The following is a 64,047-nucleotide window of genomic DNA, read 5'->3' as shown; positions in this document are numbered from 1 at the left end:
CAAGTAGATCACGTGAAGCGGAGAAAATAATTGAATCTGCAACCTAAAAAGTGAGCTCATTTTGAAGCTTATGAAATCAGAGACAGATCATCAACAAATAGATCATCAAATGAGAAAAAGAAACATCTTCTATATCTAAGGTAAACTTCGTTTCGCGAAGATCATAGCAGACAACCCTTCATTCAACGATAAAATTTATTACGTAACTAAAATCAACGGTGAAAAATGTTATGTTAGAAGGTAAAGAAACTCTTTAAAGAAATATCAATGAAACAGCAATACGCATAAACAACCTGGTTTCAACAACAAAAACATTATTATCATTTCAAAAAACCGAATTAGCGTTTCATAGCAATGTTTTACTACATAAGAATACAATCCAGTACAAGTAAAACTGATTATACGGTGTGAACTTGTACACCAAGAAGGAGATACATGCGTACAAACGAACGAATTTATCAGCATTTGAACGCGCACGTCTGTAAAATTCTTTTACACGCGCGGTAAATTAAATTCATCAGAATGTGAACGCGCGCGTCTTTTAAATGTTGTCCTTGACAGTGAAAGCAATATCAACAATCCACCATCGCTAAATAATGGAGGCATATTTTACGGGCGCATAGAAATTAAAAACGATTTTTTGAACGCGAGAATGACAGTAGCAACCCTATACCTTTGTTCCATTCATTCTTTCCCAACATGCCAGAAAATGATGTTGTATGCTTATTCTTAAGTCTCTGTGTAGTATCAAAATAATTGTCTCAGCCAATATGGAATGAGGAATGTTGCAGCGCCCATGTGGCGGCTCTATATTGCTCTGTGCATAACAACTTCGTATCTGTTTGCAGATGGTTTTTTTCATCAAATAAGTTTTACTGGATGCTGGAATAGCAAATTGAGCACCATATATTCACAAATTTCTTATGTGGAAATAATCGTATCTTGGAGTAAATCGCAGTTGTTTTTCTTGTTGTTTCCTGAAGTTCAGCTAGGCCCTGCTTGTGCCTTTATTGTTTTAATTCAAACTCATCACTGCCCAAGAACAATGGTCTACTAGCATCAGTGGGAAGCTAGCCCTGTACTTTCAATCTGACTGTGCATATTGTTATGTAAATGACCTTGTACACCTCATGCTTGAAGATCTGCTGTTGTCATGCTAATTAGCTATAGCTCTGAGTTTCTTCATGGTTTACAGGGCTGTGTAACCAACAACAATAACAGTTGTGAACTTCTTGAAGAATCTTGCTTAATTATACAATCTTTTAAGTTGAACTCCAGTAGCTGTAGTATCCACCTATTACCAAGGAGGCCAAAAAGAAAAACCAGGCGTGGTACAAGAGCTGGGCGTGACAAACACACTAAAAACAATCTATCATTTCTGGACTTATCATCAAACTCTCTCTTATCTAAAAACAATATTAAATTTTGCAGTATTAATACAAGATCCGTTCGGAACAAAACAACAGAATTTGTGGATTTCGTTATCGAACATAATCTGGATGTTGTTGCCCTTTCGGAAACGTGGCTTAAACCAGAAGACACATCAGTTATAGGAAAGGATTACGGTCGAAGCGGCCGCCAACCAAAGCGGCCGCTAGTTCAATAACGGTAATTTGTATGGAACGCCGTGTGCGCTTTGATTGTCGTTGTTGTGTCATTTTTGATTGTCATTGTTTCGATCGTCAGGTTTTCTTTTCCTCGGACGTAAATAACAACTTACATTATTAATATTATGTAATATATTCTCTTTTTTGACAGATTGAATGTGATACCTTCTTTTAAACGAAATGGCGAATCGATGATTACTTACTTTAACTGTTCTAAATGATATATATGTTTAATAAAGTCAATAAAAAACATTGTGGTGTTTTTATTGTATAATATATAATATGCCAATTATTAAGAATAATATATATATTTTTTTCAATAAAATATATCAAATCAAAATATATATATTTGTTATTGTATATTAATATATTAGTAAAGTAACTACTGTTAGTAGTACGTGTTCGCAAACATAATTTAATTACAATAACATGATGACATCAATTTATTTATTTAATATCCTAAATTGTTTTATACCTTCAGATATATAAATATTGATCAATTTAAAATTAGTTTTAAATACCTGTACTAAAATAAGACGCAAGTGCCTGTACGGTACGGTAATTAATTACGTGAATTTCTGCCAATAACTCGACTGGCGGCCGGCCAGGAATAGTGCTGTAGAAGGTCGCGTTTTCGTCTTCACGTTGCTTCATTGAAAACACAAACAATGTATTACAATGGAATAACACTTAAATGTATAACACACCCTATTACTAATAATAAAAACCAAAATTCGATAGTACAGTGTAAACGAGATATAAATATTCGACAATACCGTACGTAACTTATTATTGCAATACTGTATAAAGATTCGATGTAAATGAGATATAAAGATTCGGCAATACCGTACGTAAATTATTAATGCAATACTGTAAAGATTCGATGTAAATGAGATATAAATATTCGGCAATACCGTACGTAAATTATTAATGCAATACTGTAAAGATTCGATGTAAATGAGATATAAATATTCGGCAATACCGTACGTAAATTATTAATGCAATACTGTATAAAGATTCGATGTAAATGAGATATAAAGATTCGGCAATACCGTACATGAATTATTAATGCAATACTGTATAAAGATTTGATGTAAATTAGATATAAATATTCGGCAATACCGTACGTAAATTATTATTGCAATACTGTATAAAGATTCGATGTAAATGAGATATAAAGATTCGGCAATACCGTACATGAATTATTAATGCAATACTGTATAAAGATTTGATGTAAATGAGATATAAAGATTCGGCAATACCGTACGTAAATTATTATTGCAATACTGTATAAAGATTTGATGTAAATGAGATATAAAGATTCGGCAATACCGTACATGAATTATTAATGCAGTACTGTATAAAGATTCGATAGTATGTAAATGAGATATAATTCGGCAATACCGTACGTAAATTATTATTGCAATACTGTAAAAAGATTCTATGAGATACAAGGATTCAGCAATACCGTACGTAAATTATTAATGCAATACTGTATAAAGATTCGATAGTATGTAAATGAGATATAAATATTCGCCAATACCGTACGTAAATTATTAATGCAATACTGTATAAAGATTCGATAGGAGAGTGCTCAAGAAACGTCGGGTCAAGAGGATAAAATAAACAAATAAATAAATAGTACGTAATAAATGAGACATAGAGGTCCAATAGTATGTAGATTATGATGCAAACGTAAATTATTAATGATTCGATAATATATAATGTAAATATATTTAGTTAGTTATTAATATTAAAATACAAATAAAATATACATTGATTTATCCGCAGGCAAACTTAATTATTATAGAAATATAAAGATTCGATAGTACATGATTTGGCTTATATTTATTGGTTTGACCATACACACAGCTGTAACTCAACTCGCCATAGGCCATGGCGTTGACAACGACCATCAAAGATTAAAGCGCACATGGCGTTCCATACAAATGACGATATTAAACTGGCGGCCGCTTTGGTTGGCGGCCGCTTCGACCATACTCCATAGGAAATATTAAACCCAACGGATACTCTCTCAAACATGCTCCCCGTGCTGGTACTAAAAGAGGTGGTGGAGTTGCACTTCTTTACAAGGAAAGCATAGCGGTTAAATGTTATGACACGGGATTATTACCAAAATCATTTGAACTGCTAAATGTGGAAATAGTCAGCAATGCATCCTCAGTTTTCCTCGTAGCAGTATATCGTCCTCAAAGCAAATCAACGGGTTGCAGTCTAAATGTTTTCACTGAAGAATTCTCAACTTTGGTTGATCACTATGTATTGAAGCCGGCTCCCATACTATTCGTTGGAGACTTTAACATCCATGTGGATATGCCAAATGATGCAGATGCAATTCATTTTCGGAATCTACTTGTAGCAAGCAGTCTTCAACAGCATGTGTCTACACCTACACACCGACATGGTCATACATTAGACTTGCTGATCACTCGTTCATCTGATCCTCCTGTTTTCTCAAACCTTAATGTCATTGATGGTATATCAGATCACTATGCAATCACATGTAATCTCCTTTATTAAGAAGCCACCCGTAATCACTAAATCCATCGAAACTCGTCATTGGAATGCTATAAATTTTGAGACATTATGTAAAGATATCACACAGTCTGATCTCGGAACTTCGCTCTCAAATCTTGATTTATCAAGTAAAGTACGACTATATGTCACCACTTTGAGTGAACTTCTTGACAAACACGCACCACCGAAAAAGAGAACAGTAAAGGTCCGACCAAACACTAGTTGGTATAACAGTGACATCTATGCTGAGAAAAGAACAAAGCGTAAGCTTGAAAAGAAATGGAGAATCTCTCATCTGGAAATAGATCGTCAAGCTTACATTGCACAGAAGAGGAATGTAAATTCCATGGTAAAAAAGGCAAAGGCCAACTACTACATTGGCTTGTGTGAAGAACATGCAGCAGATCAGAAAGGACTTTTTAAAATTGTTAACCAACTCCTTCATCATCGCCAGGTATCACCTCTCCCAGATAGTCTTTCTGACTTAGATCTTGCGAACAGTTTCTGTCAGTTTTTCACAGACAAGATCAAGATCATCAGAGACGACTTCAAGATTGATGACATGTCATTTAATGAGCCTGTGACAGCTGTTCATCAGCATCTCACAACATTTACACCAGCATCTCAAGATGAGATCCGCAACATTCTGATGAAATCACCAACAAAATCATGCAGGTTAGATCAAGTTCCTACTTCTATACTGAAGAAGTGTATAGACGCAGTCGTTCCAATAATAACGGAAATCATTAACCATTCTCTTAATACCGGCATAGTGCCAGATGAACTGAAAATTGCTCACGTTCGTCCTTTAATAAAAAAGCAAAACTTGGATCATAACACGCTCAAAAATTACCGCCCGGTGTCGAATCTTTCTTTTCTTGGAAAGACTCTGGAGCGTGTAGTGACATCACGCATTACTCCATATCTTCAAAAGCATAATTTAAATGAGAATTACCAGTCGGCATATCGTGCATGTCATAGCACGGAGAGTTCCCTTTTAAAGGTACAGAATGATTTGTTACAAGGAATGAATGATGGGAAAATAACGCTATTGGTGTTGTTGGATTTGTCAGCAGCGTTTGATACAGTTGATCACCAAAGACTGATAACCCGTCTGAGAAATCGCATTGGCATAAATGGTGTTGCTCTTAACTGGTTCCAGTCATATCTTACAGGAAGACGTCAGCTAGTCTGTATCAATGATGCATTCTCAGATGAAGCTTGCCTGGAATATGGTGTACCACAGGGGTCAGTAATTGGGCCTGGCCATTTTTCCATTTATACGCTTCCCCTTGGTGACATTATTCGCAAACACAGTCTATATTTCCATTTCTATGCAGATGATACACAGATTTATGTGTCAGTAAATCCAGTGCAAAGGGATGTTGCTGCAGCAATCAGTAAGATGGAAGCCTGTATAGAAGATGTTCGCAATTGGATGACAACAAATTACCTAAAGTTGAATGATGGAAAGACAGAGTTTATTATCGTCGGGTCTAAATGTAACATCTCCAAAATCAACATCACACATATCAGAATCGGAAACTCTAACATCGCTCCCTCATCGGTGGTCCGGAATCTGGGAATCATGCTGGATAGTAATCTCACTATGGAAGCACAAATAACAACTGTATCCAAAGCAGCATGCATATCGATTAGGAACCTTGGTCGTATTCGCGGTAATCTTAACAAGAAAACAGCTGAATTGATTGTACACTCATTTGTCACTTCTAAAATTGACATTGGTAATGCCTTGTTGTTTGGCATACCAAAATCTCAAATACAACGTTTGCAGCGCTTGCAAAATATGGCAGCTAGAATTGTAACTTATACAAAATCAAACGCTCACATAACTCCTGTCCTGATGGATTTGCATTGGTTGCCTGTTCAACAACGTATTAAGTACAAACTTGCGTTGTTTGTATTCAAGATCCTAAATGACAGTGCTCCTGCTTATTTATCTGACCTTGTGGATCGTTACGAATCATCCCGCAGAGGCCTACGATCATTGTCACAAAACCTTCTTCAAGAGCGTAGAGCGAAAAATCAGTGGGGTCAGAGATCTTTTTACGTTGCGGCCGCAAGTGTATGGAACAGCTTACCAGCAACAGTTAAATGCTCAACTAGTCTAAACAGTTTCAAGACCAACCTAAAGACGTCGCTATTCGCTGATGTTCTCGCACGTTGTTAATGCACAAAGCGCCATGAGCGCCACATGGGTGGAGGATACCGGCGCTATATAAGTTTTCATTTATCATTATCAATATGCCGTGTTTGTGGTTTATGATAAAACAGTATCGGAAAAAAATTAACCGAAGTTGTTATAATACCGATGACGCAATTTGCGTGATTTAAATAAAATATGAGCGATGTTTTTGAGCATCGATTTATTAAAGGGTAGCTTCGAGTTTAGTTTCTATACTATTTACCTGTATTACGAAATATAAATATTTTCAACAAAAAAAAACAACTGAGCTTGAAATTAATGTTGCAAAGTGGTTATATTTTTATAATAACAATAGCAATTTTAAACACGAGGATTTAAGATGAACATTTATTCTGGACCAAAAACAATTATATTCTCAGTCTCAGCATCACATCCACGTCGGTGTAATAAACAAACTTGTATAGTATAGATACATTAGAACATAACACAGTAGGACCATGGAGAAATAACTTATTTCTCCATGGTAGGACTGAAGCTCTGTCCACACTCTCAAACTTGATGTGACAACATGTGACCATATATGGACATGATGATGTCATATCAATACCATACTTGGGCATATATCTGCCATATATATCACTTTTTTTGTCAAACGAGTTTGATAGTGTAGACATAGGTTTAATCGACTTTGTTTGTATGGTGTAATACGCCATGGTTTATTCATTAATTTGTTCTTTTCTCTACGTGTTGCTTTAAGGCTAAAATGGACTCGCCGACTTTTCAATCTCGCAGACGTTGTAAATAAAAACATCTATATATTATTTAAGCCTTTCCTTGCTCGATGCTTAAATTCAAAGTAAAAATAAAGACATTATCCGCGACTAAAACCATCTTTAATTCTTTGTTTACGCAAAACGGACAAAATCACTTCATCCAGCTCGGCATTCATTAAACCAGGTTTACAATTTGGCGATTGTTATTATGTTTCTCTTGGTAGTTGGTCTTTGAATGAGAATACAAGTTACTTTTCTCCACTTGTTTACCTCAAAGGGCTAATCTAATCACGATCTGCTAGAATTTATGTAGTCGCAAATTTATTTTTCGGCACGTAGCTCTGACATAAAATTAAACATTGATTTTATGTAGAAGTTCATTTAATCAGAGTTCATTACAATTGAAATTTATTCCCTTATATGACGGATAATTGGCTAGAGGATTAATTTGTGTAACATATACAGGCATATTGCTGGCTTATGCTTTAAAATCATTATTCATTTTATTTTTTTCCATTCATTTAATTTATTTCAAATAGGCCTATCGTCATCGCAGCCAAAGCTAAATTACAAGGATATTTACATATTCTAAATATTATTATTGATATTATTTATTTAGAAGCGAGATAAGGTATATGGGACTGCAATTTTTCTATATCTTTCAACGTGAAACCATACTACAGTAGAAGGCCCACCATTTCAACACCCCTAATAACACACTTTCTCGTGCAATAAATAAATGGCAATATGTTTTAACATTATAGCCAAATCTAATTTAAAGGACACTCCTATTAAGGGGACAATTTCTCATGAAAGAAATGAAAGGTAATATGTTTTAACATTTTAGCCAAATCCTATTTAAAGGACACTCCTATTAAGGGGACACTGTGGCCTGAAGGTGTTACTATATGTAGATTGGTAAACCATATACAACCAATGTAATCATGCCGGAATTCAATATTATTTGGAACAAACAGATATTACAGTACCGTAATACTATAAAATAAGTGTACAAAGTACAAACAAACAAAAAACAATTACCTTTGTTAAAATATAAAATATTAATGCGACAAACACATTTATCATTCGCGAAAATAATCATATTTTATAATATAAAATACCTACGAAAAACATACATTTAACATTCGCGAAAATAATGCCTTTTCGATATAAAATGCCCAGACATATATTGTAATATTTCATAATAAAGACACATGGAAAACATACATTTAACAACCTGTTTATATTCAAAATCATAAAATTACAACATTTTCTTCCGGTAGATTTTTAATATCTCATTCCAAGCAAAATTCGATTACCATGCGAACATAAAATATGCACAGATAACGATATTGGTAAAAACCATTAACTCACTCTTATTTATTTAGATTTTTAATTATGCACAATTATAATTAGCATAATCAGCAAAATTATAATTAGCAAAATTATAATTAGCATAATCAGCAAAATTATAACTAGCAAATAATATTTTTAATCGACAAAAAAAATACCTTAAGCATCAAATTGTCTTAATTTTCTACTTAATTTCAAAGCAAAAACAAAAATTAAGGCAAAAATAAATACAGTATAATTATTAGCTGTTTATACTTTAGATTTATATTATGCAAAACTATAATTGTATTATTAGCATAATCATCAAAATTTGAATAAGCAAAGAAAAACACGATTTTACACCGAAAAGAAACACAATACAAAATCAGAAAGCACCGAATTGTCATGTCTTTGTTTTTTTTCATCTAGATTTCTGTTACAAATATTTGATTTATGTACAATTAACCCGATATTATATTTCAAATTCATGCCTGTACCTGAGCTTTAAAAGAATTTAGAATTTAAAGAAACCAGTCATTAAATTTAGACAATTCATAATTAAAAGTATTAAATAAAATGTCAACATTAGAAGATAAATAAAATAGTAGTATCGTCGGCGAAGTGTATCACTTAAACTTCTCACTGACATTAGTCAGGTCATTAACGTAAAAATAAAATTGGGGGGAGGAGACACCCACAAGTGATATCCTCGGTCGATGATTTAAATGATTGGATAGAGACAAATTGTTTCTGCCATCCAACTAACTCAAGAAGCAAATGCTTAAAGGAGTGCCTTTAATAACATAATTTTTGCATTTTCTTATTTAAAATAGAATGGTTAAATTAATTACATCAAACAAATTTCTCTATCAAATAATTATTTGATATATACACCAATATAGATGAGCTTTCACGCTAATATTGCTCTATGTTCAATAGAAGTATTATTATTAAGAAGACAGCATGAGCAGTTGAGTGACCTTTGCAAATCATATTGATGATATTAATTCAGAATATTTAACTTAGCTGTCAAATAATCATAAAGTTGGGAATGCATAATTTAGTAGAGGAAGGAAATTTGTCTATAATTTTTAAAGGATTTGGTATATCTTTTGCCATTTTTAAATAAGCAAACACCATTCATTCAAATTTTCCAGAAGGGACTACGTAATAGGTAAAGAGTTTCTGGGAACAACTTCACCAAGAGTGGGTCGACATATTATTTGAATCTTCAATCGGGCCGGCATTAATGAGAGCAAGAAATAATACCGGCCCAAGTACTACATTTAGTAAAAGAACTGGATGCCGGCAAAAATGGTTTTCATAATACTGATAAAGCTGCAGATGTAATGATAGGAATAGAGACCTCACCCGAGCTCAATTAGAGTAATATTTTTAGTAATATAATAATCAACACAATCGAACGGCATCATAAAATTAATAGCACTTAGATAATAACATAATTATTTTTATCCAGATCCTAAATAACAATAGAGATCATTATACTTCATTGTATACAGTAATTGTACATTTAAATTAAAGAAAAGACAAACATTCAGACAGAACTTGAAAGAACTCTACTAAAACCAGTAAGTAATAATAATGATAATATTTGAAATTAAATTTTTTTTTATTTTATATAATATAAATTTTTAAAATACCTCGTAACATTCGTAATGATCTTCTTATTGTATGATACTTTGAACCCTAAGTTTACCTAAATGTAAATTGGATTAAATGCTATTTAACACTTTAATTACTTGAATACTGCCATATAGCCAATAACTGCTCGAGGTAGAAAACCATCGTGAGGTAATTTCCCGATTGATCGTAATCAAAACGGTACTGGGTTTGGTCTACTAGCGTTCCTGCTCCCAACTCATCATCCATTCATAGAAGCCTTGATGAAGTAAGCCTACCTGGTGGTGGCCATAGAACGGTCCCGAGATAACGACTATACTTTGGCTTTAGTCGATAGAAGATTGAATAAATTGTTAGAGATAGAGTATACGATGTTATGATTATGTGTAGATATGTGATTTGTTCTTTTTATTCAAATGATGTTATGTATTTAATAAATGTGTTATATCAATTAATTAAATTATCGTAGATTGCATATTATGCGATAAATATTATTTAATAAATTTTTGATATATTATTATTATTATTATATTAATAAAAAGATATTTGTTAGTATAAATTTAAAAATATAGATATAAGGAAGAAAAGCAGATTATGGAGCGGCTGTACCAGAATACACAACACTAAGTATTGTAAAGTTAATATATTAACAATTTAGCCGATCTTGTCAAAGGTCAAGCGCCTTCAGCCTGCCAATGGAACTGCAGGTTAGTATATTCAATCTATATTTACATTTAAAAACACATTAAGTATACAAAGAATTAACCTTTTTTAAGGCCTTATACACACTTAGTACTTTGCAGTGAAAATAATCTATGGACACATATAGGGTTTCATTTGCATTTATCACATTTAAAGGATAATAAAAATAATGTTAGAATTATGACTGATTAAACACAGCTAAATGATAAGGAAATTGACTGCTGGGAAAGAACTTCAGACATGTACTGTACCTAAGCAGCGGTGGCGTCAGGGTCTAAAGTCAGGGCTAAAGTCACAAGACACAGCAGCGTTCTAGCATAATTTGAGGATGTCTTTCCATCAAATTTAGCTTAAAGAAATAAGACAAACATTAAAAGAAAAGCTTCTAAACATCTGAAAAGTAGAACAAAACAATTCTAATAATGGTATTGACGTGAACCTCATGAAAAAATAATTCTAAGCCTTTGTGAAATAGCCCCATAATTTCACTAGTTATGTCATAATTAGACCACAACATTTAAAAGTTTAAACAACAAATAATAATCATTCGATACTTTTTGATTATCAATTGATGTCGCGTCTCAAATATAATGTAAAGCCCAAAGGTGATCACCTTGAATGCAAAGTACTCTGTAAACTGTCTATGAAGTACATTTTTTGTATGGCCCTCCCACTTCGCAATTCCTTCTTACAGGCCTGAAACGAATCTAACTATATTTAAATGTGCAAATGCACTCGCAGTACAACAACTTATCCTATCAATAGATCATGTTAACATTATTAAACTGCATTTACTGCAGTTACTACATTTACTGATTTTAGTTTATTTTAATGTAGTAGGCATTTATGAGGCAGTCAGTGCTGCAACAGTATATGTATGATTAATATCCAAACAAGCATTCTAAATAATTGCACAAACAGGTTCGTAGAGTGAACAAAATATAATTACTACCAGTAACTACAGAATTGAAGCATGGCATCACAAAATCGGCGTAGTGTAAACAAATTTTAAGATGTTTATATATTTATAAACTATGTTTAATAAGCTTTAAAATGAGGCGTTGTTTATTAAAATTGGTTTATTAAATCACTTCATGTATATTTATTCATAAAAAGAAATCAATAATACTATTGCAATAATTGATAAAAATAATATATAAATTTGTATAAATAGTTAAAAAAAAACTAACACATTAATGAAAACATACGAGTCACTATTTATAGCTTAGGAAATCTTCATTTTGAGAAAATCAACAATAAAGTAGCGACTACGATTAGCTCGGCCTGGCCTAGCCCACCAATCAACGCGGCAAAACTTTTTGTCAAAACTCACTATTAACGGCTAACTAGTCGAAAATATATCACTGTGTGGTACATTATATTATATTTTTTGTTATTTAAAAAAAACATATGGATAAAAATAACGATTAAATTCCTTACTAAATGTTGCAACGTTCAACGCATTCATTACCTGTTCTAATTCAATAGGATTTATAGTCAGTGGTCCCTAAACAAGGAGCCAATGATATTCAAAATCCGGCTCTATGGCTTTGTATATTCATGCCAAATCCCAGCTCAATACTACAACGAATAAGGGAGGAGTAGTACTTTATAAATCGCACTTTTTACTCAATAGTGTCCAGATGGAGGAGGAGAAAATGAGCAAGTCCTAGACTCGGGTACCCAGAGTGAAAATCATAGTGTGTGTATATACTCTAGTACAGTATCATATAACTTTGGCTTTCTTCATTATTAAAATGCATTGCTTTTAAAGTATAATAACTCTGACAAAACAAAAATAAAATAAAGAATATATGATATATAAGAATAGTTAATAACAAAAGATTAAAAACAAAATTAATACTATTTATAAATTTGTGTTTATTTTCCCTTTTATATCAAATATCTTTTATTTTATTTGTAATAGAAAGAAAAACAAATATTTAAAAATGAATTTTAATTTAAAGATGTATGAAGTAAACTAAAGATGATTTAAAATTTTGTTTGTTTAGGTGATTCTTTGACATCACGCCACAATGGTCAACAATTTTCAACGTATGATAGAGACAATGATAAGAGAAGCGGTAGCGGGATCGGTTCTAACTGTGCTGAGTATAACAAAGGTGCTTGGTGGTACAATAGTTGTCATCATTCAAACCTGAATGGGCTTTACCTTACACCAGGTACAGAGGGTTTGACAGGCACCAGCTGGTGGAATTTCCATAGTAGGTACCACAGTCTCAAGAAGACAGTGATGATGGTTAAAAGAGCGTCATAAAAGAATGTTCATGATTCAAACCTGAATGGGCTTTGTCTTACACCAGGTACAGCTGATTACAATGGCATCAACTGGGATCGCTATTTTGATCTTTTAAGACAACAGTGATGATGGTGGTTAAAAGAGCCCCATAAGAGAATGTTCATGATTCATACCTGAATGGGCTTTATCTTACACCAGGTACAGCTGATTACAATGGCATCAACTGGGATCGCTATTTTGATCTTTTAAGACAACAGTGATGATGGTTAAAAGAGCCCCATAAGAGAATGTTCATGATTCATACCTGAATGGGCTTGTCTGACAGCAGGTACAGCTCATTACAATGGCATCAACTGAGATCACTATTTTGATCTTTTAAGACAACAGTGATGATGGTTATAAGACCACCATAACAAATCAGAATCTGTAATTATTTAATAATTTAGATTCTTCTTTGTTTCTTTTAAATTATCATTTTGCTTTATCATTGAATAATTGTTTTATTATAATAATTCAAATGTTATAACATATTAATCAAATATATTGCCATATCAACTGTGATTTGTTTAAAATTTATTAAACGGAATTTTTCATTTTGTATTTTAAATTATATAATAGTAACAATTAATGTTTTATTATTAATCATTTTTAAATATTATACCAAATAATCATAATAAGTCATTCTGTAAAAACGATATTAATTGTATTATTTAAAACTATGCTAATACAATAGTAACATTATTATTATTGTTTTTAATTAATAAAATCAAATTGATATCTAATCATAAATCAGTATTTCCTATATTTTAATTAATAATAATTGGTAATTTTTAATCTAATTTTAGGAGTATTTTCAATGGATATTTGCTGAAGTTTTTAAATTGAATCTTATTTTGAAATGATTAAAAATTAAATAAAAACTTACAATGAATGTATATTATATATCTTATTATATTGGTTATGATCAAGGAAATTAGTAACATAAAGAAACACAAGATGAATGCTAATGTATTTTCCAAGGTAAAGTGAAAGTATTAAACATTAAAGAGCAAATAAACTACTACAAAATTCAACTTTGAATTTATTAACGTCAAAAAATCACTTTCAGCAAAAAACAAAACTTTGATCAATTCTTTTTGTATGAATTTAACTTATGAATCTGCTTGTACTTTGTTTTGTTACTGTACACATATGGGGTATCAAAATGACCATAATGGTACAGGAAAGGTTCTAGACTATATTTGAACATCATCCGCCATCTTGAATACAAGTTATGGGTCAAAATTCCCAACCTTTTTTCCACTTTTTGTGTTTTTCTGTTCGTTATACAAATTTCTGTTTCTGCACGTAACCATACATATGGGTATCAAAATGACTGCAATTGTACTGTGAAGGTTTTAAACTACATTTAACAAATTCCCAAAGTCAGAAGGGGGAGGGGGGAGTTGCGGTAAAAGGAATGGTGGGGATTTTTGCTTGGGCTAAGGGTAGTAGGCTATCAATTTGAATTGAATTTTAAGTATCTCTGGGAAAGGGGTTGGGAGTTTGGTGTGGGAGTTTGGGGTGGGTCGTAGGCCTATCAACATGGCTGAAACTCTACTGGAAATGTTTTAAACTATATTTTAAAACTGCCACTGAGGGGTTATGGGTTGGGAGTGATATACTGTATGGCTCAATATAATTGATACTAGAAACGTCTCAAACCTAGTGGGGCGGAGATACTGGCGTTTTGGGGCTAATGAAAGACAACATGATTGGGATTGAACTGTTCTAGGAGTTAGGGTTTGTTGATTGTGGCTGGGATAGGGAGAGGAGAAAGAAGCCTTGGGCAGAGGTATTTCAGCTGTATCATATGTAGCTGTATTGATATTTTAATCATTAGCCAATACGACACCTATTCATTTACACAGTTTGCAAAGTATCTAAACCATAGGCCTATCATAGTTGTGCATCATCCTCTTGGCCTCTCATTAGTCATAGTCATATATACTTTATTGTCCATTTAAAAAACAGAAATGTGATTTGAAAACTGGCAAAATACAAAAATATAAAATACAATTTACAAGAACACACACAAAAAGTTAAGAGGCTAAACATTGTTAAAATTAGATAAAAATTATCGGTTACATTTTACCTTTGTACTCTGGAGTTATATAAGTGTATAGCATTAGGTACAAACGAGCACCTAAACCGTTTTGTTTTGGTATTAAGTGCACGTAGTCTTATGCCAGAATTCATGAGAGCAAATTGTTTGTGAAGAGGATGTGTTTCATCATCAATGATACTTTTTACTTTTTTTAACACATTTTCTTTATACAAGGATTCAACATCAGGTAAGTGCTCTCCTACTAGTCTAATTGCTCTATTTCCTATTCGATTAAGTTTAATTTTATCTTTTTGCATTGTATTACCATAAAAACAAACATTACAAAAAAGTATTACACTGAGAATTACAGAGTTATAAAACAATTTAAGTATAGTTTTGTCAATTTGTAGGTACTTCATTTTTCTTAAAATAAACATCCTTTGGTTGGCTTTGCATGTGGCTTTATTTACATTATTTATCCAATTTAGCTTATTGTCAATTATACAACCCAGATATTTGTACTCATTTACTACTTCAATCTCATTTTCATTTATAATCAGAGGTTCTAAGGGTTCTTTAATTTTCCTAAAATCAATTTGCATTTCTTTTGTTTTCTTTATGTTTAGTTTCAGGTTGTTATTGCAGCACCAGTGATAAAAATCACATCCTAGTTGTCTATAGCTTGTTTCATCATTGCCAGTAATGTATCCAGTGATGACTGTGTCATCTGCATATTTTACTATACAACATTCATTTGAATTGGCTCTGAAACTGCTGGTGAACAGTGAAAACAACATTGGGGAGATAACAGACCCTTGTGGCGTGCCAATGCTAACAGTTCTTTTATCAGATAAAATACCGTTTAGTTTAACATACTGGAACCTTTTTGTTAAGAAATTATATATCCATGAAGTCAATTATGAAGCTAAAGTTGTTTTTCCCCCAAATTAAAAATTGTACTGGGAAGGATTTTTTTTTTTTTAAACCCTAAGTGAGGGATGTGATTGAAAAGGGTTGGAGGTTGGTGAATACAGGGAGATACTGGCCTCCGGGTTATGAGACATATCAAATTAGTTGGAATTGTACTGAGACAGGTATAATTGCTAGTATAATAAAAGTACATACCAATTGAAAAGTAGTATATAAGTTAATAATTTACCATTCACGGCAATTATGCATCTTGAAAATTGTGATACACCATTATGATTCTTGACTTGAAAGCAGTGTTAGATATTGTTGCTTGAGAGATGTCCAGCTACATTTTGCCGTGATTTCATTCAGTGTACTTCTGTCATAGTTACGTACAATATTTGGTGTTCTGCAGAATCGTCGTAGATGTTTAAATAACTGTTGTTCTGTATTGTATAAACAGTCTTCTAAAAGAGATTGTAAGAGTAATTCGGTATAGGACAATACTCCTTTATAATGTAACGGAAATTGGTACAGCCCAAATCCTTTATTTTCTACCTATTGTTATAATGTAGCAAGCCAAATAAGACTAAAAGTTCTGATTGGCTATTTTACTGCATATAAGTTAACTACATGCTTAATTGTGGTAAACAACTTATCCAGAAACCTCTACCACTCTTCGTTTTGATTTTGAGTGAGCGAGACATAAATTTACTTTGGACCATCCATCCCGTTGTTCTTGTATCTTTGTTAATCAATACTGTAGTTGGCAAGTTTATAAATAAAAGAGTCATAAAGGCTCATGAGAATATAATCTACTAACTTTCCTCATTTATCTATCTATTTACATTGTATGTGAAGCCGACGGAATATCACTGTCGTCGAACCTAACGCTACCTGTCATAATCACATAGTCCTTATTTATCTAGCAATAATTACTTAGTGAGTGTTAGACCTAGACGGAATGAGAGAACCTGGGAACCTGATAGGCTAGCCAAGCGAGATTACACTTCCTATCTGTCCATAAAATAAACTAGGGTGTGGGACTCTTCCGGTGGTCCGTTTATTAGAAGGAGCATACTCCTTCCAATAAGCCGAGTATATCACCTTTTAATTCTATAATGAATAACTAGGCTAGCCAGGCTCTAGGCCTAACGAATGAGATTGCTACCAGGCTAGAAAGGGACCCGAGAAATGTACGTAGTACACAGTAGAGACAGGCGGAAGAAAAACGTTACAATATGTTTAAATTCATGTTATTTAATAGCGTCACCATATAATACTATATAATGTAATAAAGATTGAAAGAGGTAATTCGATAAAGAACAATACTCCTTTAATGTTTACATTTGATGTCATATAATAGCATCACCATAAAATATAATAAAATAGATTCCAAGAGTGAAGGTAATTCAATATTGGAATATTTAATTACTTATTTCAGTGCTGCCATGTAATTTGTGTATGAAAATGGAGATAAATACTATGGCAATACATACTAGGCAAAATTATGATTTGGCTTAAAATTATGAGAAACCCAAAATAAAACACAAAATTATGATGGACTAATCATCGACCCACAATCCACGAAAATCCCTTGTTCTGGATTTCCATTTTATTTCTTGATTACAATTTGTCAAAACACAATCACAGTGTGATGGTCTTTCTGAATGTCATTCTGTACACTAGGAAGTGTAGACGATGGTTCTCGGAATGATAATGTTCTCCTTATACGTTTTCTGTCGGTTACCATTATTGAAAATGCTTGACATTCGTAAAACTAAACTACTTTGTTTCACAATGTTTTAGATGATTAATAACATTTTAAAGTATAGTTTTTATTGTTTGGTAGGGCCCTTTGGGGAGGCGGAGGTCATTTGAGGGAGGTGCTTATTCGAGGGATATATGTTAAATTTTTTAGTTTTAATAATATGGTAACATTTATAATCAAATGAAATCCTCTAATACAGTAGATATGAAAAGTGGTAAAAAAGAATAACAAATGTGGGGGGGGGGGGTTATTATTCAAAGTGATGTTTTATTGGAGAGGCGTTTATTCAAATGAATACCATCCTAATAATTATTAATACATTATTTAATTTAATCATCTTTTGAAACTGCCGTAACAGAGTGGGCCCAAGAAAGAAGACATTACGGCTTGCAACATGGGCAGACATCTCGGTCCTAACGGGACACAGGAAGATAGCCTACAGTTATTCCTGCAAGCTTCCTCAATAAAACTCAGCTATCGGGATTTCACTCGAAAATGTCTTATCATCAAAATCTCCCTGTGTAATTTTATAATACTATTCCCCACAATATATTCTGATTCTTTATGAAGTATATTTAATTTGATCTTTATTAATTTGCAGTATAATTTAACTACTGTACCTTCACACACGCGTGGTATGTTTTAAAATAAACAAAAAACTGAAATGGCTATGACTAATGGCCAACTTAAGCTGCTCTCCTACTATCTGATTTTTTTTTCGTCTTCCAAAGGGACACTGTATTGATTGATGGAAAGTGCCTGTTTCCAGTCACCTTTAGGGTCAAATCTATTATTTTAACTGCTCCCTTGTGTTTAAAAGAGAGAAAATATTTGAAACCAGGTTGTTGTAAGGTGAACTTATCTTAAACCCGGAAATTACTTTGACGGGGAAGACATTACACGGACCAGGCTACTTTAGCGTTACGCTTGGCATCCACTGAATCAGTGGATGACCTATCCCCTCAACATGTCAATTGTGGTATAAGTTGACAGGAATAATACTCTGTGGTGTAATAAAAATGCCAGTGTGTTTATTTAAGACTGCAAGTGTTAAGAATAACTTGCTGTCCATTTTCAACTTCCTCTTACCAATGACCAATAGCAAACAGGCACTGCTTGTCAATCAGGTCCTCACTGACTGGGTATTAACCAATCAATTTACTATTAGATAGGTCACTGATTTTATAAAATAGTTTGTGGGAAATTTGATTTCTGACCTTGTACAGGAATAAATACTTTAGTGGTTGTTTATAATAATAATCTAAATATTTCTCAATGCTGCTTTATGCAAAGCAATTTAACTAGAACTACAGACACATTAAATAAATACTTTTAAACATGAACAATAGTTTTGTTAGGGAATTGGGATGGCCGTGTGATATTCAATTTATTAAATTTAATGGGAAAGTATATATCTTTCACATTTTTGGGAACAAAATGGATTGATAGTCAATCATGAGTACTTCCGAACAGTGCTATAAATGTATCACGAAAGCATATTAGTGTTTCATGTTTTATTCCCCTGTTGTTGGCTGGTTAGGTGGACATCTTGTAGACAATGTACAGCAGCAACAAACATACATAATTGATACAAATAAACACAATTTAAATTTGATAACTCTACGCGATTTTATACGAGATAAATGCGTAGACTCGGTCATCAATGACCGTCTACTTGATAATATAAACGACGAGCCCGTGGAAGAAAATGTAGCCTACAACAGAACTATTAGAAAGAATTAATCGCAAAAGGGTTAGGCCTAAGCCAGATATACCACGGAGTTCAAATATCCCCCGCCATTCCTCTTGATGGATTGAGGCGGCAGGCATCAAAGCGATTTTAAAATTGAATGGAAGCGCATCGAAAATAAATAAAAGATCTTTCTCGGAAGATTCATTGTGGAGGAAAATCTGACTTGCTGCATGCGTTTGCATGGTAGGTAGAAATCAACGTGCCGATAAAAATAAAATAATTAACAAATTCTTATCAGATAGATCTACGTAAACGTGTGAAGTAGGACTAAAGAGGTCTTATTTACAGTATATCAGTAGGCCTAATATATATTCGTATAAAATATCCTAATTTCCACAACTCAGGATTATGTCCATAATGATATCAATAATAAGAATCTGTTATAGGCCTATGCGTAATTTTTTTTAATTAAGCCACTAATTTTTCATTATCATACATTAAATTCAATTATACCATACACAATTCAGTGATTATTTTACAATTATTTTCTCATTTTCCCAATTGTCTTTTCTCTTACAGGTAATAATGTGGTACGTGCTTCATGATTGATGGTAAAATTTATTTATACCTGTAACAATAGATTATGGCAAGGCGTTTCGGACCGGACGGAGTAGGCCTACTCCTTTAAAGTTGTCATCGGAGGAGAAGATTAGGTGGAAGAAATGCTTTCCATGGACTGCACCAGAAGTAATTTCTTATGTAATAACGTTAGATCATGAATAATTAAAAATTGAATGAACCCACATAAGAAAAAAAAAGTTAAATGAAACTTTGATGGGTTATACTGTAGATGCAAAAAAGGATAATCTGTTGGAAATAAATTTTGTAAACATTTAAAGATCAAAAAAATCAATGTTAAAGGATGAGGAAAATATAATGTTAACAGTAAAAAGTTAGTAAGTAATTAGTATAACAGAGAATATGCATTGTTTAAATGAAAATATGTTTGCATAGATAAATCCAAAGAAAAATAAAATGGGACAAACCCATGGGATGGATTTAGTAAACATAAACGTATTATAATTGTATGAAATAAATATGCATGTAGATGAAAAAAAACAACTATGTAAGAAAAAATAAGCTTTGTTAATGAAAATGTGTAATAGATAATAATTATGTATAAAAAGAGGAAACTATGTAATCAATGTGGTTAAATGATAATGTATGTATAAACAAAATGATATATGGAAATAGTTTTTTTAAAGAAAATAAGTTAAAAAAAAGTGGAATGAATCCACATAAGAGAAGAAAGTAAAAAAGTTAAATGAAAATTTAAGAAGTTATAGTGCAAAAAAAGGATAATCTGCTGGAAATAAAAGTTTTGTAAACATTAAAGAACAAAAATATTAATATTAATGTTAAAGGATGAGAACAATATCATGTTAACAGTAAACATTTAGTAAGTAATGAGTATAACAGAGAATATGCATAAATTGTAGCTTTGTTTTCTTTTATTTATTATTAGTTTATGTATATATATATTTTTTTTTTTTCGTATTCGTATTTAATGTTATATTTCGTGGTGGGTCAAACTTACTGACTGACTTATTATGACTCTCTCCCCACATGATTACTTCATTGCATTTATTATCCTGTATGTATGTTATTATATTGAGGAAATAAAATTAAATTGAAAATGAAATTATATTTATTTGCAATTATCACGTATTTTGTTCTATTTTGCATTGTATAAAATTGTTATAAAACGTTTCTGGGTACAACACTTGTAAAAAAAAATTGTTTTGTACAAAAACATTGACTGGGTACAAAAACGGTGGCAGGGTATAAAAACAGTGGCAGGGTACACAAACAGCGACAGGGTACAAAAACGGTGGCAGGGTACAAAATCGATGGCAGCTGGGTACAAAAACAGTAGCAGGGTACAAAAACAGTAGCAGGGTACAACAACAGTAGCAGGGTACAAAAACAGTAGCAGGGTACAAAAACAGTGGCAGGGTACAAAAACGGTGACAGGGTACAAAATAGATGGCAGCTGGGTACAAAAACAGTAACAGGGTACAAAAACAGTGGCAGCGTACAAAAACGGTGGCAGGGTACAAAAACGATGGCAGATGGGTACAAAAATAGTGGCAGGGTACAAAAATAGTGGAAGGGTACAAAAACGGTGGCAGGGTACAAAAACGGTGGCAGGGTACAAAAACGACGGCAGCTGGGTACAAAAAAAGTGGCAGGGTACAAAAACAGTGGCAGGGTACAAAAACAGTGGCAGGGTACAACATCGATGGCAGTTGGGTACAAAAAAATGAGCAGGGTACAAAAACAGTGGAGGGTACAAAAACGGTGGCAGGGTACAAAAACGGTGGCAGGGTACAAAAACGATGGCAGAGTACAAAAACGATGGCAGCTGGGTACAAAAACAGTGGCAGGGTACAAAAACGGTGGCAGGGTACAAAAACGGTGGCAGTGTACAAAAACAGCGTCACTAATTTTATACAATAGTTCGCGGGAAATCTGATTGCTGACCTTATACAGGAATAAATACTTAGTGGTTGTGATATTCCATTAATTATTTAATTTAATGGGAAAGTATATCTTTCACAAAATGACTTAAAATATCTTTGTATGTCAGGCAGTGTTTAAAAGGCTGGAAGGCCCTGGTGGAAGGGTACAAACGGTGGCAGGGTACAAAAACGATGGCAGCTGGGTACAAAAAAAGTGGCAGGGTACAAAAACAGTGGCAGGGTACAACATTGATGGCAGTTGGGTACAAAAAATGAGCAGGGTACAAAAACAGTGGAGGGTACAAAAACGGTGGCAGGGTATAAAAACGATAGCAGCTCGGTACAAAAACAGTGGCAGGGTACAAAAACGGTGGCAGGATACAAAAACGGTGGCAGGGTACAAAAACGGTGGCAGGGTACAAAAACGGTGGCAGGGTACAAAAACGGTGGCAGGGTACAAAAACGATGGCAGGGTACAAAAACGATGGCAGCTGGGTACAAAAACAGTCGCAGGGTACATAAACAGTGGCAGGGTACAAAAACGGTGGCAGGGTACAAAAAAGTGGCAGGGTACAAAAACGGTGGCAGTACAAAATCGATGGCAGCTGGGTACAAAAACGGTGGCAGGGTACAAAAACGATGGCAGATGGGTACAAAAACAGTGGCAAGGTACAAAAATAGTGGCAGGGTACAAAAACGGTGACATGGTACAAAAACAGTATCAGGGTACAAAAACAGAGACAGGGTATGACAAGCAGTGGTCTATGGTACAAAAACGTGTGTTGTATACAAAGTGTCTGGGAAAAAAGACGATGACAGTGGTACAAAAACGGTGGCAGGGATACAAAAACGGTGGCAGGATAAAAAAACTGTGGCAGGGTACAAAAACAGTCGCAGGGTACAAAAACGGTGGCAGGGTATAAAAACAGTGGCAGGGTACAAAAACAGTGGCAGGGTACAAACACGATGGCAGCTGGGTACAAAAACTGGGGCATGGTACAAAAACAGTAGCAGGGTACAAAAACGGTGGCAGGGTACAAAAAAGTGGCAGGGTACAAAAACGGTGGCAGTACAAAATCGATGGCAGCTGGGTACAAAAACGGTGGCAGGGTACAAAAACGATGGCAGATGGGTACAAAAACAGTGGCAAGGTACAAAAATAGTGGCAGGGTACAAAAACGGTGACATGGTACAAAAACGGTATCAGGGTACAAAAACAGAGACAGGGTATGACAAGCAGTGGTCTATGGTACAAAAACTTGTGTTGTATACAAAGTGTCTGGGAAAAAAGACGATGACAGTGGTACAAAAACGGTGGCAGGGATACAAAAACGGTGGCAGGATAAAAAAACGGTGGCAGGGTACAAAAACAGTCGCAGGGTACAAAAACGGTGGCAGGGTATAAAAACAGTGGCAGGGTACAAAAACAGTGGCAGGGTACAAACACGATGGCAGCTGGGTACAAAAACTGGGGCATGGTACAAAAACAGTAGCAGGGTACAAAAACGGTGGCAGGGTACAAAAACAGTAGCAGGGAACAAAAACGGTGTCAGGGTACAAAACAGTGATCTAGGATACAAAAACTTGTGTTGTATACAAAGTTTCTGGAAAAAAATAAGATTGCAGGGATACAAAAACTGTGGCAGGGATACAAAACAGTGGCAGGTTACACAAAATTGTGTTGTACTAAAACAGTGGCAGGGTAAAAAACATACACACTTATTTGTAGCATTTTACGAAAAAAAGTATCAGAGTATTCATCAACAGAGCTAAACAAATGAAGGAAAGGGTCAGAACATGTGACTCTGGCAGATAACAGATAACATTACTTTTCAAGAGTGATAAGAAAAAAGGAAACATATTATATTCAATTTGTTAACCTAAATATATCTTTCATTTTTAATTTAAGATAATTATTTACATGATGATAAAACTTTTGAATGTGTATTAATTTAAATTGGTTATCATCACTTGGCGTTTATTTTTGTTTATATGTTTATTTTAGGGTTCTTTCATAGGTCAATCATTTTTTTCCATTAAAACTTAAAAATTGGCTATTTGTAGTTTATTGTATTAATCTTTATGGTTTATTTTACATCATTTATATCTTAATGTATATTGCATTATTGTTCTTATCTTTGATTAAATATTAATATTATGTACTGTAGTAGGCCTATACACATTTTTAAAAATGCTCAACAAAGTCTCAAACCACATAAAATCTAAAAGTTGAAACTGAATATTTAATGGCCCATGAGAATTCTAGGTAGCCTGCGCAAAGGTCATCGAGGCCAAACTTAAGAGAACGGACTCAAGCTCTTCCATGCGAATCATCTCAGGTTAGACCAACCTCCAGTGGGCAGGACTTGTAGTTAGAACTTGTGGCTCAAATGACACTCCAGGGCAATAAAATCACAATAACTTACAAAGCACTGACAGTAATTGCTTGTCAAAACCAAATTGCCTAACCGTAACGCTAACGTAGCCTGGTCCGCGTAATGATTGAAATTGAGAGGAAAATCTAATGTTGAAATCATAAATGTTGTTAAAAAACCCTTTATAATATCTTCCTAAGATAAAAATATGGAACAATAGCGTCGGCGTGAACACTATAGTCCAGGAGTATTAGACAAAAAAAGGGCCAAAGGTAGAAATAAATATGCTAAAGCTGAATTTTTCAGGATAGGTCCCCAATGTTGTCTGGAACAACATACTAAAAGTCCCCGGGTTTCCCTCTTGTGCTTCAACCTGATTGGGCCATTTTTCAAAATGGCGGCCATCTTAACATTATTTACCATATTTTGACAACCAGTAGATGTAAGTAAACAATTTTGGTGTCAAAATACTCAGAAGACCAATATTTATATTCACTGTAATGGAGAAGTTTTAAAAAAAACGACTGGAAATGCCTGTTTTGACCTTTGACCATACATTTGGATTATCTCAATATCTCATCAACGACTGGCCGTAGAGAGTTCAAAATTGTCCCAAATTATTCAGATTGCCCAACTTTCTATTCACTCTAATGAAAGAAAAATACTAAATTCTTTTAGAAACCTTCTATTCTGACCTTTGAACTATTGACCTAAGCATATTTTTAATTTTATAGACATCTTGGTGATCGATAGGAATACATAAGCGAAATTGGTGTCAAAATACTCAGAAGACCCATATTTATATTCATTATAATGGAAAAGTTTTTTAAAAAATGACAGGAAATGCATGTTTTGAACTTTGACCCTAAATTTGGATTATCTCAATATCTCATCAACGACTGGCCGTAGATACTTCAAAGTTTTCCCAAATTATTCGGAATTCCCAACTTTCTATTTACTTTAATGAAAGAAAAATACCAAAAACCTTTAGAAACCTTCTATTTTGACCTTTGAACTATTGACGTAGGCATATTTATTTTTATAGACATCTTGGTGATCGATAGGATACGAAATTGGTTTCAAAATTTATAACTTTGATCCTAAATTTGGGTTATATCAATACCGCATCAACTGCTGGCCTAAATTAAGCAGTGTGCCCAACTCTCTATTCACTGTAGTTAAAGAAAAATACTAAAAGCCTTTAGAAACCACCTATTTTGCCATTTGAACTATTGATCTGGCCAATACAATATTTTATATCATAATTATATAGAAATCTTGGTGATCGATAGGAATACATAAGCGAATTTGTTGTCAAAATATTCCAAAACCTTTGACTTTAATCACTACATTATAATTTAATAATTTAAGTCCCAAATAGCATGATGGACATATCATACCATTCATCATGCCATGAGATGTAAAATTTATCTGAAACAGCCTAGAAAAAATGTCCGATGGACGAATAATAATATTCATCAATATAGATATGAGGCCATAATTTCAGGTATCAAAGGGTCACAATGTGTCATTTGACAAATCACCTAAATAATAAAATACAATATGAAACTTTAGTTTAAACATGGACATTAGCCATATAGAAAAGAGCGTGGCATTTTTTGGAGGACTAATTTCTAACCTTAATATTTCAAGAATAAATAAATAATAAAATTTGTTTGGTTACTAATTAATAAAAGAAGTGAAAACAGGCTAAAGCCCAAACAGATAGTAAAATGTATCATATATATAGTTTAAAATTGGGGCTTGGTTTTTCTGTTTAGCATCGGAGCAATTTGGAATGAATTTTACCTCTCATGGCAACGGCCATACTGATGAATTGTTAGATTCTGTCTGTCTTTATGTCAACTTAAATTTAACTTTTTGCATCTAAGCCCTCCCTCTGGAGAGCACGGGCTATTGTCGGTTTATACAGGTAAGCTAGGCACGAAATAAGACTAATTCTCATTAAAATGTAATGATTAAGGTCAAAGGTCAAAACACTTTCAATTTAGTACATTATTTCTATAAGAGTAAACAGAAACATGGGTGTTTTGGAGTATTTTGACACCAAATTCCCTTATGTATTCCTATCGATCACCAAGATTTCTATACAATTTTGGTATAAAATATGACCAGATCAAGGGTTCAAAGGTCAAAATAGAAGGTTTCTAAAGGAATTTGATATTTTTCTTTCATTAAAGTGAATAGAAAGTTGGGCATTCCGAATAATTTGGGACAACTTTGAAGTCTCTACGGCCAGTCGTTGATGAGATATTGAGATAATCCAAATTTAGGGTCAAAGTTCAAAACATGCATTTCCGGTCATTTTTTTAAAAACTTTTCCATTATAATGAATATAAATATGGGTCTTCTGAGTATTTTGACAGCAATTTCGCTTGTGTACTCCTATCGATCACCAAGATGTCTATAAAATTAAAATGTGTCTAGGTCAATAGTTCAAAGGTCAAAATAGAAGGTTTCTAAAGGAATTTGGTATTTTTCTGTCATTAAAGTGAATAGAAAGTTGGGCATTCTGAATAATTTGGGACAACTTTGAAGTCTCTACGGCCAGTCATTGATGAGATATTGAGATAATCCAAATTTAGGGTCAAAGGTCAAAATAGGCATTTCTGACCATTTTTTGTTAAACTTTTTCATTACAGTGAATATAAATATGGGTCTTCTGAGTATTTTGACACCAAGATTGTTTACTTACACCTACTGGTTGTCAGCATATGGTAAATAATTTTAAGATGGCCGCCATTTTGAAAAATGGCCCAATCGGGTTGAAGCACAACGGGGAAACCCGGGGACTTTTAGTATGTTGTTTCAGACAACATTAGGAACCTATCCTGAAAAATTCAGCTTTAGCATATTTATTTCTACCTCAAAGTCTAATACTCCTGGACTACTAATGTTATCAAATCTACGTTTCGCGGTACATCTCGGATAGATAAGGTAGGTATCCAAGGCGGAGATTTGTACTGAAGTTTTTGCATTGTGCTCGCCTATGTCAGAATTAACCATAATTTATATATAGATGCTCTGAAACAAACATGACAACTATTTTGTAATTACTACAGAATTTTTTTATCCAAACTACTGAAAACAATTATAGCAAGTTGAGAACTCTAAACTTACTAGGAAATATTTCAGGATAAACCAGCTGGTTATTAGGACACAAAGGAAGACACCCACAATGAACAGCTTCAAGCCTAAAAGAACAATAAAGAACAAAATTAAATTTAATTTCTTTATTTAATAATTGCACCAGTAAACTCACTAGATATTTATTTATCAACGGACGTAATCCGGTACAGACGCGCCCTATCTGGCAGCGAAGAAAATACTTATTTTCATGCTTTTTTGTTTTCTTATTTGATGTTTGGTGTGGATATTCTGTTTGCATTTAACTGTCTGTTTGTGGTGATAAGATTTGTTTGGTGAAACTTTGTTTGTGCTGTCTTAAAATTGTCAAGTTGGAACTGTACTAAAGCTAGGCCCATTGTTGGTACATATAACATCTCGGATTCGCCGGAAACGTTGCAGTGGTGGAGAAGCTTGTCCTGACGGAACATTCCAGTGATCCTCATTTGCATAACAATGTGTTTCAGTAGAGAGCGTATCGCAGGCTATAAGTATTCCGACGCTAAACTAAGCAAGGATGTATTCGTTTCTCTTAAAGAGCTGGGAATTCTAGCCACCCACCATCGCGGTTGTCGTGGAGGTAGATTCAAACAGAGGGTAATACCAGTTAGGATATCCTCAAGACATAACCATAGGCAGTGTGGAAAAGGTTCCAGAGGATGTAACCCTAACAACCTTGTTCATCTCGCTCAACAATATACTGGGTGGAATTTTCCTTCGTTTTTTAGTACTAATGCTCTATCGCTACCAAACAAAATGGACGAACTTGTCCATAGAGTTAAACAATCTGCCTACGACATCATTACAATTACGGAAACTCACCTCAAACCATTTATTTTAAATACGATTGTGGAAATTGAAGGCTACTCTCTTATTAGATCAGATAGACCAGGCGATAGAAGAGGCGGAGGAGTAGTCGTATATGTGAAAGACTCAATTCCTTATAAAGTTTGGTCAGAAATTAAGGATGAAGCATTCGAGAGTATATGGATAACCATTCGTCCCAAACGCTTGCCACGCAAAATCGCGAATATAACCATAGGATTGATCTACCACCCTCCAAATTCAAATGATTTAGAAATGTGCAACCATATTATTCACAGTCTTGATTATGTGTGCTCAAAGCACCCGGAAACCGGCATCGTGATTACTGGTGATTTTAACCGCATGAAGGACTATAAATTGGTAAAGTTCCCGCTAAAGCAACTAGTTAAAATACCCACAAGAAAGGAAGCGATTCTCGATTTGTTTTATACGTCATTGGGAGAGTTTTATTTGGCCCCTATCACCGAGCCTCCTCTTGGCCTTTCGGACCATAGGGTAGTTATCTGCAAGCCGGTCGCAAATGTGAAACTTGATCACTACTACACTAACAAGAGCCTTAAGAGGTTGTTTAAACAGAACAATAAACTTTTGTTTTTTGAGGACATTTGTAGTATTAGATGGCATGATATGTATAAGTTAAATGATTGTTATAGTCAATTTAAGTTTTTTAATGATAAGTTACAATCTTTATTTAACCATCATTTTCCCCTTGTTCCCTTAACACAGTATGTGATGGATAAACCCTGGGTTACTTCCAAATATAAGAATCTTATTGGTAAACGTCAAATTGCTTTTAAGGAAGGAAATCTTATTGAGTTGTTCCGCTCACTGAGAAACAAAGTTAACCGGATGTCAAAATCCCTACGTAAATCTTTTTACAAAAACAATGTAGCTAAGCTCTTGAATTCGGATTCCCGATCCTGGTGGAAACACACCAAAAGGTTTCTCAATCTAGGATGCAAAGAAAATCATGCACTTGTAGGAATGTCAAATTTGCTGTGTAACGGCAATAACACCTTGCTTTCAAATAAAATTAATCAATTTTTTGCCTCATTGACCACGGAATTTAAACCCCTCCCTCCCCTAGATCCACTATCAGATATTGATGAAATCCCTAGTCACCTTATCATAGAGCTGGAAACTGTCAGGATTAAACTTAATTAAATTAAATGTAATAAAGCCCCTGGTCCAGATGACCTTCCCCCCTGGGTGTTTAAAGAGGGTGCTGAGATTCTTAGTGGTCCTTTATGTGCTATTGCTAACTCAAGTGTTAGAAACGGATGGGTTCCCCAAGAATGGAAACGAGCCAATATTGTCCCAATCCCAAAAGTGTTTCCCCCAAAGTTGGTCGAAAGTGATCTCCGCCCAATAGCTTTAACTCCTATAATGGCAAAGGTAATTGAGAGCCTAGTGGGTGAAATGATCTGGCACCAAGTTAAGGATAAGATTAACCTAAACCAATTTGGTTGTTGTAAAGGTGTTTCTACGGTTGACGCCTTAATTGAATTCCTTAGTGTTTGTTTCCTTGCCACTGATGCGGGCGAAGAGGTTAGAGTTTTATTATTGGATTTTAAAAAGGCCTACGATTTGATCGACCACAAAATTCTCTTAAACAAACTCATTGCGCTGGGGGTTGATAGTCACCTGATCCGATGGGTTAATGCCTTCCTGTATAACCGACAACAACGTGTTAAAATTGGTGATAGTCTTTCTGAATGGCTATCGCCAAACGGAGGCATACCCCAGGGGTCGTGGATTGGCCCTATTATGTTTATTATTTTTATCAATGACCTTTTAAATGGTAAACCATGTGTTAAATTTATGGATGATACTACTGTTTTCGAAAGGGTGTCTAAACTGTCCAATAGTAACTTGCAAAATATAGCTAACTCGGCCCTTGCATGGACTCGGCTTAACCATATGACCCTCAATGCTAAAAAAACATGTGAATTAATTGTGAGTTGTAAGAAAAACAAGTCGATATTTAATCTTCTAATTATTAATAAATGTAGTGTTAACCAGGTTTGCCGTACTAAGCTCCTTGGAATTATTATATGTGACAATTTATCATGGCAACCCCATATTGATTCTTTGATAGCTAAATCAAACTCACGGTTATATTTCCTTAAACAATTGCGCCGGTCCGGTCTAGACGCCCAAGACTTATGCTATTTCTATTGTTGTGTTATCAGACCTGTACTAGAATACGCCGTCCCCGTTTGGGGAACGTGCTTAACTAAATTGCAGTCTGACCAACTGGAAAGTATCCAACGAAGGGCGCTTAGAATCACGTTCCCAGAGCTCAGTTACAACAAAGCAATGGCTCAATGTAATGTGCCTGTGCTATGTGAACGTCGAACTAGACTGTGCAAGGATTACTATCAGAAACTTAAAAACCCTTCCCATAGACTTCATCACCTTCTTCCAAAAGCGCCTAAATCTAGATACAATTTAAGACAAGTTAAAGAATTTTGCATTCCAAAAATAAAAACGGAACGATCAAAAAATTTTATTGTAAACTTTGGTCTCTTTCACAAGTGGTAAGCATATTTATATATCCCTGCACAGTCGCTTCGTTCCCTGACTTGACTTCATTTTGTCTGTTGTTCGATGTTTTTGTGTTTTTTTGATTTATATCGTTGATGGATTTGATATATTTTTTTCATTTAAGTCTAAGTATATATTTTTGTATAATTCAACCCAAAAGTTGCAATAAAAGTATTTTTACCAGTTTTTTTTTTAGATAGGGTACATTAAATGTTGTCTTATAACAGACAAATTTAACGCTAGTTTTATTATTACATCAGATTTCTTTATTGGTCACTTTTTTTTTAAAGCTATTCAAATATATACTATAGTTCAACACAGGGGTACGGAAATGATTTTTGGTGGGTGTTGAAAGTGATATGAAGGTAAGGGATGGTTCCAAGTTCTGGAAAGGTTGGATATGTAATCTTGAGCAAAGGGGCTGTTTAAGATGTTTTGTTCGTTGATCATCATATTATAATAGCACTAAGCCAAAGTTTGTTCCTGTATCTCCTCCTAAACTGCAAGTCCGATAATCTGTTTGAGCTTGGGCACCTTTTATTTCTCCTTTATTCATTTAAGCCATGTTAGAATGGCACATTTTTATGAAAAATTTGTGTTTAAATCAATTTCTTTACAAATACTGAATGCTGCGTTTAGTAATTCACGAACCATTTTACTACGTCACAATCCGGTCATTTAGATGTGAAGACAGCAAGTGGTCAGCAGCATGTGCATTCACATGCACCATTTCAAAAATGATTTTTAAACGGGTGGCAAGTATTCTTGCTCATGTTTCTACCTCATGCACGCCGCAAAACATAACCTTATATAATATAAAAATTTAATCTGTAACTAGTGTTCTAGATGGCATATATAATATATAAATGCCGATTCAAAATAAGCATATAACATTAAGAGCATTGCTACTGACCCTGTCAGAATTACTAAGTCTGGCAGACAGATTTCATTTGTACAGTTTGTTCCTTAACTTAATTTGTTTTTTTTTTTTTCATTAGATAGTTACCAACTTTTCTTAGTAAAGCAATAAATATTAATTAACCACAGTCCACTAGTCTACATGAAAGAATGTGGTCACTCCTTATGCATAAGGCAAGCACACCAATGACATTCTTAATTCCTATTGGTCATAATAGAATGTGACTAGTGAAACTATTAAATCACATGCTTCTAAAGTTTAAACACATTCATCCTAATATCTGCTACACATCATTACTAGCTTGTTGCAATCTTATCTATTGTTCATCGATTTGAATCTTAATATATTATTCACTTGGAAATAAATTATACAACTATTTTACATTATATTAGTAGTTGTTTATTATATATCGTTGCATCAACAACAATTACTAAAAAGTAATGTTGTAGTAGCAATGTGAAAACAACATATGGAAAATTAATTTATGTCAACTGTCAACAAACACGATACTAAATTTACAATAATGCAGCTTCTATTATTCTACATGCAGAGAACGTGTTTTAAATAATGAAAATAAATTCAATTAGACTTAGATGCATAATAAGATTTAAAAATAGAGATACTTGAACCAAAACACTGAATTTGTTAAAAAAAAACAACAGAACATTGATCATAGAATGTTATAATCCAGCTACATAGTAATTTCAATTTATATTAATATATAATTCAAAAACTCCATGAATTTGATGGTTCGATTTTATAGGCTATTAGAAATTTGTTCATACATAGTTACAGTATAACTTATTATTACTAACACGTTTTTGATTGGTGCAGACAAAGTTCTATTGTATTATACTTGGATGGAACATCTATAATACGCACATCAGAAGATGAAAACGTACAGTAGTTCCTTATTACCACAAATAAGGTGTACGACAAGTTGCATTTGAAGGCACATCATACAGTTTATTTTGTCAATACGTATTTCCAAAACGTCGCAATGCATACGTTTGCAACTTTGGTTGTCGTTCTTAATCTCCTGCCTATTGTCGTTCTTTCGACCAATTCATTCTATACAGTTATCCAGGGACAGGCTCTTGAGGGTTGGAGTTACGAATTGAAGAATATAAGCCGTGTAAATTGTTTGCTGGAATGTTCCCACAAATCTGATTGCTTGTCGGTCAACTATAACCAGAAAGATCGTGTTTGTCAAATCAGTAAGCAAATACTGGAAGAAGCATCAGTTGAAAACAACGTAATTCAAAAGCCAGAGTTTTGTTACATCGAAAGGGTGAGTTAAATTTTCTGATTTAGTGTACTGATGGAATGAACAACTTATGTAGTGTATTCAACAAAACTTGGTTTCGGGGAAACGCCTATTAGTAGGAATTGTTTTGGCTCCTGAAGGTGTTTTCTTACTTTGGTGATCTATTGTATCTCGGGTTCTGTTTTAAATTGATAGCTAGAATTTAAAACAAATTGTATACAGATTAAGCAACGCCATAGCAATTAAATTTACAGAGTGAAGTAATGTAAACATGGTTGGACCTCCTCAAAATTTATTTAGTATATAAAAGTAATAAACAAAAATATTATGAAGAATCACTTAATTCCAAATATAAATTAAATACATATATAAAATAAAAAAATATCTCTATCAATATAAAAAGAGAGTCAAGTATAAATTTATTTTACCATTTAAATATCATGAGGGATAAAAAACAAATGCTAGTATGGATGACCATAAGAGCAAAGCTTGTTTACCTGTAACCCATATTGTAGTTCATTAAAAACAACAATGACAGGAAAAAGGTGCAGGTGGGGATTTTTTAAATGTTATAGTTTAAAAAAAGGTTCAATTGCAGTCACTTTGATACCTCATATGTATGGTTACGTGTATAGATATGATATTTCTTTTTAATTGTATATAAATCATTTGAAGTAAATTTAACATAAAGATTACATTTATTACTGGTACTGTATACATAGGTAAATACAATCTATGTGTCTTCTTTTAGTTAAGACAAAATTTAAATGTTATTAATATATTTCTATTTTTAATATTTTAACATACTAATATTTATAAACTAGACAAATTTTCCTAGGACTTAGTAGTAAGAAAAGTACAATTTGCCTGCTGGCTATACAGAATAGCCAAGAAATTGTCATATCGGCTATGCCTAGTCTAGTTTGAAAGGGCACTTCAAGAAAAGGGGGTTTATTCATAATCAAATATTTTATTACAATTATTTGTTTATTAATTTCATATTCATACATAATTTTCATTTAAAAAATTATAATTGTCACTTCTGAGAAATTTTGGTTGGGTTTTTTCCTCATTTAGTGTTTATTGAAGTAATGATTGCAAAATCTGTATTTTCAAAACTTAATTTTCAACTGTTCTTAAGGATATTAAATTGCAATAGATTTAAACTTGTATTTTTTTTCACTTTGTAGATTTCATTCTTTGTAAATTTGCAACCATAAACCTTTATAAATCAGATACTAAATAGAAATAATATTAAATTCAAGCAAGGATAGAAGAAAAATTCAGGTGCAACTTGGATCCACTAAGAAATTCAGACGTCAAATGCCAACGTCAATTTTTAAAGAATCGCCTTAAATGTGTTAATAGCTTGAAGATTTGTTTATACGAAACCTAACTTTTAAATTAATGATGTTTTTTAAAATAAATGAATTAAACAAATGAATTTAACAATTATTGCTTCTCTTTATAACTCTTTGAATAATTAATTTTATAAATAATATTTTATATTATTTTATGAATTTTAATATTTTCACTTGACCTAAACTTTCAACAGTGTTTCAAAGGTTGAATAATATTCTGATTTGTAATAAAAGAATAAACTGATGTAATTTTATTTTTGTTAATATCAAAATTATACAATTTTTTTAACCTGGACAAAAGTGTTCTGTCCACGACGTTGGAAAAATCCCGTCTGTAACAACATATAAATCATATTTATTAATAAATTTGGAGTTAATTAACATTCAGTTATCTAAAACAACTATCTGGCAACATCATGATACAAAACAAATTTTAAGATTTCTTTTAAATGAGGAGAAATATTACAATACCTAAACCTTCTTAAAAGTCATGTACATTGCCTGTCTGTGACGCATACAATTTTAATAATTTTTTTGTACAGTCTTATAAATTTGTTTGACTTTCATAATTAACATTCATGGCCATATATGTTATGTATTCTTTTTTATTTCTAAAATATGGCTAGTTATATTCTCAAAAATGTCACGTCCATATTACAAAAATACTTTGGAATGCCCCCATGTTAGTGTTTCATCTATAATTACGCCCAAATAATTTTGAATGGGAAACCTGTGAAAAAGCAATATTGTCAATCATAATTTGAATATTATGTGTTTTCTACTACACATGGTATAAGTATATTAAGTGATAAGTAATATTAGATTTGAGCAAAGAAGAAACTTTAGTAAAAAGGTTCATCTGGATCTCTGGATACTGTAGTATTCAAATATTTTATTCTTTTGGATCATCCAAATTAAAAAATTATTTGAAAGAAGAAACTTTATTTAGTTCTATTTTATTTCCAAACCCAACCAACCAACAATTCTCGATCAGAATACATTTCTACGCATGCATGATGCGTGACTGTGTAGTGGACGTATGATCAAAAATAATGTCTTTGGTTGTGACTTCAAACTAGCATATCTACACTAATTGGCCAATGTGATGCACCTACATTATCATGTGGTCACTCTCCATGGGAAGTTCACTATTTCAACTACTGTAAAATTCTGTTCCTCTCTCTCTCTCTCTCTCTCTCACCAAGAAAACTAGTTTGTAATGATTAAATTACAGTAATAGCGGCATTCTATATCTATATACTGTCATTATGTTAATTATTTTATATTTCCTTTTTCTTCAGGTTCTGGCCACTGATTCCAAAATGAGTAAGTATACAATTTATTATTAAATAAATTTATTTCTTATATGGAGGTTCACATTTATTATTAGTGATTGGCTGCTGGTCGTGACTGTTGCTGTTGAATTTGCCTATAGGAAATGTTCTCTTTAATATTCTTAAAGTACTTTCACTTGTATTTACCTACTATAAAATTAATCTTATAACCAAATGGACGTTTCACTCAATGTATAGGCTTATTTCAATGTTATATCTAATATGTGATCTTCAAACTTTGTAATTTTAGAGTGTTTTATGAGGGATTGTAGTACGATTTTACAAAATAATCCTTCTGCTGTGAGTGGTGAATATGTGATACACCATACATGTGATGGAAGACCAGAGTTTACTGTGTACTGTGACATGAGGCATGATGCAGGATGGACAGTAAGTATAGGCAACAATTTATGTAAAGATATCTGAAGGAGCAAATCCAACATCATTATAACACACTAGCTTATTACTTGAAAAAATTGAATTTTGCTTGTATCCTTGAAAGACACTTACAATTTATTTAAAGATATCAGAGGTAAATCTAACATCATTGCCACAGCTTACTAATTCATTACTAAAACACACATCACAATACGTTACTGTAAGAACTGCCAGCCATAGAGACACCAGCAAAACAATTAATAGAGAACAATGGTATGATTTCAGATAGAATCCGTTCCAGAAGTACAAGGACTTTCAAATTTACGATATTCAAGCCATTGTACAAGCATCTCTCATAATTAATAAACGGAAAGGGGATTCCATTCACATATGACGTCGCACTCTGCACTCCTTACATCTTGAAAATAGATAGAGGGCGATGTTGACTTACAGATGATGGCATGAATGAAATAAGGAGCTTTCGCACGAGCATGTAGACTTTAACGAATGACATCAACATTCTACTCATTTACACAACATAGTTAAGCGAACAGTTGTTTAGGAATGTTTAAAACTTGCATATGGATAAATAGCTTATTGCAATGAACAATTCCTAATAATACAGTATTTCGCTTTATTAAAAACATAACTTTAGATTTATCATTTTGTTCAACAGAAATTAATGATTCTTCCACATTTTTTACTAACGTTACTTTTCAGAAATAGGGTTCTCGACCCACACATAACTATACCTGCGCACACGCAGAGCGATTTGTTGAAGTGTTGTCTGGAGGTCACAACAAAACTATGTTCTAAACATAATGCAAGAACAATCACACTAAATGTTCAAAAACTTGCATAATTATTGTAAAATGAGTGTAATCAAATTGTAGAAAATGAGGAACATCAAAATTAAATTGTAAAATATTGACGTACCTTAATCGTAATATTACTGGTCAGATTCCTAATTCATTTACTTCTATTTACTCAAGTTGATGGGCTTGACATCACTGTTTTAGTAAGACTGTAGAGTATAGATTACTATCCTTTCATTATCAGGTGATACAGAGAAGACAAGATGGATCAGTTGATTTCTACCGTAATTGGGCAGAATACAAAGAGGGTTTTGAAAATGTGAACACAGAGTTCTGGCTTGGTAATGAACAAATCAACCGTTTAACAGCTGATGGCAGTTTTGAGCTTCTAATAGAGATGACTGACCACTTGGATGACATGAAGTTTGCAAGATATTCTCACTTTCGTATTGATACTGAGGACTCTAACTATGCTTTGAACATCAGTGGATACACAGGAACGGCAGGTTAGTACATTCAATCAATTTTTACACTAAAAAACACATTTCAAGTAAACAAAGAATTAAAAGTATTATTTTTCTTTATAGGCCTCACCTTTGTACCTTGCATTAAAAATACACACTGTGCACTTTTGTTGTTGTTGCATTTATCACTTTAAGAGTATTAAAAACTGAATTTTCAAACCAATTATGACTACCTATATAATTGAGTTTAAACTAGATGGTACGCTCGTTCGAAAACCACCTCTATTCGGGGCAAGTCATAAATTTGATTTAATCGTCAATAAATAGTAAATTATCTAACTCAACTTAATTAGTAGGCCTAATGGTTTTCAATTGTTTCTTAGAGCCAAATTCATACTTTAAGTCGGTTCCTACCCTACCCACCAAACTTGTTCTGCATTTAGGGCATGTGATGCACCGTAGGCCTATCCTCTACTGGCTTTACGACGCTCATGCCAGTGAGGAAAGGGTGATGATGTGGGTGGTTTACCTGCAAAAATAAAGATTTGTACATAAAATACAGCGACTGAAAACGCTAGCTCATCATCACTGCACTGACTACGGTAGGTCAGGTATAATGAAGTTTTCCTTTGGTACTGTATAATATAAGCTATAAAAACAGTTGTGTTTAATAATTAATTAATTTTTAGTCATGTGCAAACGCGACTCTACAGCTCACTCGGTTGGTCGGTAAACACTAACTCAAATTTGAGCACGTGACCGCAGCCATGTATGGCCTTGTTTTATTTACAAATCATGTATTATGTGAAAAATATAGAAAAAGAAAAACAGAAATTTGAAATTGATTTAGGTTAAACTTAACAATATGCTACCCAAAGATAAAAAGGCAACATGATATCAAATCTGAAAGAAATTGGACCAATATTAAAGAAAAGCTACTACAGGTATATACACAACCAACTAAAATTAATTAATCAAACTAACAATTCTAAAAATGATATCAAAATGTTCAATGGATTAGCTCCAACTTTTAACAACAACATTTCAATTTAACATTTAAAAATGTTATTATTTTAAATGTTGTAGTTACTAAACACTTTGGAAATTAGTTTTCGCTTCCATTGTTTTTTTTAAATCAGTACATTTGTATTGAAAGTATATTTCAGTTAAAATATAAAAATAATATTAATGTTTTATTAATGTCAATTTTATCATATTTTCATAATTTCATGTTGTATGTAATATAGTATAGTTTATTTGTATTTTTCTTGTATATGGTTTTATCTTAACTGTTTATGTAAAATAAATCAACCATATTGTATAATTTATAGAATAAAAGAAGAAAAGAACACTATTTTTGAAAAAAAAAAAAGTTTTTTGATTTTAAACAAATAAAAAATCCCCTAAAACAGGATGTGAATCTCAAAAAACATAAATTAATCAAAACACTCATTAGGTATGCATCATTTTACATAGCATATATTAATTTTTTACATGTTTAAATAAAACAATTGTATTAAAAAAACTGCATGTATGAAGTAAACTAAAGATGATATGTTTTGTTTGTTTAGGTGATTCTTTGGCATCACGCCACAATGGTGACCAATTTTCAACGCATGATACAGACAATGATAAGCACAGTGTAAACTGTGCTGAGATACGCAAAGGTGGTTGGTGGTACGATACCTGTGGTGCTTCAAACCTGAATGGGCTTTACCTTACACCAGGTACATATGATGGTACAGGCATCATCTGGTGGCATTTCCATAATAATCACAACAGTCTCAAGAAGACAGTGATGATGGTTAAAAGAGCACCATAAGAAAATTAATTATAACTTTAGTAATTTGACTTTAATTTGGCTCATAATAAAAAATGGCAAATATTGATTTTATTAAAGTTGCAGTGAGATCAAAAATCATGTTTGGTTATCATACTTTTTGTGTTATATTAATTATTTTAAATGAATAATAAAACCTTGGTTTAATAACATAATGATGAAATAAAATTAATTTGAATATACAGTGTCTTAATTTAATCACATACAGTACATAAGTTTATGTTTACGATAATTTATTAAATAATAATATAGTATTATCAGAATTTTTAAAAATATATGCCACTATATAATACTACATATTAATATCAAATTCCATTATTATTAAAAGATACTACTGTACTTGGATGTGTTATAATCTTTAGTAAATCATTAATTAGGTTATATGCATGCATTCATGCATATAACCTCTTGATTCTGTCAGAATCTTTATTTATTTCTTTATTTATTTATTAGGTTATATGCATTATCATGCATAAAACCTCTTGATTCTGTCAAAATCTTTATTTATTTATTTATTTATTTATTTATTCTTTCCTTAGCACTATTTTGTCCGTGAATTATCTTGATATCAGTTTCATCTATCTAAGTCAATTTTTCAGAGTATATTCCTTATGGCCAGGAATCGATGTGGTTATATTTTCACGATGCGCAATCAAAAATTACGCGGTCTACGTGCGATTTTACGAAATCACGTTTGTAATCATATCTTCACAAGCATGAATCACAATTAAACAAAATTTGGTACTCATAAATTTCAGGTCATATTTCATCATATGGCAATACAATTACGTGCGTAGCGCATATAACGCTTGCGTACGCGCGCTTAAAATGTTCAAAATTGTCAAAATTAATTTTCGATGAAATTAGAGTACGTTTCAGGCAATTTTAAGCGTTTAAAAAATTGCCATTAGTGCGCCGATTTTTTCACGCGCACGGCGCGTTAAACGTTAATGCGCACTCTTTTTGCCCGATTTCTGTTTTACAATCTTTCTTTAATAATATCATCATATTTGATTCACGTTTCAACTCAAAATTGCGTTATACGAGCACGTCAAAAGTGACTGGCTACGCACGTATAAGTTAACAAAATGGTGAAAATATGCTAAATTTTAAAATTAATATATATCGTCAGAATGCAGGGGAACACCTATTTTTATTTCATTTTCTTGAAGTATATGTATCATATGTATGATTTATTATCAAATTAAGAGAACAAAAGTTGATTAAGTCATCATTAATTGCATATTAAATTTAAAAAAAATAATTTTGACAATCAAACAAATTATGACATTTTCTTAGGCCAAAATAACAAACTTAACATTAACTTTCTTCCTTCCAAAGTTCATATATTAAAGTTAAAAGTATATAGTTTGACAGTGCATCATTTGTTTACATTTTAAAGATGTCATCATAGTAAAAAATTATAATTCATTGCGGTATGTAATAATCTATTTGCACCAAACTGGTTACTGCATAGTAAATACACGGAGGAATTTTTCTACAACTTTTAGTCAGTGGTGTATGGCTCGATGGTCTGTGCTCGTGTCTATGGCATTCAAGGTACCGAGATCGAGTCTCACCTTGGGAAACGAAATAAGATTTTTTTTTTTATTATCCGTATTGTTTGTTCAAATTTATTTCTTAGTGTATAGATTATACACATGATTTATAATGAAATCTAGATAAAAATTAACTTATGTCTTTATTATTATGTAACAACAAATGTGGTTTATGACATTATACGCATATGGATCTTTGATCGGATTGTGATACCAGCTATGGTGGTCGCGTTAGCAAGGCAAGGTCACGTCCTATCATATATTATAAATAATTAAAGATTCTGAGAAAATCAATCAATCAATATATCTTTTAAAAATCAATTATCTTTATTTAAATCAATGCATATAACCTATAATTCGTCATAGTGACGAATTAAATCTAGTTTATTAGGTTATATGCATGATATGCATATATAACCTCTTGATTCTGTCAAAATCTTTATTTATTTATTTATTTATTAGGTTATATGCATGCATTCATGCATATAACCTCTTGATTCTGTCAGAATCTTTATTTATTTCTTTATTAGGTTATATGCATGATATGCATATAACCTCTTGATTCTGTCAGAATCTTTATTTATTTCTTTATTTATTCTTTCCTTAGCACTATTTGTCCGTGAATTATCTTGGCATCAGTTTCATCTATCTAAGTCAATTTTTCAGAGTATATTCCTTATGGCCAGGAATCGAAGTGGTTATGTTTTCACGATGCGCAATCAAAAATTACGCGGTCTACGCGTGATTTAACGAAATCACGTTTGTAATCATATCTTCACAAGCATGAATCACAATTAAACAAAATTTGGTACTCATAAATTTCAGGTCATATTTCATCATATGGCAATACAATTACGTGCGTAGCGCATATAACGCATGCGTACGCACGCTTAAAATGTTGAAAATTGTCAGAATTTATTTTCGATGAAATTAGAGTACGTTTCAGGCAATTTTAAGCGTTTAAAAAATTGCCATGAGTGCGCAGATTTTTGCACGTGCACTGCGCGTCAAACGTTAATGCGCACTGTTTTTGTCCGATTACTGTTGTATAACCTTTCTTTAATAATATTATCATATTTTATTCACTTTTCAACGCGAAACAGCGTTATACGAGCACGTCAAATGTGACAGGCTACGCACGTGTAAGTTAACAAAATGGTGAAAATATGCTAAATTTTAAAATTAATATATATCGTTAGGATGCTCGGGAACACCTATTTTTTATTTAATTTTCTTGAAGTGTATGTATCATATGTATGATTTATTATGAAATTAGAAGAACAAAAGTTGATTAAGTCATCATTAATGGCATATTATATTTAACAAAATTAATTTCGACAATCAAACAAATTATAACATTTTCTTAGGCCAAAATAACAAACTTAACATTAACTTTCTTCCTTAAGAAGTTCATATATTAAAGGTAAAAGTATATAGTTTGACAGTGCATCATTTTTTTTAAATTTTTAAAGATGTCATCATAGTAAAAAATTATAATTCATTGCGGTATGTAATAATCTATCTGCACCAAAGTGGTTACTGCATAGTAAATACACGGAGGAATTTTTCTCCAACTTTTAGTCAGTTGTGTATGGCTCAATGGTCTGTGCTCGTGTCTATAGCATTCAAGGTACCGAGTTCGAGTCTCACCTTGGGAAACGAAATAAGATTTTTTTTTTATTATCCGTATTGTTTGTTCAAATTTATTTCTTAGTGTATAGATTATACACATGATTTATAATGAAATCTAGATAAAAATTAACTTATGTCTTTATTATTATGTAACAACAAATGTGGTTTATGACATTATACGCATATGGATCTTTGATCGGATTGTGATACCGGCTATGGTGTTCGCGTTAGCAAGGTCCTATCATATATTATAAATAATTAAAGATTCTGACAAAATCAATCAATCAATATATCTTTTAAAAATCAATTATCTTTATTTAAATCAATGCATATAACCTATAATTCGTCATAGTGACGAATTAAATCTAGTTTATTTATTAGGTTATATGCATGATATGCATATAACCTCTTGATTCTGTCAAAATCTTTATTTATTTATTTATTTATTTATTTATTTATTTATTTATTTATTCTTTCCTTAGCACTATTTGTCCGTGAATTATCTTGGCATCAGTTTCATCTATCTAAGTCAATTTTTCAGAGTATATTCCTTATGGCCAGGAATCGATGTGGTTATGTTTTCACGATGCGCAATCAAAAATTACGCGGTCTACGCGCGATTTAACGAAATCACGTTTGTAATCATATCTTCACAAACATGAATCACTTTTAAACAAAATTTGGTACTCATAAATTTCAGGTCACATTTCATCATATGGCAATACAATTACGTGCGTAGCGCATATAACGCATGCGTACGCGCGCTTAAAATGTTGAAAATTGTCAGAATTTATTTTCGATGAAATTAGAGTACGTTTCAGGCAATTTTAAGCGTTTAAAAAATTGCCATGAGTGCGCCGATTTTTGCACGCGCACTGCGCGTCAAACGTTAATGCGCACTGTTTGTGTCCGATTACTGTTGTATAACCTTTCTTTAATAATATCATCATATTTTATTCACTTTTCAACGCGAAACAGCGTTATACGAGCACGTCTAAAGTGACGGGCTACGCACGTGTAAGTTAACAAAATGGTGAAAATATGCTAAATTTTAAAATTAATATATATCGTTAGAATGCTCGGGAACACCTATTTTTTATTTAATTTTCTTGAAGTGTATGTATCATATGTATGATTTATTATGAAATTAGAAGAACAAAAGTTGATTAAGTCATCATTAATGGCATATTAAATTTAACAAAATTAATTTCGACAATCAAACAAATTATAACATTTTCTTAGGCCAAAATAACAAACTTAACGTTAACTTTCTTCCTTAAGAAGTTCATATATTAAAGTTAAAAGTATATAGTTTGACAGTGCATCATTTTTTTTAATTTTTAAAGACGTCATCATAGTAAAACATTATAATTCATTGCGGTATGTAATAATCTATCTGCACCAAAGTGGTTACTGCATAGTAAATACACGGAGGAATCTTTCCATAACTTTTAGTCAGTTGTGTATGGCTCGGTGGTCTTTGCTCGTGTCTATAGCATTCAAGTACCGAGATCGAGTCTCACCTTGGGAAACGAAACAAAATAAGTTTTTTTTTATTATCCGTATTGTTTGTTCAAATTTATTTCTTAGTGTATAGATTATACACATGATTTATAATGAAATCTAGATAAAAATTAACTTATGTCTTTATTATTATGTAACAACAAATGTGGTTTATGACATTATACGCATATGGATCTTTGATCGGATTGTGATACCGGCTATGGTGTTCGCGTTAGCAAGGTCCTATCATATATTATAAATAATTAAAGATTCTGAGAAAATCAATCAATCAATATATATTTTAAAAATCAATTATCTTTATTTAAATCAATGCATATAACCTATAATTCGTCATAGTGACGAATTAAATCTAGTTTATTTATTCTTTCCTTAGCACTATTTGTCCGTCAATTATCTTGATATCAGTTTCATCTAACTAAGTCAATTTTTCAGAGTATATTCCTTATGGCCAGGAATCGATGTGGTTATGTTTTCACGGTGCGCAATCAAAAATTACGCGGTCTACGCGCGATTGAACGAAATCACGTTTGTAATCATATCTTCACAAGCATGAATCAAAATTAAACAAAATTTGGTACTCATAAATTTCAGGTCATATTTCATCATATGGCAATACAATTGCGTGCGTAGCGCATATAACGCATGCGTACGCGCGCTTAAAATGTTGAAAATTGTCAGAATTTATTTTCGATGAAATTAGAGTACGTTTCAGGCAATTTTAGGCGTTTAAAAAATTGCCATGAGTGCGCAGATTATTGCACGCGCACTGCGCGTCAAACGTTAATGCGCACTGTTTTTGTCCGATTACTGTTGTATAACCTTTCTTTAATAATATCATCATATTTTATTCACTTTTCAACGCAAAACAGCGTTATACGAGCACATCAAAAGTGACAGGCTACGCACGTGTAAGTTAACAAAATGGTGAAAATATGCTAAATTTTAAAATTAATATAAATCGTTAGAATGCTCGGGAACACCTATTTTTTATTTAATTTTCTTGAAGTGTATGTATAATATGTATGATTTATTATGAAATTAGAAGAACAAAAGTTGATTAAGTCATCATTAATGGCATATTAAATTTAACAAAATTAATTTCGACAATCAAACAAATTATAACATTTTCTTAGGCCAAAATAACAAACTTAACATTAACTTTCTTCCTTAAGAAGTTCATATATTAAAGTTAAAAGTATATACCGGTAGTTTGACAGTGCATCATTTTTTTAAATTTTTAAAGATGTCATCATAGTAAAATATTATAATTCAATGCGGTATGTAATAATCTATCTGCACCAAAGTGGTTACTGCATAGTAAATACACGGAGGAATTTTTCCATAACTTTTAGTCAGTTGTGTATGGCTCGGTGGTCTTTGCTCGTGTCTATAGCAGTCAAGTACCGAGTTCGAGTCTCACCTTGGGAAACCAAACGAAATAAGATTTTTTTTATTATCCGTATTGGTTGTTCAATTATATTTCTTAGTGTATAGATTATACACATGATTTATAATGAAATCTAAATAAAAACACAAATGTGGTTTATGACATTATATACGCAGAAAGATCTTTGATCGGATTATGATACCGGCTATTGTATTTGCGTTAGCAAGATCCTGTCATATATTATAAATAACTAATGATTCTGAGAAAATCAATCAATCAATATATCTTAAATCAATCAATTATCTTTATTTAAATCAATGCATATAACCTATAATTCGTCATAGTGACGAATTAAATCTAGTATTGATATTTATTTTAGTTTTACTAATTTAATTAAAAGGGTATCTGGTGTTAAATGGTTATATTCTTTATAATTCATTCATTCAATCTTTTATTTTGGAATTTTGCAAAGTAATATTGGATATAAATTAATTAAAAAATAAACAACTAATTATTAAGTAAAATTTTGCCTTATCATTAAATGATTATTTATTATAATAATAATCCACATTTTATAAGATCAATAATAAAATATATTGTCATATCAACTGTAATTTATTTTTTTGGGAATTTTTTATTAGTTAGTAACAATGGATGTTTTATTATTAATCATTTTTAAATATTATAGTAATACCAAATAATTTAATCAATTCATTCTGTAAAAAAATCTTATTTTATTATTTAAAACTATGCTAATACATACATAATAGTAACATTATTATTGTTTAAATATAATAATAACAAATTGATATCTAATCATAAATCAGTATTTCCTATATTTTCATTAATAATTAGTAGTGTTTTAATCTAATATTTGCTGAAGTTCTTAAATTGAATCTCGTTTTGAAATGATTAAAAATGAAATAAAAACTTACAATGAATGTAGGCCTACATATTATATATCTTATTATATTGGTTTTTATAGAAATTAGTGACATAAACAAACACAAGATGAATGTTTATGTATTTTCCAAGGTAAAGGTGAAAGTAATTGAATTTGAATTGAATTGAATTATTATTATTGCTTTTTAATTAATAAAATCAAATTGATATCTAATCATAAATCAGTATTTCCTATATTTTAATTAATGATATTCTAATTAATTATATTCTAGTAGTTTTAGGAGTATTTGTAATGATGTTTGCTGAAGTTTTTAAATTGAATCTTGTTTTGAATTGATTAAAAATGAAATAAAAATGTACATGTAGCTACATATATCTTATTATATTGGTTTTGATCTAAGAAATTAGTGACATAAGCAAACACAAGATGAATGTTGATGTATTTTCCAAGGTAAAGTGAAAGTATCAAACAAAATTTAAGATCTAAATCTAAAGCTTTGAATGTATTAGTGTAAAAAATCACTTTCAGCTAAAACAAAAAAAAACATAAAGGGGTTTGACCTATTAAAGATGTATTGTCCCCCAAAAACATGAAAAAAAAAGGTTAATTAAATCAGACTTTGAATATGTTATTTTGTGGTTTTAAAAAGGTTAATCAGTTCCATATAGAAAAAAAAATGTTTTCACCTACAAATTGATTAAATAAATGGTTAAATTCAACCAAAAACCCACTGGCTGGTCAATTTGGCCATTCTTTGCTTTAAATTACAGTTTTTTTCAGATAAATACATTTTTTTTCAATCCAATTTTTGGTCAAAGTCGATAACTATTATGTTACATTAAAATGGCATATTCAATAAAAATTTTGTTAAGAATTATTTTTTCAGGGGGACAATACATCTTTAACCCCTAAATGTTCTAATAAAAGCATCAGTTGCTATAGCAACAAAAGAAAGTACGGTTACAAGAGGGCAGTGATAAAGAGAACACCAATCTTTAGGAGTTCATGCTTAGGACCTTGCAGCACCTTAAATATCAACATATGCCATGTTGTATATTTATTGAATGTTACTACGTTTCAATGACAAAAGTAACTGAGCAAAAATAAAACAAACTGAAATAATTCTAAGGGCCTGTTTCTGCTGCAACTGCTCAAAATACGGTATAAAAATAGGGTATAAAATACGGTATTTTTTATACCGTATTTTTTAGTACCCCGTTTCTGCTAACAATAAGTTCTTGGGTGGTCGTGTTAAATTTCATCTTTTTTACCCAAATTGCCATTCATTTATTTGATCGATAATTAAAAGTCGCAATAAAGGAAGTTTTACGTCTCACTTTCAACAGCCTAGCCCTAGTGATAGAGATGTTGTGAGAGCACAGAAAACATCGTAATGGGGACAATTAATTCGTTCCCTCCCCGAGTTATTGTATTTTGCAATGTTGTACTGCTTTCGCAGGCTCTTCAGCTTTGAGTTTACTTGCTTTGGAGACAAGTCTTTACCTACTCAACGGCGAATATAAATATAAATTTCCCACGATGTAAACGTAGAGACACGCGATCCAACACAAGTGAACCTCAACGAACAGGCCAACTAAAGCCCCTTTCTCACAGAGTTGTGTGCCAGGAATATTGCGGGAATATACCATTACCATGCCGGTATGGTTTTCTGTGAGAACGGGTCGTCTTGGCATCATGCCGGCACCCGTGCCGGCATCGACATGACCTGCTTTAGACCTAGTAATATTCTAGGGATATTCCCCGCAATGCCAGACGGGCATTCTGTGAGAACGTATTGCCGTTATATTCCGGGGTTCCCCGTCGAGGCTTTGACACCTTGCGCAGTCAAGTGTATCACTTTGGCGCCTATTCAACAATAATAATGTGGAACTGGAGGGATAATGAGATAAGAGAGCTGCTTAAAATAAGGGGACAAGAAGAAATTTGTAGCATAATCTATATAGGCCGCTAGGCTAGGCCATTATTAGCTCTTTGTTTGTTGGTGCCTGACCTTTCGTCGCCTTGTAAATTGTAGGCCTACAGCCTTCTAAGGTGTTTTACAGATTGCCGATGACGGCAAATTAATTGCTATACCTGTATAATATATGCACAATATACTGTACATAGCATGTATTACATAAATATGCTATAAAGGAAGATAATAATCTGTAACTTAACATTCGCCGCCATATCATCGCTAGACAAAAATAATAACAATAAAGGACGCCCTCAATAATTATTTTGTCAGAGACTTTTTATTGGCCGAATATGCCCGACTCCTTTCTCACAGAAAGCCGGTATATACCGGTTATATTTCCGGCACGATAGTCCGATGAGAATGGGTATATGCCGGTAACGATACCGGCACGACGCCAGCACTGTACCGGTATATTGCAGGCACATCTGTGAGAAAGGGGCTTAATAAACATATTATAGCGAACGTCCAGTCCATCCAGAACGATGCCAAGAAAAAAAGATCGTAAACAATTCATTCTAAATATAGAATCTGAACGTTTTCAGTCGGTCGCTCAAAAAGACTGCTGACAGAAGACCGTAATAAATACAGACCTAGTTTTTTTGGTCACATGGCATGAAAGGCGATACTCTGGCGGCTGCCGTCTGGACGACGATAAAACAGTAATTAAGATCGTGTACCTGGATTTTGTGTCACATGACATGAAACATAATACTCTCTCTCTAGCTCTAAACTGCTCATGTTTTATCTTAATATGGAATATATATTTATTTTTCATATCCTAGCCTAGGCGTCGTTGTTTTTATAATTCGCTAACCCAAGGTAGGAGCGTTAAATAATTTATAGGCCTAGCTAGTATGTAGGCCGCCGAAACTAGGCTAGCCTAGAGTTTCTTTCTCTCTGCATGAGCTGAGGTCCACAGGCCCGATGTCGTCTCATCGGCGAATTTCCGTCCAAATTAGGATAACCTAGGCCTAGTCTCAGATTTGTTGGTTCTGTGAAATGATACCAATGTTGTTTCACCATACAAGCAATACAGACGGGTTTTAATCACTCAGACGCGTTTTCTATTGTTTTACCTACTAAACAGCGAAGACGGGTTTTAATCACACAGACGCGTCTTCGCCGCAATTGGGTAGCTCATGAATATTCATAATAGATCGTTAATTAGGTTCAGCATTGGACAGACGCGTCTGATGGGTTGCAAGTTTTCAGACGCGTCTCTGTGGTCTGAAATAATTTGTAGATGACGCCTAATAAATATACATCAGGCTTCCAGTAACTATTTCAAAATTTATAATCGGAGTAAAGCTATAATGGTGAACGCAAAGAAATTAGAGAGTGGCTATTCCATATTATACAACACCAAGTATTGTAAACTTTAAATACTTAAATTTTAGGTGATCTTGTCTTTTGGTTTAGGGGCGCCAAAAAATAAAGCCATAACATCAGTACAGGTTCCAGGCTCTCCTTGAATATTATTCTGGTGCTACAACAAGACATCTTGGAAAAAACTTAAAACTGGAGTCCATGGGCCTTGTGTACATTAAAAAAAAACATCTTACGGTAGAGTTTAGGGGGTTACCCCAATGTACTGGTCCATTTCAGCTCCTGTCGTTTATGATAGGCATCTGGACCATGGCTTCTGTGTCTGTAGAGGGCCTAATCGAACTGTTAAACAATAATTAAAACTACTCACATTGCAACACCGTAAAACTCGTGCTTGGCCGTTGATACAGCAACATCGCCCTCTATCAATACTTGATAGTAGTCCTCTTTTGACTGCTGATAACCCCAATGAACTATATTATCTTTCAGACTCTCATAAGCCTCAGTGAAAATATCTATATAAAAACAGGTAGATCCCACTTTGTGAATTAAAATACTGAAAGATGAGGGCGTATCAATCTGATCTCTAGTGCACATGTGTAATTCAGGGACTAGTGCTGTTCCGCCGTACTAAACAGAGTCGCTATTCAATCAAATTTGAACAATACTATGATTTATTCTAGCTTCTTTGGGAATGTTAAACAGTGGCAGTACAAATAAATGATATATTTTATAATATTTTTAAATCGCAGACAATATTTTTTAACACTGCCCTCTACTGATTTTATCGAATTTGAACAATACCATAATTTATTCTAGCTTCTTTAGGAATGTTAAACAGTGGCAGTACAAATAAATGATATTTAATGTTTTTAAAGAGGGGTTCCGGGTTTAATAGTAAAAAATGTAAAATATATTTGTTTGTCTCTTGAACGGTAAAAGTTTCAATTTATATAAGCGCCCAGTGAAGCAGAACGAAGGCTGTGAAATGAGGCCAGATTACAAGTGCAGCTACGGCAAAATCACAATATGGTTACAGAATAGGAAATTCGTGAAATGGTCAATCTTCCGACGACTCGTTATCATTAACCATATCAATTAATTTTGTAAAATTATACTTATCTGATGTAATTTTAGTCGGTCTTCCCATTTATAAAGTCAATTTTCTATGAAAATCCATCAAAACAGTGAAAAATTAGATAAGTTTGCACTTTACGTTTGCCGATTTTCGCACTGACTTAGGGAAAGCCTTCAAAATCAATGAAGCGTAACGTATACATTCCTGCTGAGCGAGGAGAGCGAGGAGACGATACACGTGCTCTCTCTGCCCATGCCTGGCATCGTCACGTGATAAGCAGATACAGTATACAATACCAAACTGGTCGGGTCGAGTATACCCCGTCTAAATTACAACATGAACGATGTACAGTATTTGATTGAAGGTCGACTCGACCTACCGGAATGGTATAGATAATATAGCTCGAATGAGAGAGTTGGAATATTTGTAAACATAAGTACAGTATTGCTAATTTTAACAAGTGTAGCCTATAGTAAAAGGCCTAGTAGTATCAATTCGCATAGGGTCTACTACACTAGCTAGCTCAATTTTTAACTGGGCCGGATAGGCTAGGTCTCCTTCCTACAACCGGTCTACTTGCTTGATGCAGTATCCGCTTTTTTGGAGAGTAAACTAGGCCTATTTCAGGCCTACTTATTAGACGATCGGGACACCATACGTGCGGACGGCGATCGGACCTTGTTTTGCCTCAATATTTACAGCCGATTTTTGTAGAACGTTTTAGGTTTAGATTGTTTAGGAGTTTGGTTGATAGGATGGGTTTGGAATCCACTGACTTTTGTTATTTATGGGCCAATCGTTTAATAATAGGCTAGCTAGGCCCATGAATGATGGCCCCAATGTTTTAACGTAGCCATCGTGGCATGGAATCCCTAGTCAGAAATGGCTCTCACCCATGAATAAAATGATTTAGGCTAGGCCTTCATTCATTCGTTCATTCTTTATTTTAGCCTTTAAAATTGAAATACATTTAAAACAAGGTAACAAAAACAAGACAGGTGAAAATCTAAGGAGGCAAGGATAAGCAAAAACAATTAAAATCGCTGTAGCTCGCAGGCTTGCTTATCCAGGCCTAGCCTAGTACGTGAAGCCGATATACGATCTGTACTATTCGAGGTATAAAAATAGTATAATTTATGACTCCGTAATCTGTACTAAATTTTGTATTTCATTAAATGTCAAATAAATATATGCTACTACTGTTATTATTACACTTTAGGCCTAGCTTAGAAAATCTACAAAAAAATGTATTTCACAATGATCGGGTGGTCGTCGTTTGACAGGGGAGAGAGAACACAACGTACAAGCTTGACGTCGCAAGTTTGGAATCCACTGATGACGTGATTTTGTGAATATCTCATGAATATTAATGGACTTCCCTAAGCTGCTGAAAAACAGACTTTCCATGAATTTACCCTAAAATGTATATGAAATTTAATTTTTTTAATTTCTCGTCATTACTTCTTCATTCTGACATGTCTATATTGTTATAATATCTGTATTTTTTATTTAAAGATGTATTGTCCCCCAAAAAATGAAAAATAAAGATGAAAAAAATCAAATTTTGAATAGACCGTTTTGTAGTTAACATAAAGTTATTCACTTCCACCGAAAAAAAATCCGAAAAAAATATTGATTTCGCTTATAAAAAAATCAAAATAAGTTTACCATTTTTTCGAACTCATCGGCTCAGAAATTAGGCCGGTAGAGCTAACTCATACATATGCATGATATGTTAATGAGCATCCACACAGCAGAGATCTGATCTAACAATGGACGATGCACGTTGTATGTACAACAACACCACCAGAGATCGACGCGATTCGACTGTGGGTTTCCCTGGCCTGATCGTATAAATATGTAAAGCTGAGCTGTTAATTTGTCGGTAAGTAGGCCTAGACGGTTATTTTAAATATAATAATATATATAACGCAATAATAACAGGAAGGTAAATTAATTAATTTTTCAGTTCAGGGCTAGGCCTAGAATAATTAATACATGCTGCTGCATATTACGAATACCGTCGTGTTCGGCCGCCAACGAGTTCGGCCGCATGTATTTAGTATGGAACGCCAGGCTTGCTTGCATTGTTTATATTAAATGCATTGTTTAGATTGGCGATGTCCGTGGCTTATTCCATTAAAAAAATAGGGGTGCATTGCTTTACCGATTTTTCTCTACATTTGTATTGTATATATTACGATTTCTTTTCAGATACAGTTAGATTCATCACAGATAGAGAAAAATGAAAATTATTTTATTATATACAATCTTAACACATTTATTATCAATTCCTGTATTTTTATTTAGACATGTTATAAGTTTGAGAATTTACGAACGAATTAACTTAGCTACCATATTTTATAAATAAACATATAATATAACATTTATATTTATAATTGTTTTTTTCATATATAACCACTAGCATGCATTAAAATTATGTGTTGGAGAGACACACCTTACCGGTGACAGCGTTTGTTTAATGCTTTTGTCTTTCCTCGGCCTCGTGTCTTGTTTTTCATATATACTGTATATATATATTTTTATGTTTTTTTTGTAATTATTATTTTATGTTTATTGCCGAAATGAATAAAATAAAAAAATAAAAATAAAATAAATTGACTTTATTACTAGTAATAACATGTTATATTACAAAACTACTTAACTAATAAGTAATATAGTTTGCAAATATTTTAAAATGTAACAATGAAACAATATCTTTTTTAATGTTTATTACTAACATACGATTTTTACTAATATCTTACTTCTTTACATACATTAAAATTGACTTTATTTCTAGCAATAACATGTTATATTACAAAAGTTCTTAACTAACGTATTTTGCAAATAGTTTAAAATTATATTTAATGTTTATTACTAACATAAGAGTTTTTACTAATTTTTTAACTAACATACATACATTAGCACTATTCAACGCGAGCAGCGCATCGCGAGTAATAAGTTTACTCGCGGCAAGCATTTTGAGAACGTACACTACGTTGGCCCTCGCGGTACTCATCCCACAATGTTTCAACTCCATTCTTCTCCAACACTGTTGCTTTGCACGTCACATTCTTGTTTCTGAGAAAACATCTCCATGTTGTATTTGCCCGTCTTTTATCAATCTTCTCTGTATATTGGTACCCATGACTGTCTACAAGCGAGTCCTGAAACAACAGAAGGTTAAGTTGGTTTTCACAAGAAATGCGATAATAAAAAAAAAATTACAAAGAATAGATTATAAATATTTTAAGAACTTACATTCCCACGTTTTGTTGTTCCTGCTAATCGCCGATAAGTAACGATGTCATCATCAACAGCAGGCATCACTGGTATTGGTTGTGGTTCAGGGTAAAGATTCAGTACCTCTTCTTCTATGAACGATTGGTTCCAAAAAGTCGCCAAGGTCGGCTGCAAAAATCTCCAGTTGCGGCACCGGTTGGACGTTGTTTTCTGGAGCACATTCTCTACTGTATGTCTAATCAATAAAACCCTCTTCGACGGCTAACCTGTACGCTGCTCCTCTTTTCACTCCTGAGTCACACCGACGATGTTGCCATCTCTGACACTCTTCGCAAAACGGTCCTTCTTGCTGTTCCGTTACGGGTTCGCGACATTCAATACAATCGTTCATGGTTCGTAGATAATCAGTAAAAGTGTAGTTAACAATTCAGATGGCAATTCCACCCGATTCTGCTACTGTCCACAGGTGCTATCTGTAAAACTATAGCAGAATCGGGTGGCAATTCAGAAATAAGTAATATTCTCTAAAATGAGGTTCTCTTATAAAGATGCGCGCACTCCGGTTATTGTTTTACCGATTACAAAAAAAGAATCCTTAAATGTACCGAATTTTGTGTGTGTGTATTGTGTGACGGTAAACGCCTAACTTAAAAGCGTTATTAAAAAATAATGGTCATTGTTTAGCCAAACTTTGCGCTTTTTGTAGGTGACTATACTTTTAAACTTTAACTTTAGAGGCCTAACTGTAATAAATCAAACCAAAATGAATAACGATGCATCACACAAAATTATATATTTACAAAATTTCCTTTTTCATGTAACACTACGATGAAATCACACAAACAACTGGCTTTTTTAAGTCTTTTTACTAATTTTTGTAATAACTAGTGAATCACGTTATGAAATTAGACATTATACAGCAAAGTTTCGATGTTATACTTAGATCACTTACCCTACTTTTTTTATGTGAGATTATACAGTCATAAATATCTGACGTTTTATTATTAACTAAGTACAACAAAATGTTATTTATAAATCAAATTAAATGAGATTTAATGTGTATTTTGTGATATTGAACATAAAATCATGCTTTCTTTTTTCTTATACAGTATAAAGATTGAATTATAAATAATGACATAAGAAAATGAAATGACTGAAAGGAATGCAAGTTATATACAGTACTGTCATTAGATTAATTTAAGGATATGCACTTCTATAAGTTATAATGAAAAAGAGTGTGTGTACTTTAAAAATAAATATTATTAACTTTTAATTATGTTTTTCTTCATGTATCGTTGTTGTTACTGTATATCAATGTCGGTGAAGTTTGCCACATATAATTTGTACATTTGAAAATCAGAATCAGTAATGTATACCACAACTTAATAACATTTATTTTTACAAATACTGTACAGAGTAAAATAAATATAAAACCAATAATGAACATATTATATTAACATAACGTTAAGAAAAGAAATGTAAGTGAAAACGGACGCAACAACAATAATAAGCAAGGTTTTTTATTTATTTAAATTGTTCTTGCAGTTAACAAACTGAATTACAACAATCGTGACAATTTATAAAAATAGTAAATATTGGATAAATAACATAATAAAATGTAACATTAATATTAACATCTCCATTAATCACATACAACAAGCAAGCTAGCTTCCCTCTAATTATTAAAAACATAAAATAATTCACCATTATTTTTATATTTAACTTTGCTGTTAATAACACTTCAACAAATTGAAGACACGAAACGTAACACATTTCATTGTTATGTTAATAAAAAACAACCATGCTACACCACCTTCATTGTCTAAGATGGAATTCAAGACACTCCCTCATTGTTTTAAAACAATAGCAGTAGTAGCCTTTTCAGAGTTTTCGCAATCCAATGTTGGTAGGTTTTACTGTGGAACTGTATAATCCTGAAATAATTCAAGCCTTACTAAATATGAATTTTTCAAAAAATCGCTTTAAAAAAGGAATTTCGAAATACTGTAATGTTATTTCCTCCTATTTTCTTATGAAGGCATGGGCTTATTTAAGTATTGTTGATAGTATACAATAATTATTAGACATACAATAGGCCTATATAACCAGAGTTTTAAAATACTTAATGTATTATTAACTGATTTAATGGTCATTTCTGTTTTTATTAGAACACATTAGGCCTGCAAGAGTAAATGTACAAGACACAAGTACAAGTTTATTGCCCGTTTAAGATTATTATTATAATAATAAACGTATATCTAAATCATTTAAAATAGGTTCAAATATATCCACACCACAGCATTCTAAATAATACTTATATCACAGAAAGTAATATGATAATACGCCGTACATTTTATGTCGGTCAATTTCGATCGATCACGTTAGAATGCACCCACATTTTTAGAATGGAATAACCCAATGAAAAGACCAGCAGAACAAACGGAAGTTGATGCATAGTTGGCGCTCCATACATAGCGCCTTATATGGGCATTCAAAACATTGCGGCCGAAACCGTTTGCGGCCGAACACGATGTACACCCATATGACTAGGCTAGTAGTAGTAGCAAGCAGACTGTGACAATCGGGTCCCTGCAGAAGATGCCCAGCTAGGCCCTATACATTGTACTCTTCATAGACTGGCCTAGGCTATATGCCATCAATCTTAGCTACATTCCGAAAATACTGCCAGCTTGCTGTACCATATATATTTACAGTTGAAGCTTGTTTAACTAATTTTTATGATAAAAATAAAACAAACATTTTTCAGGGAAAATGGTTGCAATACAAGCCTGAAATTGAGAACCTTCCAGCAGCACTGTACAAGTAGACAGAGGGGAAAAGCCAGCTTAGCCATTTTACAACACAAACAAATGTTCTCTGTACTGTAGTAAGTCAAATATTTATTTTCTCTTTTTATAAGTTATAACATTATAAGTAATGTGTTTTAATTACCATAGAAAGGTAGTATACTTATTTGACTATGTCAAAGTAAGCAATTTCACTAGCCCAATTTTGCACTAAATATGCATGATCTATTTTTTCCAGATTTTCATACTTTGCTTTTACTTTTTTTAAAGACGTTGAGCTGATGAAGACTGGAACAGAGGTCACCCAAAGACAACAATGATATACTCGGTATTGGAATATGATTGGATATTGCAGGAAAAATATTTCTGACTCTCCTGCTGCATTCGGCCAATATGTTCTTGTCCAGCTTGTAAAATATTGTATAATTTTTTTTGTATTATACTGTATGTACAGTATATTATTTTGTAAACATAACATTCAATAAATAAAAAAAAACCTACTACAACAGTACACAGGATAAATTCTTCAAATTTACTTACACTTCATAATGTTACTGTAAATATTACAGTTCAAAAGGAGTTAATAAAATATATATATACAGTATATCTTATTGAATTCCTGTATTGTTTGTGTCAATTTGTCTACTAATTATCAATGTGTTGATTAATGGCAGTAATTACTATAGTCTTCTAAGATCGCTCACATCTATTACAAAGTGTCATTTTATTAGTAAGAAACGTTTCAATAAATTGTGAATGTTGCCACTGTACGATACATTTTATGTTTCTCACTACTTGCTCTTATTGTTCAATCAATCAACCTAAAAAAAAAAAGAAATTTGTGTCAAAATATCTGCATAAAATGTTTATTTGCGGAATGTTAATTTGAACCTATTGCATTTGATACAGAAAATATTTTTAAAATATTGCATCAGTAAAACATCCAAAACAATACAGTATTAAGATTTTCTTTTTTTTTAATTTTCACTGCCAAATAGATAGTTGAAATCTTTAAAAATTAAACCAATTCATCATGATTAAAACAAAAATACATCCCTTCTGGTGGTGGTCTACTGTAGCCCTAGCTAGCAGTGTACTGCCTAGGCCTACTACACTCTACTTCTAGAGACAGAAGTAGGCAGCAGTTAGACTACTCGAGACTGTCAGTACTCCATGGTCAGTGCTAGTAGTAGTAGTAGTAGTAGTAGAATAGTAGTACAGTAGCAGCAAATTCGTGCCTAGGCCTAGCTAGGCCTCTCCTGTTAGCGAAACAAAAACTCACCTAAATGAATAAGATTCAACATCAAAGTTACCAACTGTAATTCTAACTTAGCATTCTGCTAGCTATAGTTTTCGTGTTTTCTTCAAGATTCGTCTCGCATCACTACTCGACTCTCTCTCGCACGCATGCATTGCTATCGTTGTTGGCTGTTGATTTGGAAAGCATCATCATCCACATGACGTATCCATACAATATGAATATTTATGAGCTAACTCAGGTCAAGGGTTAAATTAAACCGGAACACATTTGTCTTCCAGACAAATAGCTTCCGGTTGGTTAATTTTTGCATTAAATTGCAATTTTCCCGTGTAAAAAATTATTTTTTTCAATCCAAATTGAGGTCAAAGTGAATAACTTTTATGTGCAATTAAAATGGCCTATTCAACAAAAATATTGAAAAAAAATGTTTTTTCAGGGGGACAATACATCTTTAATAAATAAACGATATTTAAAAGCAATTTTAAACCCAGAATCCCCCTTTAAATCGCAGACAATATTTTTTAACACTGCCCTCTACTGACTTTATAATTACCTGGAATTTCTGAGTAATGTTCCCCAAGAACAGAAATCCTGAAGTCTTCCCCACTATCTAGAAGTTTATAAAGTGTTCTAAAAAAAAGGTCAGGATTCTTGTCGTGTTCCCTACAAAAGGAAAAAAATGTGAATAAGTACCACTACTAAAAAATCCAGGTAAACTAGGCACAAAATAGTAAAAATTCAGACAGTGTAAATAAGTACAGCAGTGTCAATAAGTATAGCAGTGTAAATAAGTACAGCAGTGTAAATAAGTACAGCAGTGTAAATAAGTACAGCAGTGTAAATAAGTACAGCAGTGTCAATAAGTATAGCAGTGTAAATAAGTACAGCAGTGTAAATAAGTATAGCAGTGTCAATAAGTATAGCAGTGTAAATAAGTACAGCAGTGTCAATAAGTATAGCAGTGTAAATAAGTATAGCAGTGTAAATAAGTACAGCAGAGTAAATAAGTATAGCAGTCAAATAAGTACAGCAGTGTCAATAAGTATAGCAGTGTAAATAAGTACAGCAGTGTCAATAAGTATAGCAGTGTAAATAAGTATAGCAATGTAAATAAGTACAGCAGTGTAAATAAGTATAGCAGTCAAATAAGTATAGCAGTCAAATAAGTATAGCAGTCAAATAAGTACAGCACTGTAAATAAGTATAGCAGTGTCAATAAGTACAGCAGACTAAATAAGCACAGCACTCAAATGATTATAGTGATGCAGTCAAAACATGCACTAGGACTGTACCATCTATGAGCCCATACTATTTTTAATGGGGATGACAATTGTGATAAAACTGAACTGCAGCTAACTGTCTGTTCTCCGGTGACACCTGATTTAATAGCCCTGTCTTTGGATTTTTCAAACACCTCCTGACTTTCATTTAATGAACTGGTCTGTTCCGCTAACGTCAGTCCTTCCATAACATCTGCTATTGGATCATTCATTATTGGAAATTCTATTGGAAAATACAACACTTTTGATTTTGGTCGTATCTTTTCAGCGAGGCCTTTAGGACGGAAGTCAGGCATAAGTTTTAAAAATGTCCCAATTGATGACAAGAAAGATTCCATGTTGTATTTTGAGTTGAATAAAACAATGTCAGCAGTTAAACTAAAAGAAAAATGTAAATTAACATTAAATAAATTTTATACAGTATAAAGTTTTCCTTTGCATATAAATATTGACCTCATCTGGGCATAGATAGAAGAATAAATTATGGACTGAGCAAAATACTTTTCAAAATAAAGAGAGATAAAGATAACTGCAGATTAAAATAAGCATTTGGGACGTCAACAATATATTGATTTTTCTGAAAATCAAGGGGAATAGTATGTAAGTATTCAGGATGACAACTTTAAAATTACCATTAAAACACAACACTGTGTAAAGTACGATCAAACAATCAGCAGTTACCTACACACAGAACATGCGCAACATATGCAAAAAATGTTACATCACTGTGTTTACCACCAGAAAAAGTATGATCGTTTTGCTGTTTTCTGCGCATGATACAAACGTCCTTCCCGGGCCAACTAGATTAGTGGGATGTGCCATTTTATCATAAATTTTGTGTGCGAGTACCATTTCTGACTATCTAGTGGTCGTATTTACCGAACGCTCAAATGCTTGTGTCTGAGCCTCCCTCTCCCCACCCCTATATTTCAAAATCGTGGATCCACCCCTGCTGTCTTTCTCAATTCCCTACTATAAATTTAAAAACTAACAATAAATATACAGTACCATGTTATTATTTGATTATATCCATATTGAAAATCTCTGTCTTTTTGTTTTCGGACAGGGTAAACCAGCTGGTTTTCATGGAAGTAAACAATCTTGGTCAGCCGAGACAAATCAGGTCGCAGTGCTACCAACTCTGCTAAATTTAATACTGAACTGGTAAACAAAATTCTAAGGGAAGAAAAGTGAACAGTTAATAATTTTATTTTATCTAATTTTAGCAACATTAAAACAATACATAAACTTTGAGTGTGCCAAGGAGTGGCAAAAGAGGTCAAAGAACCACTGTCGCCATAAGGCGTGCCACACCAGCACTCAAAGCATATATTAAAACATAAAACAATGTAAATATGTAATATTAATACCATAATTATATACATTAAAGAGGCATAGTGTTTTTAAAATGGTCCATTAACAATTTTTAAATTGTACCCAACTTCCGCAAACAAAGGCGTCTTTAATATTGACCGGTAGTGAATTCCACAAACGAATAAATCTGGTTGGGATAAAATGCTTTCCACTATCAGTTTTGGATGCAAGATGTTTAAAAGTTAGAACATCCAAATGCCTACAATTGATAGTCAACATATTTAAAATAAAACTATTCTGTAATTTATATAATATATTTGTAACAAAAATAACGGTAAAATAATCTCGATTTGATTCAGCTGTCATCAAATTCAGTCTAGTTAATCGGTCAGAATATGGCTGATCTAAGATTCGTTGATGAAGGATAAATCGACTTGCCCTTCTTTGAATTTTCTCTATCTTATTAATATGACATTGACGATAAGGATACCAAACAGGGGAGCAATATTGAATATGGCGAAGAACAAGACATTTATAAAGTTTAAGTAAAACAGATGTAGAACAACCTGTGGCAATTGATCGTATAAAACCTAACATCCTATTGCATTTCAAAGTTACATTATCTACCTGATGTGCCCATGACAAATTATGGGATATTACCACACCAAGTAACGTAATGTCATTAACGTTCATGAGTTCATGTCCATTTAGAATGTAAGATGGAACAACGGGATCTCGTTTTCTGGACAATGACAGCACTTGACATTTATTAGGGTTAATGGAAAGTGAATTAAGTGCTGACCACCGGGAGATCGTGTCAATGTCCTGTTGCAGAGATAAACTATCTTCGTCCGTCATTATACATTTAGCAATGCAAGTGTCGTCTGTATATTGATATGGTTTTGCACGTAGGTGCATATGTAGATCATTAACATATATGTTAAATAACAGGGGTCCAAGCACAGACCCCTGAGGAACCCCTGATATTACGCAACTCTTGCCGGACATCTTTCCGTTAAAAACAACTTTTTGCTTACGTTCAGTTAAAAATGATTCCAACCAAGGCAACATGGAACCACCAATTCCATAGGTTCTTTTCAGTTTGGAAATCATTGTACTGGAAATCTACTAGTAGCTTGTTTGTTAAATATAGGTAAAACTGGATTTTAGTAACAAATTTTCCCAGTTTGCAGAGTCCGGTAACCTCCATTCTTATTCTTTACTCCATGGTTTAATATTGTAGTATCGACCCCAGGGGGCTGGCCAATGAATGAATGACCTGAACATACCAACCATCTACGGGCGCCTTGATTTAGTATGCATGACATATGGACGTCTGGGGCATGCGCAGATGGTTGGGAGAAACCTGAAAACAGGGCAGTTTTGCCATGGTGACAATATAGACGGCTATTATAAGCAAGTACTATATTATTGATACGGGATATATATATATACATTGGATTTGCTCCAAGTGGGAAAGAATTTCCCAGGTAGGTGAGTATCTGGTGTACTTTTACATATAGCATATAGGGTAAATACAATACTATTTTAATAACTATTTTAATTATGCAAATGCTGATGATTGTTTTTAATAGCGCCCTCTATTATATTCCGATGAATATTTTCCAACTTTTATGGTAACCTCTATTGTTTGGGTATCTTCAAAATTGTTTCCTCGATTTTTACTTTTTGAAGTTGGCACCTCTGTTATTACAACAGAAAGGGTATTGATAAAAAAATAAAGATTATGACCTCTGCTGTCAAAATATAATGCACAACTATTAACCTGTATTCTTGGCTAGGTGAAATTACTTCGGAAAAATATAGAGCTGATGTCCGTGCTCTCCAATGCCACTTCTTCCCTGGCAAAGTGTATTTGACAGCGCATCCTTCTAGGCCTTTCTCAAGTGTGTCGATCAACTGAGAGTGGGAGCCAGCATAGAACGCCTCAATCAACAATACCCTTGACATCTTTACAACTTTCGTGTCATAATACGTCAACTAACAAAAGATCCTCAATTAATTATTATAAAGATGTATTTTGAAGTCATGTATAGCATGGTGTAACCATTGACCTTTACTCCATGCATTGACTATGCTGTAAAAAAATGAGAGAAATAAAAAAATAATCTGATTAAAAACACATAACAAATATTAATAAACTTGTGATCCTATACCACTCTAGTATAGACAGGGAGTTACAACTCCCTGGTATAAAGTAGGCCTTTACTAAATACGAACTGTCTGCCTCTCTACACCTAGTCGTACTGTAGATCCTATATAGCGCCCTCTATGGCTATTGTACTAATGTGTTATATCAATACATTGTAATCCGGTTAGATGGCTGAATGTTCAATAATGGGTAGTGCCCGAGTCTCACAATGTAATGCTGTTTTAATTTAGGTTACGAGGGACGGAGGCCCGAAAAAGAGTGCCTTTCGCACCGATCGGGTTAATAGGCGTAGATATAGAATCTAGCTTGGATCTACGACTAGGGGTGTCAGATGAAATCGGTCGCGCTTGAAATCGGTCGCGTTTGAAATCGGTCGCGATAAAATCAACTTCCGGTATTTTGTATGGCGCGCCGCTAGAGCTATACTTTTGATGATATCGGTCGCATTTGAAATCGGTCGCGTTTGAAATCGGTCGCGCTATTTTGTATGGATCGAGCCGGATGATTATTATAAATGAAGAAATAAAAGATATTCAAATTAAAATCTATAGTAGGCCTATCGTCGACGTATAGGAGTGGAGCTGTGGCTTGGTGGTTATGATGCTTGGCTACCAATCTAAGGGTCCTGGGTTCAAGTCCTGTCATATGTCAGGGTTTTTTTCTCATGACAATTTACAACTCCACTCCCAAAGACTTAATAATAAGTCTTTGTTTATGTAGAGCATCTTGTGTATATGTTTGTCTTGTGAAATTATTAAATAGTTTATCCATCCTGTAATTGGCGGGTTACTCGCTGTTGGATGAGTATGAAATAAAAAAAAATAAATAAAAAAATATACGTAAATTATATATAAATCATACTGTCAAATTATAGAAACAGTGTATTATTCGGAATTATTATGGATAAGCAAGCCTGTGAGCTACAGCGATTTTAATTACTTTTGCTTATCCTTGCCTCCTTAGATTTCCACGTGTCTTGATTTTGTTACCTATATGTTTTAAATGTATTTCGATTTTAAAGGATAAATAAAGAATGAATGAATGAACATGATCTCATAATCGCGTCGAGCATCTATAGCTCATTGGATCGTTTCACAAAAACACATGCAGGAGGCCTATAGACATTTCAAACGTATGGTTATTAGTAATAGACGTTATCTTTACCTCGCCATGGACAACGATCGTACATGTTTTGTCCATGATTTAACACTAACAAGTGCATGTTTTTTAAAAATGGGGAAACCCTGTCAGCAAAATAAAACGTATTGTTAGGGGAAACAGCTGCACGATCATAGAAGGCGCATCTCC

General features: G+C 33.0%; 1 protein-coding gene and 1 long non-coding RNA gene across 2 annotated transcripts; one reads left to right on the top strand and one right to left on the bottom strand.

Moving 5' to 3' along the window:
• Positions 1-16,306: 16,306 nt before the first annotated feature.
• Positions 16,307-62,537, bottom strand: LOC140041172 (tRNA-queuosine alpha-mannosyltransferase-like). Its single transcript, XM_072087597.1, has 7 exons — positions 62,353-62,537; positions 60,261-60,428; positions 59,265-59,630; positions 58,526-58,635; positions 49,954-50,098; positions 27,518-27,591; positions 16,307-16,482 (listed from the first exon to the last, which is right to left on the bottom strand). Exons 1-7 carry the CDS (start codon positions 62,535-62,537, stop codon positions 16,307-16,309), a joined length of 1,224 nt encoding a protein of 407 aa, XP_071943698.1.
• Positions 32,933-37,232, top strand: LOC140056149 (uncharacterized). Its single transcript, XR_011846726.1, has 3 exons — positions 32,933-33,105; positions 36,029-36,166; positions 37,214-37,232. It is a non-coding gene; the product is annotated as an uncharacterized lncRNA (long non-coding RNA).
• Positions 62,538-64,047: the final 1,510 nt, after the last annotated feature.

Source organism: Antedon mediterranea, chromosome 1 (assembly GCF_964355755.1).
Source record: "Antedon mediterranea chromosome 1, ecAntMedi1.1, whole genome shotgun sequence".
Taxonomy (NCBI): domain Eukaryota; kingdom Metazoa; phylum Echinodermata; class Crinoidea; order Comatulida; family Antedonidae; genus Antedon; species Antedon mediterranea.
The sequence above is the reverse complement of the archived record's forward strand: the minus strand, read 5'-3'. Positions and strand labels throughout refer to the sequence as shown.

Bases quoted from the DNA above. Each gene is read 5' to 3' on its own strand.
- LOC140041172 (XM_072087597.1), bottom strand. From the start codon at position 62,537: ATGTCAAGGGTATTGTTGATTGAGGCGTTCTATGCTGGCTCCCACTCT. The intron at 58,636-59,264 runs GTACAGTCCTAG...TTCCTTTTGTAG, and splicing joins ATAGTATGGGCTCATAGATG to GGAACACGACAAGAATCCTG. The intron at 16,483-27,517 runs GTAAGTTTAGAG...AATCTCTTTTAG, and splicing joins TTATCCTGAAATATTTCCTA to AAGACTGTTTATACAATACA.